Below are 72,089 nucleotides of genomic sequence, written 5' to 3' on the forward strand. Positions count from 1 at the left end.
GTAAATAGACCGAGCATTGTAAAAGGAACACTGATATCGAAAGAAAGCGTTTTAACCCCATTATATACTTTGACAATTTTTTAAGTAACAAACGAGCAGACCAACGGATAAACATTTCATCCATCTATAAAAATTTTCATTCAATAAAATACCATTTTTTTCTCGTTGTCAGTCAGCATTGTCCATTTGCTTCAATTTTTTCATAATCACAGTCTGTTTTTCATACGTGTGATCTTCCGTATTGTTGTGATTTACCAATTCATAGATATCGGCATTAATGTGTGAGTACATAGAATCACACTGGACTCGGACATTGGACATTGCAGTTGAATTTTCTTCTCTTGGTAACATCTTTTCTTCATTTGATTCTTCTTTACACTGCTGTTGATTAACAGTTCGTGCTGGAATCTCAGATTCTTTTGAACTGGGTTTTATTAGATTATTACATTGGGGAACTTCTGTAGTACTGAAATAACATATTACTTGAAATATGTTTATAATCTATAAATTACATTGTATGTCTATAACTGAACAACGGGATCAGGACAAAATGTTAATGATTTTAAAATTTGCGAAGGCCATTTTCATGCATTTATGGGCAGAATTCATTTTTACTTCCATGCCATTATCGTGTTTTGTTTAATTCTTTTCTAATTAATATTTTAACTCCTATAATATCTTTATTGTATACGCTATGTAACAAGAGGCCCATGGGCCACAACGCTTACCTGAGTTACTTTGGCCTTGCTGTTTTTCACCTTATTCCCCCACTTGTAGTACTTATTTTGGCCCCGCCCTCCCCATGGGACATGATTTGAACAATTAGAATCTACACTACCCCAGGATGCTTCCACATAAGTTTCAGCTTTTCTGGCCCAGTCGTTCTTGAGAAGAGTTTTAAAGATTTTTTCTGCATATTTCAATGTAAAACTTGGATTCCCTATTGTGGCCCCGCCCTACCCCTGGGGGTCATGATTTGTACACTACACCAGGATGCTTCCAGATAAGTTTCAGCTTTTCTGGCCCAGTCGTTCTTGAGAAGATTTTAAAAGATTTTTTTCTGCATATTTCAATGTAAAACTTGGATTCCCTATTGTGGCCCACCCTACCCCCGGGGGTCACTATTTGAACAATTTAGAATCTACACTACACCAGGATGCTTCCAGATACGTTTTAGCTTTTCTGGCCCAGTGATTCTTGAGAAGAAGATTTTTAAAGATTTTTTTCTGCATATTTCAATGTAAAACTGGGATTCCCTATTGTGGCCCCACCCTACCCCCGGGGGTCACTATTTGAACAATTTAGAATCTACACATCCCCAGGGTGCTTCCACATAAGTTTCAGCTTTTCTGGCCCAGTGGTTCTTGAGAAGAAGATATTTTAATGACCCCACCCTATTTTTGTCTTTTCTTGATTATATCCCCTTTGAAAAGGACTTGGCCCTTCATATTAATAATTTATACTTCCCTTCACCCTAAAATGCTTTGTACCAAGTTTGGTTAAAATTGGCCCAGTGGTTCTTGAGAATAAGTTGAAACTGTGAAAAGTTTACAGACGGACTGACAGACAGACGGACAGAAGACGGACAATGGGTGATCAGAAAAGCTCACTTGAGCTTTCAGCTCAGGTGAGCTAATAATATATAACATGTTACATCTCAAGATCAAAAAGATGAATTGCTACTTACGCCGAACAGTCTCCACTATACGTTTCTGAAAAAAAGTATATATGGTTTGCAAGTTTGCAATGCTAATATTATAATGTTAACAGAAGGTGAACCATTAATCCCAGCACAAATAATAGGACCAATAGTATTTTACTTACGTATTTTGGTTAAAACTGAACATGATAATTATTTACTTGTTGAAAAAAAACTATGTACTATGTAAATCATATTAGGTACCAATTTTGATGCATCAGATGCGCATTTCGACAAATTATGTCTCTTCAGTGATGCTTATGCCTAAACGTTGGAAATTCGATATATATATATATATATATATATATATATATATATATATATATATATATATATATATATATATATATATATATATATATAAACTTTGAAGTTCTGAAAAAAGGGGATGCCAAAGACAGGAGCCAAATACGTAGATAGATCAGAGCCATGCATTACGGAGATAATCCTTAATTTTAAAATAAATTTCTAAATTTTACCACAGCAATTAAATATATATCCGTATTTTCAAGCTAGTACCGAAGTACTTCGCTAAGGCTGTAAAGACCCTCCGGGACTACCAATCCTTCAGCAGAGGCCTCGACCCAGGGGTCATAATCACACTCATACAGGGTCATAATGAGGGGGTCATACTATATGATGAACAAAATTTTATTGAAATCATGCGCAACTTATCTTCTGTTTGATTTAACTTTACTATGTCAGCATCTAAGAAGCAATTACTAGCATTGTAGGTGCATTGTATTTTATGTATAAGTATTTTTCTGGAACTAAAGTAAATGAAAACATACCTTCGTTGCCACCCTTTTTCCAATTTTTCATAAAAATGAGGACTGCCAAAAAGATGAGTGTTGCCCCTATAACCATTCCACCGATTGCGAAATAAAATTGCTTTGAACCCGGATTTGGGCTACTTTTCCCTTTGATTTGGTGAAAGAAAGAAGCATTTGTTAGTCACCTGTTCTGTTTGTTAATACAAGACAAAAGCGTGTGGTCTCCAACATGCTAGAAGTAAGACCACAAAAAATTCTATGTAACTTACATTTGTAACTCTTTGGGTCATTGTTTAGGAAAACTCTTTCTCTAACGGTTCCAGATCCACATTCACTGGAATAGTTAGTTTCGCAGATAATTTCTACATTTCTAACGTTCTTTGACAATTGGTAAAGAGCATTGCTCTTCAATTTTATTCCAAGTGATGTCTTGAAAATTTCCTCATTCGGTTGTTCTTGCAAAGGAAGAAGTTTAAAGTTTTTGTTGTTTCCTGTTTTAATGCACCACCTGATATGCTGAAAAAATCAAAATGTTTAAAACTATTAATATTGAAATCATTTATCAGTATCTTTTACAACCACTTTAGTTCACATGCATATGCTTACTTTATCATTAGATCTATTTATTGATTGATTTTTTTCATTTTTAGATATTAAGTCGAGATGATTTTATGAAAGTATGCTTAAGAATGCAAGTTAAAGACATGTTATAACCTGAGTTGTTTCTGCATGGTATGTTTCAGTTGTCGTATAGCACGTCATTGAAAGGAGTGATTTTTCTCCTTTTTCATCTTTATTAACGACAAATGGTCCATAGATAGTGTTTAACTCTTGTAAAGTAAAAATAAACCATAATATAAAAATTATCGTATGCATGAATAATAGAAAAGAATCTTACAAAAACTTACACCATCCACCCCCCACCCCCCCCCCCCCCCAATTCCAATGTTTACAGTTCCTCCTACCTAACAGAACTCAATGTTATCAGTGGCTCTTACCTTCTTCTGCCTGAACTGTAATGGTCTTTCGATATCTTCCATTTCCACATTTTGCAAAAGTATCGAGATATCCCGTTTCACAAATGATTACTGTTTTACGCCTAATCTCGTCTAGGTGAATGAATGCCGACGCTGTTTGGTTGACGATGCATCCATCCTCCGAAATCTTCTGTGTTTTATATTTTGCTGGATCTTGGAGGCTTAATGGTATAGATCTATGATAGTCGTTGTGTTGACAAAGTGTTACGTTCTGCGTAAAACAAAATTAGTCTGAATAAAAATGACCTAAAACGCGAAGGAAGACGTCACTTTATCTTGTTGTTTGTGTGCTATGTAATTTAAATTGTACTGAAACAATTCGTGTAAAAGACATCTAAATTGATTTACCTTACTTAAACGAAAAGAATGAGTCTACTTTTCTAAATCTTGTCAAGTGATTTAAAAGAGCATTAGTCGCCCGCGTGGCGCAGTGGTTAGAGCGTCTGCTCTAGAGTCGCGAAGTAAGGAGTTGATCCTTACGTCGCGGGTTCGAATCCCATTTTAGGACGTGGAGACCGGTCCTTCGGATGAGACCATATAAACCGAGGCCCCGTGTCGCAGTAGTTCCTGGCACGAAAAAGATCCCTCACTGCTCAATGGCCGTAAGTGCCGAGTATAGGACAGAATTTACAGCTCTCCACCGGCAAACGTGGCGTCTCCATATGAGTGAAAAATTCTCGAGAGGGACGTTAAAACAACATACAAACAAACAAACAAACATAAAAGAGCATTACACGATTACAAAGGGTAAAATATTTTAATCGTGTAATACCTGGAAAACTTTTCCGTTTTTCATTGGAACTTCTCCTTTACAGATTAACTCAATGAGAGTTCCCGGAGGAAATGTCTGCATGACACTGTCATTCTCAACTCCCTGATAATGTGTGCGGAAAGATATAAGACTGGAAGGTTTTCCTGTTATGGATAAAATTTCATAATATGAGGGCTCTGTTGAGACATGTCTTAAAGTTATTTACACAATAACACGCATAAACATTATTAATTTAAAAAGTTAATTCAATTTAACATACAAGATACTAATTCTAATACGTAGTGATATAAAAGAAACCTGTTATGGTGATTTCCAGTGTTCTTTCTGTCTCTGTTTCATTAGTTTCAACAGAACATGATATCTTCACGTGATCTTTGCATCCAATAGCAGAAAAATTAGCTTTACATTCGGCAAAGATCTGATCGCTTTTAAATGGACACGTTGCAAGTTTAACTTTCGTATTATCTCTCAAAATTTGCCGGACGACAATGTTTATACTTGAAACATTTGTTGTTCTTGAAAACCATTGACGAGCATTACACTGCACAATATCATCTGGGTAATAAACACCCAACAATGGATCCTCAAAAGATATGAAATCTAAAAATAAATAAATAAATGATTTTATTTTTTGTTGAGTCTTCAGCACCTAAAAGTTCATACGATAAAGGAGTTATTAATTTTAGCTTTCAGTGCACGTCTTTTAAAGTATGATATCGCAAGACGTTTTTAATCCTTTAATTTTAAGGAGAAACAAAAAAAAAAAAAAAAAAAAAAACAGATCAATCATATCAAATCATTTTAAATAAATATAACATAATTAGATAATTGCTTTCTTACAATTTTGTTCATAAGCTTCAAATGAAAACATTCCAAAGGTGCAAAGCAAACCTGTTGATATCAAATACATGGTCGATAAATAAATTGCTAAATGGTACTTTATGAAAATTGAAATTAAAAATAATGAAGCAAGAAGTAATTTCAAATCAACTTGAAAGTTTTTGAGCTTTGCTCACTACAAAATGTCATTGACTTTAAATATCAATAGATCTAGGAAAACCTTGTGCCTGGTGTGTAGGAAATAGTCAGATATATAATCTGTAAGAATTACTTCCTAATTTTGAATATATTTAAGATTAAGTATTTAAATCCCCTCAGAAGAGATCTTTTAATGGACCTTTTTGGATTAATCTACAATATGTTTATTGCAGACCACATTGAAAAATAATTATTTGATAAAAATATCTAAGAATATACATGTATTTCAAGTATTTTGATGCCTAGAAAATAACACAATGGTTTTTCATGAAATCTTTTCTTGAAGAAAATGAGAAAAATATCAAGCTCAAAAATCCATTGAACTAATACAAATCGGGAGCAGAGCAAACACGGATCCGGACCTCTTAACACATCAGAGGTGGAATCAAGTGTCATGGAGGAGTAAACATCCAATGTCGACTAGTCAAACCAGCCGTGTGATCATTGTAATGATCGGGAAAATGGAAAAAAAAAATCCGTATTCAATTCAGTGTGTACATAATGGTCTTACAATTAGTTTGAAAACTTCAGTCGGCATTCAACTTAAAGATAGATTATATATGCTGACAAGTTCATTGTATATATGGACCACAGAACTTGCGAAATGATGACTTTAAAGAGACTGTTGATATTCCTGATTTATCAACTTGTTTGTCAATAGCTTGCCTTGTTTTAGAAATTGTTCTTACGTAGAGCATGCTCTTGCGTATCGAATCAGCTGGGAGACATAAACCCATATGCAGGTGATAACAGTATATTGCTACATAAGTAAGGGAAGTTGGCGATAGAAAAGATAGTCATCACCTTTATCATAATGTTTTGTTGTTTGGTTACCATTGACGTCTTTATGTAGTGAAATATCCAAATATGAAACAGATGTGTCAGGCACTGTGGTATCTTTTATTTCAAGGTCATTGTGATATATATACATATATATATATATATATATATGTATATATATATATATATATATATATATATATATATATATATATATATATATATATATATATATATATATATATATATATATATCGAGTAGACATATGAGTTGAAATAACTATTGTTAATTAATAATATCTCGTCGATATATCTACTGTCGAGTTGAAGACCTCAGCAAGTGGTTTTCTCTTCTCATGTATAACTTATTGAAATTTTTACTTAAAAAAAAATACAAAAATAGGTCCGCTAATAACATAGCACAATTGGTATCCATGGGAATCAGAATGTTTTTTAACAAAATAATTTTGCAAATGACCAATGACAAGATAGGTTTGTATTAGAAAAGCACCTGTATTTGATGTCAAAAAACCTGGACTCTAATTCTTCGTTTGGAATGGTTGTATAAAGTATTAAAAAGTCGTATATTTTGATCTTATCGATGTAAGTAAATTTTTGTGATTTCAAATTTTGCAAAAGTTCCTTGGAGTTTTTAAGTATCCATATCTGATTTATACCACTTCTCGAATATATTGTTGTACAGCACTCCTGTAGTTTCTCCTCCACTGCTATGTACCTTTGTTTATAATGATTTTTATGAAGTTTAGTAATCCAGAATAAGTATGGTAATTCAAATTTATTTTGATTGTTGGGAATATTAAAAATATTCTAAAAAAATTATTTCAGAAAGTAAATTTGAAAATTATGAAAAAAAAAAAAAAAAAAAAAAAAATCCGTGGAAGTTTCTTCGTTGGTTAGTTAGGTGGACGTCGATTAATTACTATTTGATAGCACTAGATGTTAGTTGAAAAATACACACATCTTTTCCTTTCCTTTTTTATATACTTCAAGTTGCAACGTTTGTGTAAAAAAAATGATCTGATCCAACTTGGTTTCCTTATGCAGGCAAATTATAGAAGTTCATAGCACTCCATCCAAAACCACCAGAAATTCAGAGAGTTTTTCATAGTATATTCTAGTGAAATATGGAGATAACGAACAGTGGTCAAGCTCAAAGTCAATAAGACAATACAAATCGGGTGCAGAGCAAACAAAAACCTCCAAAAATATCAGACGTGGGATAAGGTTCCATGGAGGAGTGAGCATCCCCTGCCGACCGGTTACCATCGCCGAGTGCTCCTTGTCATGATCGGTAAATAACGGAAAAATCCGTCGACAATCAGTGTGTAAATAATGGCCTTACAATTAATATGAAAAACGTCAGTCAGCATATGAATTAATGATAGATTGTATTTGCTGACATTGTATCGACCATAGAACTGAAGAAATATTACTTAAGCGGGACTGTTGATATACATAATCAAACTACAATGCTTCCTCCTACAAATTACACTATCATTGGGTCGTATTTTGGCTGACGTTTTTTATACCAATTGTTAGGTTTCTGTTCTTATACTAGATTTGACTACGGAATATTCCATCTACCTGAGTCAAAAGTTAGGGCTAACGGCGGGTGTGACCAGTGAAAGGAGATGCTCTTCCTCGTCACCTAATCTCACCTGCTGAATTTCCGTGGGTCCGTGTTTTAAGCCCTGTTCTTAGATTTGTTTGTGGATTTCTTTTAGATCGATCACTGTTCGGTTCATCTTCACCTCTCAATTCTGAACATTCCTCAGAAAACCAACAGTAGTTCATTATATTTCTCAGTTAACCAACAATACTTCAAAGATCTCCTTTGACAACAATGGTTCAGAGCGTTACTCAGACATGCCACAATGCTTTAGAGTATCTTTCTGCAACCGCAGAACAAGAGAATATTTTTCAGACAATCAAAGTCGTCTAGAACATCCCTCACAAAAAACAATGCAAACCAAATTAAAGTCACGACAAACCAGTGTGTTGTCGGCAACAACTATTTAGGTTTGAACAAATACCAGACAAGGTTCAACAGTTATGCATAGGCACCAGTCTTCGATCTTATTATCCAGTTTGAAATATAATCTTAATTCAAGTCTACTACCTGTAGATAGCTTTAGGTCATGGACAACAACTTATTCCTATGCTAATATACTATTTAATAATATAATATTTCAAGGGATAGTAATGGAGAGTGATTTTTGACAGAAACTACAGAGTGACAGAAACTATAGAGTTGAAAAGTCGTAAGTTTTTATGCTATTGATTTTGGTAATTTCTAAAATTTTGTGATTTCAAATTTTTTAAAAAAGTTCCTTGGAATTTTTAAATATCCACATCTGATTTGCACCACTTCTCGAATATATTGTTGCACAGTACTTCTGAAGTTTCTCCTTCACTGCTGTTAATATTTTAGTGAGGAGTAAAGAAAGAGGCTTGGTAGAACATTTACTGGAACCCGCTATGTATCTAACCTATATCAGAGGATAATGAAGTTGACAGATACCAGAGGATGATAAAACTAAAATATACCAGAGGAAGATAAAGCTAGCCTATACCAGAGGATAATTAAGCTAACCCATATCAGAGGTTAATAAAGGTAACCGATACCAAAATATGATAAAGCTAACCTATACCAGAGGATAATAAAGTAAATTGTTAATTGGATAGGGTCAGTTCAGCAGGTTATGGTTGTCTATTTGTCCTTTCGTTCTACTAGCCATGTAGTTTTTAAATGAATATAAAAATGTTGAATAGATCAATCTACATATATACACGCATTTATACATGTAGTTCATTTGTTTAAATAAATTACGTTTCTTGTTCTTTAAATGACGTAAACACATTTATGAAGTTAAAGAATGTGATTTATTTAAAAATTGATAAAAGTTGAACAATTTTACACACAAGAAAGGGTTCAGACACACAAGCTCTGACAGTAAATAACTTAAAATATGATAATGGCTGATCTGAAAAAATGATTAGCTGGTACTATACAAGAAAACCAAAATAAGAAAAAAGGCTTATAGGACACATCACTCACCTGTGATTCTGTTGTTCTGAATAAAAGATCTTTTACGATATCAGTCCTATTTTTTCCTCGCCCTTACCTTGGGGCCATGATTTTAACAAACTGCATTACCTGAGGATGCTTGTATATTTATATAAATAACTATTGTTCTGCTAGTTTTAAAAGGAGATTTCTTTAAAAAAAAAACCTATATATATATATATATATAAAATTGTGAAGATTTGATCCCGAATTTTGATCAAAACCTAATCCTGAGCGGTATGATCAAAACAATCTGTAAGGAGATTTTCACGTAAGGTTTCCCTTTTCTTGCCCAATGGCTCTTAAGAAAGATATTTTATTTCACACCTTATTTGTGTCTTTTCTTGATCATAAATCATTAACAGTGGGGTTGGACCTTTACTATAACATGTGAATTTTCTTCCCGCAAGGATACTCTGTAAATGCGAATGTGAAAAATGTACGCCGATAACTACGGTAACAAAGTCAAGAACAAAACGGATAGACAAATTGCGATTTGACAAGCCTACATGAGCAAGTCTTTGGGATAGGTGAGGTAACAAGAGGCCAAATGGCCACAACACTCACCTGAGTAACTATGGCCTTGCTGTAAGAATTCTCCCCTGTCTATTCCTATGTAAAGCTTTAATCACATATTTTTACCCCACCCCACTTGAATCTACACTACCTGAGAATGATTTAACATAAATATGACTTATCAAGCCTTTGCTGTTCTTGAGAAGAAGATTATAAAAAAATCCTATATATTCCAATGTAAGACTTTGCTCTGTGGCCCATGATTTTGACAAACTTGAATCTACACTACCTGAGGAGGATTTCAACAAATATGACTAATCATGGCTTTGATGTTCTTGAGATTTTAAAGAATTTTCCTTTATATTCTGTAGGACTTTCATGGTCCATTTTGGTCCCGGTCTATCCTCAGGGGTTTATATTTTGAAGAAACGTGAATCTACACTACCTGAGGATCTTTCCATTTTAATATGACTAATCATGGATTCGCTTTCTTGAGAAAGAATTTTTAAAGAATTTTCCTATATATTCCTATGTATAACTTTGATCGCCCATTGTGGCCCCATCTTACCCCCGGGGGTCATGATTTGAACAAACTTGAATCTACACTATGCAATGAAACGTTGATATGTTTCATATTTTTTTTGCCCTGTGGTTCTTTTTTTTTTTTTTATAGATTCCATTAAAAGATTTTAAATTAAATTTTCACTTATTCTTAATTATCTCCCCTGAAAGAGGGTGTGGACCTTTATTTGAACAAACGGACTGCAGACAAAATGTGATCAGAAAAGCTCACTAGGTCTTTAAAAGCGGGTGAGCTAAAAAAAGATGAAAAATCAAAATTAATTAACAGAATTTAACACAAAAATCACACCCCTAAAATCGAAATATATTAAACAATACGAAAATAACCTCACTAGATGTTCCTATTAGAAGATGAATTGATAGTTTTCCACTACAATATTACTGAGGTGATGAGTTCAAATTACATTTTGTAGGAAGTTTTCAAGAGATGCTTAATTCAATTTACGATGTCTCTCTTTCTCTCTGCTTCCCTCTCTTAATTTGACACTAAATTCATCATTAAACACCAAGTGAAATCCAATTTCGTAGAATTTCTAAAAAATCAGAATGTAGACAAAAGAGGAAACTTAAGGTAAAATATTCTTTCAATAAGTATTCTATATAGTCAATCGCGAGATGAAAGAATATGGTAAAATTATGACATGATAAAGAAACCTGAGTTTATGCATGCCAAAGTACTTCTAAAGGACATCGGAAAAAAAACTTGCTAAAACACGAAATGTATTTGCTTAAAATATAGGTAAACATGCATTAAAAAAAAAAAAAAATCAAAACAAAACAAACAAACCCAGACAATGCATTTTAAATGATGAAATAACTTTTCTTGGTACCAGATCTGATGATTGTTACATCGCTTTTAAATCAAGCAGAAAAAAACTTTACGACAAAAGAGACTATACAAGATTCTAAATATTTGTATTATATTACATAAATTATGAATGTTATCACTAAAATACATGACATCACACTTGTAACAAGGGTCAGTTAAGAAGTTTTGAACACTAATAACAGCAAAAATCAAATAAAAGTGTTTACATCTTGTATTTGCAGATATTTAGATATACATATTACAAATTAAAGCTGCGAAGAGCATCCACTAATTGGTCAATAAATATAACCGATTTTTGTATTTCTACTTTCAGCTTTCTGATATTTTCATCATGTTTACACATCTTCATATAGTTCAGCAGTTTGAAGCTTTCCTTCATAAACATGTTGCTCATCATGAGGTACTTCTACAGGTTCATACAAATCTTCACCATCAGCTTCAGTTGAATCGTACACACCAAAGGTTGCTCCTCCTGAGTGAACTGGAGTATTCGAATAAGTTTGGCCGCCAGACGATATTTGATTCTGGTAAACTTCTGAGATTGGATTGTTTCTGATCGAATTGTATGCGTTTGCTTTTGGCGTTTTAATTTTATCTGCAGCAGTAACATCCAAACTAAAAAGTATATGTTGAATATTTGAGCATTTAGTGTGAAAAGATGTATACATGTAACTATTTATGCTGATTATGCTGACAGGTTTATTCATGGTAGGAAACTAACTTGACAAATAGGACCTAGATTACCTTGGGCTGAAAAAAGAATTACTCATTCTTTTTCCCTAAGTTTGTAAATGTACGGAAGCCGGTAGGTGCCAGGTAGAAAAATATTTTATCTGGCGGCGCCAGATAAGTTTCTTGCGGCCGCCAATTAATTATCTGGCGGCCGCCAGATAAAAAAATCTGGCTGTCGCCAGAAAATTATTTGGCGGCCACCAAATAATTATCTGGCGGCCGCCAGTTCTATTTATCAGGCGGCCGCCAAATAATAATGTGGCGGCCGCCAGATAATTTTATGTCTTCTAATGCTTATCGGCAAGCTCACCGCAGCTAGTTTTTGCTAATTTTGTACAAGTCAAATAAAACACTTTCATAGAGATGAATAATGTCATTTATTAAAATGACGGTATAAGCATAAACAATTTAACACACAAGAGGGGGATCAGATTCACAAGTTTTGGTTATCAGTTACGTAAAATATGATAATGTCTGATCCCCCAAAAATTACTAGAAAAAAGTACCTGTAAAACAAGACAATCACAACATCATAAGAAAAAGTTAGCAAAAAGATGGCACATCAAAACAAAATAGGCCAAAACATCATAAGAAAAAGTTAGCAAAAAGATGGCACATCAAAAACAGAATAGGCCAAGTTAGCAAAAAGATGGCACATTAAAACAAAATAGGCCTAAATATAATTTTACATGACACCTTATTAACCATATTAAGGGGTAGGAATGCTGGGGTGAAGGTGGATCTTCAAAATAGACGTGCCTCGTGTAAGCGTTGGTCAGCGTGCGGGTATCAAAATACAACTGAATGACTCACTGAGCTGACCACGTGACCTAACACCATCATTGGCTAAAAGCTATTGATACATCAGCCAAGGTGTGGATCTAAGAATTTTCACAATTTACAAACATAAAATCATACTAAAAAGCTCTAAATAAATTACCGCATTAAATACATAAATACAATTATTATTCTAATAATTGTTGTTTTCTGGCGGCCGCCATTTAAGTTATCTGGGGGCCGCCAGATCTTTTTATTTTTTTTTATCTGGCGGCCACCAGAAACTTATCTGGTGGCTGCCAGATAAAATATTTTTTCTACCTGGCACCAACCGGCTTCCGTATAAATGTATATTATTAATGTTATTTACCATTTTTATTTCTTGCAGTTCTCTAATCATGTTTTTAATTTTACTTTTATGGGATATAATTATTAGGCAAAACCACTTAAGAATCTACAAATACATAAAGTTCTGATTCTTCATACATGTACCCTAGGGCTCAGAATTTTGTGCGTAATGGGAATTTTTCTGTACAGAATAAATAACAGACATGGATAAAACTGTTTTACCCATTATTGTTGGAGTTGAACAGAAACTCGAGAATAAATTAAAATGGAAATTAGATATAATAATAATATATTATAAAATAGAAACTGAAAGCGAAGTAAGACGTATTGAAATACATCAAGAAGGAAGGGTCCTGTGTTATCCAAATGCATTTCCTTTTTCTTTAAACTTAGTAACAGAATAAACATGTTGATATTTCATCATTCTTATTTCAAATTGTGAGTCAACGTAAAGAAATATACACTAGACAAAACTGCTAACGCAACACCTAAGAAAATTCATATTTTAATTTTCAAAAGTTACTAATGTGTATTTGACATATAAAGTTAACCAAAGTTAAAAGCAAGTCATTTAAATATTTTAACTGAAAAATAATTAACTAATAAATAAAACAACTAAGCATCATGGTAACGGTCTGGGGGAAAAAAAATTCCATTTTCATCTTGGTTTTTGTTTTCTTTATGTTTGTACTAATTCAAAAAAATCAGATGTTAATTAAAAACATTTGCGGCGTTTCACCCGAGAGGAGCGTTCTAAAGTAGTCAGTATGGTATTTGAAGGGTATTCCTTTGGGGGATTTGTACCAAAAAATCAAAATATTTCTAAGAATTTTCTTTTTCCTAATGAAAAAAGTCTTGCAAATAGATAAACAAACATTAGAATCTTATTTAAAGATAGCAACAGCATTCAGATGTCACGACATAACAATTGCAAGAGTGTTCCACAAAACTCGTGGGCAGGGTATGGACACCAAAGCACTGGGTGACTACTAGGAAATATGACAGACAAATCGCCCTGTATTATTTGATTTTTTGACTAGAAGGCTGCTTCTGTTGCAACGGTTCTGACCACCATTGATATCCACTAATTCATATCAGGGCAAAAGATGCTCCGTGGACTTTCGGAAATTGATTTTCCGTCGATCAAGGTCATTTGAGGGTCTTCTCATGACACAAATACATTTTCAATTCAACTGCACTTGACAAAACGCAAATAAGATATACTTAAGCCAATTAGATACATGCTAGATAAACAAGTGAGAATACTGAGTGGTGCATTAGTAATTTTGTCTAGGGTATGTAGGATACGAAACTACTTACGATGAAGTGCTGGTTTCATGTTTCACTGTAAAAATGATAATGAAATATTCATCAGTCTACAATGTGCAACCACAGATACAAATGTATTAATCGGAGTTTTAAAATTAGTCTATATTAATAGGAAATACTTTCTAACCAATAAAATAACTGAAAAAAAATCACATCAAAACTTTGCTTTTTTCCCCTTGCTATTTATTCGTTATATGCTCTCTAAGATCGGTGTAAAGACGAATAATGACCCCTATGGAATAGTGACCGGGGGGTCATTTTTCAACAAATAGAAAAAGATTATTTTTTTGTAGAAAAAGAGCCCCAGGGATCAATTTGTTATATGTACGTCCTATAAAAAAAATTGACCCCCGTTGAAAAATAACCCCTTTTCCAAGAGTGAAACAAAATTTTTAACACGTCATTGATGCCAAGGTTTGAATCTCAATGTTTAATTCTTCTTTATGCCCCTTTTGACCAACACTGGACGAACACGCAATTAAAATGCAATAAAACAACATTACATTTACATGCATATTTCTATCTTTTAAGCCTATTGTGTTCTCAGCACATATTGAAAATCGCAAAATGGCTACTATTGGTTATATAACTCTTAACGTAATCTCCCTTTATGACTGTCTTCCATTTGTTTCATATTTGGATATTTGACTGATTATAGACATTCATAGCTAAATAACAGACAAGGGGATGTTCTGGCTTTTCAATGGTAAACATGTCTCCCAAAGTACTCAACATACTTTGAGTACGATCAATTTTTTTTTTAAGTGTAGGGAAAAAAATGTTCATTGAATGTCTTGTAACCACCTCCTCTTTTTTATACAGTATAGTTAAAAAATCTCTCTTTCTTGAGTGGACAAGGTGAACATAACGTTCGGGCGCACAGAATTAATGGTGGGGTGGGGTGTTATGAACGTAAATTTTTATTTTTTCGCTTCAAAATGTTCATTACAGGTCTGGTTGCCCTACCCCAACGTTTTGATACAGTAGAGTAAAGAGAAATACCCCTTACATCTTTTACGGGATGCATTGTCCGTCAAATTCTGATTCTGGGCCAACCGTGAGTTTTCCTCTTATTGTTGAACCCAGATTCATAAAACCTCCATTAAACCAACACGCGTTATAGTTTTAATACTTTTATATAGAATCAGCATGGAATAAACTTTTACATGAGTTTGGGAACTATCAGCACCGAAGGTCTGATTCCAACTGACTATAAATTTTAACAACAAAACATACATACTGAACAAAGATAGGACAAAATAAAAGGATTAACAAAATGTATAAAGAAATTAATTATCAAACAGTTATTGAGCGACTGGTGACATTTTAGCGGCATGTATATAATAGAATTAAAGTAGATGAAAGATTAAGTGTCAATAAATATAAACAGAAGTCAATTAAGGGATTAAGTGTCCATCTTTGACTGTGCATCGGGTAGGATTAAGGATTTGTAGATTTATAGAATTTGTTACATTTGCCGAAATATACGAAAAGTTTTTATAACAATTTACACAAAGTCCTAAAGGTTAATTTTCACAGTAATTTATAATAAGTCCGAAAAGTCGTATTTTACACCGTAACACATGCTCCGCCTTCGCGTAAAACACGTCCTCATGTTTTGATTTTTTTTTCAATAAAACTTGCCTCTTCTTGGTATTCCCTGATGTCTACATGGTTGAAATTGTCGTTTGTTTTCCACAAACACGGCGAGCAGATGATCCCTTTCATCTTCCAATATTCGGATGGTCTGTAGCAGGGCGTTGTTTTCTTCCCTTAACTGTTTGGTTGTTTTCTCAGCTTCTGTCTGAATTTGCATTGCATACTGATTATGTTCCTTAATATACGAAAAGTTTTTATAACAATTTACACAAAGTCCTAAAGGTCAATTTTCACAGTAATTTATAATAAGTCCGAAAAGTCGTATTTTACACCGTAACACATCAATAAATTTTTTGAGAGGTTCAACAAAGATATTTCTGAGGTTACTTGTCATTTTTGTCTTTTATAATGCCCCATTTCACTTTTCAATACTATGCCTGACATTTATTTTTTTTACATTGCACCAAAATAGATTTCAAATGCAAAATTAATACTGGTTATGCTTATGTTAATTCCGATTCTCTCACTGTGTTTGGCTAGGACTTGAGCAAATGTAAACAAGAAACATGTCTACTTAACAAGTTTGTATTAATTTAATCGTTGAACTGTATAATAAAACAATTATTGCTGTTTTTTCCTGTCAGTACGATGATTTTCTACCATCGAAAAACAATGTTCACCTCACCCTTTGGGCTCGATCAATCCTTTACTCCTCTAGATTCTTAATCATCGAATTGACCTTAAAAACAGCAATACTTTTATAATGTAATGAGATCAACATATCATCGATTTATTCCCAATTTAGCTCAGGTGAGCATTTTGGCCAACAGGTCTCTTGATTTATTATTTTTTTGCCACCTAAAAATTTCAACTTTAATCTACAAGGGGTCATTATTCTAAGGGGGTCATTTTTCTTCACGTAGGGTATGCAGATTTAAGGGTTGATGACACTTTTTCTACGGGCAAAAGGGTCATTTTTCGACGTCGAATAATAACCGGGGGTCATTTTTCGCCGTTGAATAGTGACCGGGGGTCATTATTTGACCGCTAAAAATGACCCCCGGTCATTATTCTATGGGGGTCATTATTCGTTTTTACACCGGTTCTCTAAGACCGCCCTTACTATCTACAAATATAAAGGCCTAGTGAAATTTTAGTGAAATATTCAGCTGACAATCCTCTCTAAGTACGAGTATATTATTTTTAAAAGGTTTTTTTTTCTTCAAATAAATTGATTTCAGAAAAGAAAATAATATGAGCAGAAGAAATGACAGATTTTTTTTCTAATTGTTAAACTGTATACCTATCCTAGCATTTGACGAATTGGACACATTAAGCAATCTTTAAAATAATTTTTGTTTACCCCTCTCCCAACTCCGGATAGAAACCTTGGGTCGGAATTTTTGGTGAAAATTCTTTTTCAAAGTCTATTAAAATTAAAGGTTTTTAATAAGATAAAAATAGTTGTTGACAGGATGATTAAATACCGGAATAAATAATAAAAAATAAATACTCGATTCCTCTATGTTTAAAAATATTTGAGTCGAACCATTTTTAGCCAGTCGGTCGGAAGAGGGCAAAAAAACATTTTTTTTTTTTTAAAGATTACGTTATTATAATATATATTACTCAGATAACGAAATCCTTTTAATAAAATACAAAACAAATTTTGATGTTGGACATCTACCTCTTTTCTTCGCTTTGTAAAACGCAACGACTCCTGTTATGAGAATTATGATGCTAGCAGTCATCACACCAGCTGAGGCATAGATCAGTCTGTTTCGTTCATCAGAAGTAACACATGCACTATTTGACAGATCCGATTGCTCCGAAGTACTATCTGTATAATCTGTAAAACATGTATATACCAGCCACCAAAAAAATGAATTAGTTATTCCAAACATTCTTAGAATATATGTACTTCTCTAGATTGGAAAATGAGCAGATACTTGATATATTTTATTGTTTTCCAACATTGAAATATAGAAACTATAGAAACAAACGTAAATTTGATCCCTATATATATTAAATTACAATATTTGAAAAATAAAAACTGATTAATTTTAGTCATTTAAAACTGTTCAACAAAATACTTACTTTGATTTGGCGTTTTGATTGGTTTTGAATTAAAAAGAACTGTGCCCCTTAATTTTCCAGATCCGCATGTGTCGGAGTGGTTAGCTTCACAGATAATTTCCACATTTTCATCGCTTTTCATTAACTGATACAGAACGCTACTTTTGATCGTCTTTTCAAATGTTCTATTAAATATTTCAATATCTGGGACTTCCTGGAGAGGAAGAGGTCCATACTGTGTGTTATTTTCTTTTCTGGTGCACCATTGAATGTCCTGCAGCAAATGATAATGTCGATAGTTAGATTACTAAATATTTATTTTTGTCAATAAAGTCAAGTATTATGGTTAATTGACAAGAACATAGTATTACCTAATGAACAAGAGGCCATGGGCCAAAACGTTACTTAAGCCCTGTTGTTCTTCAGAAGTTTTAAAAAAGATTTTTATATTCCATTGAAAAATCGTGACCCCATATTATTGCCCCAGCCTAACTCTAGGGTTTTTTTGAAATCACACACCATAAGGGTTCTTCAGTATCAAAGACTAACATGGCCTTGCAGTTGTGGAGAAGAAGTATGTATACATGCATTATGTAAAATTTGATCCTGATTTTCGCCAACTCTAACCCAGGGTCCATAATTTAAAAACAAAAATGAAATTCAAAAAATGTTTTACACAACATGAAACATTCTGTTGCAAACAAAAAATAATTGCAAATTAATGGTTCTTAATTGTGTTACTTAAATTGTTTTAAAAAATTCTCATATAGTTAAATTCAAAACTTTGATTTCCTATTGGAGCACCACACTACTCTCGGGGGCCATAAGTTGAACAGTTTAGAAGAATCTATGCTACCTCAGGAATCATTCGCATAAGTTTCATCCTTTCTGGTCCACTGGTTCTTGAGAAGTTTTTAAAGATCGTTCTTATAATTTCAATGTAAAAATTTGATCCCGTATTGTGGCTCCATCCAAACCCCCAGGATCTATGATTTAAAACATTTAGTATCTACATTATTTTTAGAAGCTCACACATAAGTTTCATCTTTTCTAGATTTTTGAATAGTTTTGATATATATTTCAACGTGGCCCACTCTACCCCAGGGTCCATGATTTGAATAAATTACAATCTACACTATGTCTGTAAGCTTTCACATACCATAGTAAGTTTCATCTTTTCTAGTCAAAGGGGTCTTGAGAAGAAGACTTTTAAATTTTTTTCTTATAAATCTTGATGTAAAACTTTCATCCCTGAATGTGGTACCACCTACCACCGGGGGTCATGATTTTAACAATTTAGAATCCACATTTCCTTAGTTCTTGAGAAAATTGTTAGAGATTTTTCTTATAAATTTCAATGTATAATTTTCATCCTCTACAGTGGCCCCATTCTAATACAGGGGTGTTTCAGTCAGGTGTGCTAAAAATGAAATAAAACGGTAATAGAACATTATTGTTCCTTAGTCTTGTATTGCGAGATGTTATACCATCATAATATTAAACTAAAACGATGAATGAACACTGAATTACTACATTCATGAAATCTTTAGTCCCTTTTGTACAGACTAAAAGCCAATCTCGGCTCTACAGGTCTTTTCATTTGATATCTGAGTTGATCCTTTCAGTGATGTCAAATTTACCTCTGTTGAGTCATGGAGATCAGTTGTTGTCTTGCATGTCAAAGACAGGAGTGATCTATCCTCTAACTCATCTGTTAAGACGATCACAGGACCTAGGATTTGGTTTTTCTCTTGCGGAATGAAAGAAAAACACGAGGCCCATAAGCCACAACGCTCACCTGAGTCACTTTAGCCCTGCTGTTCATCATTAGCAGATTTTTAAAAATAAGAATATTCCTTTTTTAATATAAAGAAAAATTACTCCATATTGCATATTGTGGGCAAAACTCTGGTCCTAATGGGGCTATAATTTAGTCAAAGTAAAATCAACACAACACTGGGATGCTTCATATCAATTTGAATAGCATGACCTTGCTGTTCTGGAGAAGCTTTTGTTTCTTGTACATATGCATTATCCAAAGTTTAGATCTTTAATATTGGCCCAAACCTAACCTAAATGTTCATAATTAAAAACAATCTTAAACCAGACAATTTAGAATTAATGATTTTCATATTAATATGATTCAGTGTGGTCTAACTATGCGCTCTTGAAAAGATCTCTTTCTACATATTCGCTTGTAAAACTAATCTCCTTTTGTAGCATCAACCTAATACAAATCTTACAGGTCCTGGTATGAACATACTTAAATCCAAAGTATATCAGGATGCTTGCATATTAATATGACTAATAATGGCTTTTCCATGTAATAGAGGAAGATTTTTAAAGATTTTTTTTTCTATATATTTTTATGTAAAACTAAAATCTCCTATCGTGGTCCCACCCTACCCCCAGATCAAATTTGAATCTATATTATCTTAGACTACATTTTGTACTTGTATATTAATATGACTAATCATTACCCTGCTGTTCTGCAGAAGATTTTCAAAGATTTTTCCTATACAATATGATATAAAAAAAATCTTATTGTGGCCTCACCCTACCCCTAGTGACCATGTTTTAAAAACTTGAATCTACAATACCTAAGAAGTTTGCATATTTAATATGAATAATCAGGCCTGCTGTTCTTTAGGAGATTTTTAAAGATTATACTTTGATCTCCTAATAGGATATTGTGGCCCCACCCTTTCACCAGGGATCATGATTTGCGCAAATTGGAATCTACACTACTTAAGGATGCTTCCATATATTTATCATAGTTTTGCTATTCTTGAGAAGAATTTTAAAGATTATTTCCTATATATTTAAGTGTAAAACTTTGATTACCTATTGTGGCCCCAACCTACCCTTTTGTGTCATGATCAATTTAAACAAACTGTGTAATGAAGCTTTCACATAAGCTTTATTTTTTTCTGTCTACTTCCTTTTGAGAAGATTTTTGAATTTTCACTAATTCTTAACAATCTCTTTTTGAAAAATGGTAAATTTTGCTTTCAAGTGCCTAGTTGAAATGGGTGTAAAGAGGTCTTTGCTTATCTGCTTCTCAAAGGGAAAGTGAAATATGCAGGGCTTACTTGCGGTGTCAAAGCACGACTTGTAGACTACAGATTTTCGTGAGATTCAGAAATCTTTTTTGGCTTGAATTGCTGTAGTTCTGCGCCAAATTTCAGGTGATCTGAGGCGGTAGAATTTTTAAATTTATGTTTTACCATGGAATGTTATCCGTCTGTTTTCAGGAAATAAAGGTTTCCCTAGTTTTCTTTGCTTATTTTTGTTAGAAATTACAAAAAAATAATGCGACTCTGGTCTTGTCAATATTGTTTTCAAATCAACACTATTTTAATTAACTCTTGTCGATAATATTAATCTTCTTTTAAAAAAAAGAATTATATAAAAAAAAAAATAAATAAATTGTATTTTCATTAAAATAATAAAAAAAAATTATTTAAATTGCAATTAAACATCTGAAAGGTGGGGGTATTTCAAATCCTACTAAATGGGGTAAATAATTATATAGGAGACGTTTCGTCTGGCATCCATCACCACCTTAATTGTCAACTTAAAAACAAATTATCATTCAGTAAGTTATTCAATAGATTAAAAAAAATGAATCAAATCTGTTAAAGATGAAATTACTTACAACATAGTATTTAGAAAAATAGAACTTTTCTATGAACTTTGAAAATTTTGCAAACTTAAGAAAAATATTGTCTTAAAGCAAAGCATTATACTCGCCTTGAACGCCCTCAATCAAATTTAAATCACCTACACCAAAGGATGCTTTGTGGCAAGTTTGATTGAAGTTGGCTACATGGTTCTGGACAAGAGGTCGAAAGTGTGAAAAGTTTACAGTCGGACAGACAGACGGATGCCGGACAAATTGTGATCAGAAAAATTACTTGAGCTTTGAGCTCAGGTGAGCTAATAAACAGTAGAGTTTATTATTTTATAAAACACATACTTAACACACACACAAACGTAACCTTACTTAGTCTGTATGAAAAAAGAGTGGCGGAAATTCTCCTGAAACATGCTCATTGTAAATAGACAGTCTTCAAAAATCTGGCATTATAAATATTCCGTTACCTGGTATTGTTTTTAGATTTATAGATTTCCGGAATGTCCTTCTTTCCCAAGAAGATGTTCTCAAATCACTAGTTTCACAATTTATTTCTGTGTCCATCTGTTCCCCTTTCAAATACAGGAAGGCAGATACTGTTTGGTCGGTTTTACATTTATCATTCAAATTACTGATTGTTCTTACTGTAGGTGGATCTTGCATTTTCAGCAAACCATTCCCCCAGCTAAACGATAAATTCTACAGCCACAACAAAAAAGCTCTTAGAAACATACTTTAGCAATCCTTTCAACATCAGTGCTTATAATAATTTCGATCCAAAAACTGCCATGTATGTAGATACTTTCAAGTAAATGATGCATTCTCGTATACTATTTAAAATAAAGAATGGTTAAGATTTCTAGAGATATAAAATGTAAAATAAGGATCATATTATGTGTAGAGTATTATTTCATTATACAATAACTTTGGAAATTGGTAGGAGATACAATTTTATACTTAAGAAAAGCTTTAAGCTTTAAGATATATCGGACATTGACTTTCTGCATATCCTAAATATATAAATGATTTTTTCACCAATTATAAATCTGCAAAGATATTTCTTTATAAAAAAGGAATTTGGTACTTTTCATATTAAGTAAGGAAAATTGCCAGGCTTCGAAGTGTTAAACTTTCTGGTGGAAACGCTAAAATACAATTTAAAAAATATTTAATTTTTTTACGAGAGAAGCATTACATCCTTGCCGAGCAGAAAAGAGTAAATTATATTATGTTAACGTGATTCCTTTTACCCTTTCTTATTCTGAACATTACCCCTTCATGATAGATGTAGATGACATTAACATGTAGAAATATATTTTGTTATTGATAATGAAGATAGCATATCTATAATTAACATATTTGCATTGCTTACCTCAAAAACTTTCCTGTTTACAATTGAAACATCTCCAAGGCAGATTAACTCTATTAAACTTCCCGATGAGAAAATTTGTGTGTAATTGTCACTACTCACTTCTTTATCGTGAATATGGAAAGCTTTGATTGATGGTTTGTCTACATTAAAGCAAAATAAAGTTTCATTTGAGAGAGAGAGAGAGAGAGAGAGAGAGAGAGAGAGAGAGAATTACTTTTATATTGAACATTTTGTACAGATAATTTTTAAACATCATAGTTCGAAATGAATTCAAAATAAGATACTAGTATCTTCTTACCGGTAATGAAGATTTCTCTCGTTATATTTTTAATCTCCGTCTTATTTCTTACAGCCGAACATGTTATATTCACTTCTCCGCATCCTTCATAGACGAGTTGGCCGAAACAATGATTGGTATCAGAATCTTGTAAGCATGACGATAGTTCCACGCGTGTTCCGTTGGCAAGGAATTGTTGGATAACAATATGAACATTATCTTCTATATATACTTCGAATTTATAATACCGGTACCATGGTGGTAGTTGATAAATACCAGTGCATTCTATTGTATCCTTAGGATAATAAACTTTTCGATAATCACTAAATTGCACTTCATCTGAAATGGATAGAAATTGATTAATGGTATCTGAATCAATAATAATTACTGATGAATAGATACTTGCTTTTTGAAGAAATGCCCTATTTTATCATTGATTTTGGAGCTTACAGTTCCAAAATTGTCCATGGACATCCACCAGTAGTAGCATGTAGATTAGAGAAATGATCAACATTCGATTCATGGTTGACACAATATACACTCTTAATGAACAAGGAAGTATTATTTTAAGATTTTATATTACTATTTCTTTTTTTAAGTTTCTAAGTAGATTGAATGCATAACACTTCTTTTAAAAAAATCCCTCGAGATTAATAGTAGTAAATCATAAAACAAGCCATTGCAGAAACTCTGGGATAAATGATTATTTTAACAAGCAAAGAAATTACGGCATGTACATATATTTGTTTTTGATGCGGTGAGACTTTTAAAGAAATATCGTTGCTGCATGGGTGAATAAAAAACAAAAATTAAAATGAAGGATAATTTTCTTGTAATACTTAAATTCCATTTCTATTCTTGATTAACATGTTATTAATCTAGAGATGACTTGTTATATATTCACAATTTCTTCAAACAACAGACAAGGGCACAACTCTCTTTAATTCTACAAGGGTGATGTACCGTATAACTTCATTGAAGACCGAATCAGACAAGATACATATCATTTCAACACCAGAATTTTAAAATAAAATTTGTTTGGGGAACGAGCCGTCAATTCAGAAAATATTTCATCAAACTTTTTTTCATAATGATATTTATTAGAAAACCTTTACAGGAGTGTCTCTTGCTTACACTCAAGCCTTCTTAGTAGGGTAGATAGTAAGGAAAGCATATTAAGCATAGCAGAGTAATTGATTGAACAATTATATAGTTGATGACCCCCCCCCCCCCAGCCGCAAATATTTTAAACATATGAAAAATCTTTAAAGTAATATATTTGATCTACGTGTACAACTTTGAGGTATAAAAAAGTCATAGAAAACTGACAAATAGTTGTTTTAAAAAGACTTAATGATATCGATCAGAACCTTCATGATCCCTCTAATGGGTAAATTCTTTATTTCCACAAATCCACATCAATAAACATTTCAAATATTAAATTGTCTTAAATTATATTTCATGTTAATATGCAGATATTTATATTGTAAACCTTGTGCTGTAGAATAAAGAAATGATTTTAATATGCCATGTAGCTTTTTTTCAAAAACACGAATAACAACAGATCTGAATGGTGAAGGAAGTAACGTCGTCCACTTCAGACACTCTGTTTATAATATGTTCCAGGAAGGATACATCATGATATCATTCACTGGAAAGGAAATAACAAAATTATCATACATATAACCACATGTACTAATAAATAGATAATCTGACAGAAAAAGTACTAGTGGATCTAAAGTGATTTTAAGTAATATTTTTTTCTCAGTTTGATGACCTTATACTTAACAAGTAACTAATAACTGTAAATTTTATGAGCACTGCATGTTAAATAAATGATAATTTCTAAATGGGGCTTTTAAAATACGATATTTCTTAAACATGATTATTTCGTTTTACATTTACCCAGATTAAAACAAAATCAAACTGAAAAGAACTTTCTCTCGTCATTAATAATAAAGTTGGCCGAAACGACTTTATTTATGATTATAAGTTTAACAATGGAAGGTTGCTGAAGCGATGCAAACTACAAGTAACATTTCAGTGCCTTACATAGGAACCCTTAATGATATAAATTTATCAAAATAATTAGCATTGCTATAAGACTTTGCATTCAGTAGTGCTATATTTATCACAAGTTGAAGATGTCATTTTTTTAAACCAAAGAACGAGAATGCTTTTGAATTGGATCCGGCAGGAATTTGGGCGCACTTGGAAAGTGAAAGTTCCCGATATTATGTTTTGATTTGCTAACATATGCCTTGAAAAATGGCTAGATGAGTCCTTTGGTACAGAATGTACATTTTTACACGCGTTTTTCTATAAATTTGCTTTCTCCTGGTCATCGCTCAATGATTTTAAAACATTATTTGTGTGCATTTTAACTCAAGGAACGAGCAAACATTTGAGTACTCAGAAGTATACAGATATCTGTGTTCATTTACAAAGTAGTGAACTGATAGTTTTACATAGAACATACATATAAGTAGACCGAGGACAAGTGGATGTCATAACCTGATTGTCCCTGGTGATGAGTAAAGAAGATGGGCGAACAAGGCGAGCGAAATGCCTATAGTGCGACAAACGTCAACGTGAAAAAAAATCTCAATTATAACAAAATTTTCTTTGATATTTCATCTAATATTGAAGTATACTTTATGTAAAATCTCGTGAATTTGCAAAAATATCACAAAGATTGAAATCGTTTGCCTACGAAATAGCATACGAGGGGTGATCAAAAAGTTCGAGAACTATCTCTATATTTACAAAACTACTATTCAGATCAGAATGAAATTTGGCACATATATAGTCATGAACATGTTCTATAACTAGCAGATGTTAGGTAATGTTTTGCTCCATGTTTGTGACGTCACAATGTGAAAATGTCGTCAATTTGTAGATGACTTGTGACAAAAAATGGTTGACTCAGTTATACTCAAGCAACGAACGGCTGTAAAGTTTAATGTATGTCTTTGAAATTCCTTTGCAGTAGCATATAAAAATTTGTTCAAGGTTTATGAAAACAAAAGACTTGCCAGATGTTCAATCATTATAGATTGATTGATGTAGTGAAGGAAGGGAGATGGTTAAAAATGATGTTTGTTCTGGTGCCCATTGAAAGTAAGCTGGGGAAGAGATGTGTCTCTGTTGAGCAATTTGTTAAGAAAGATTGCCAAGTTACAGTTAGTAATACAGTTAAATATCTCAAGAATATCATAACTATTAAATCCCTAAAATACCGTTTACTTCAGACTCTACACATCTCAGATATGATAAAAAGAAGGCGCCCATACTTTATCCACTATGGAAAAACGACGCACCAAAGACGGAGAAGTCGGGTTGTGATGGTCACCATGCTCATTTTAGAAAAAAAGATATCCTTATTCACCCATCCTGTTGCCGATATTTGACCATTTGTGACAAATGGACTATTCTTGTTTTAAAAAATAACTCGCAGCATAAGAAATACAAGAATCGGAAAAATCGTTGTTTAGTTTCTGTGAACAGAACGCTACGGAGCATGTCACGTGACAGCCAGGATCACGTGATTCGCGCATGGGCAGAACGGTGGTCGATGTGTATTAAGATCGGAGAAGGCTACTTTAAAAAATAATAAACACTGAAATCTAATTTTATTTCTTTTCTGGAAGTTATTCAATTAGTTCACGAACTTTTTGATCATCCCTCTTACACACACTAAAGAGGACAAAAAGGATCATTTTCTCATACTAAAACACAATTTTTCGATATGAGTGGGTCTTCGCTCCATTTTTCTTTTTGAAAGTTTATCCTCAAAGTTTGTGTAAAAATATACATGTTTTGTTTAACAAAAACTTTGAGCAAAGACCCACTATACCTTAAAAATACACTTTTATGACAGTACAACATTCGCATCTTTCTGGGAAATACTTTAGTCCATTTAGTCAAGGGTATTATAGCAAACATGATTTAAATGCCACTATTCACCAGGAGCTGTGTAGCGTAGTGGTTAGTGTGTTAGTCTCGAAGGATAATGATACTCAGGATTTTAATTGCTAGCTTTCGAACCCCACAAATACCACATAATTTTTCTAATAACAGAATAATTTTTGCCGACAAAATTTTCCTCAGAAAAGATTTGTTTATCATAATTTCATAAATTTCAACAATCAATTTTTATATGTTTGAAATTATGGGCATTCTGCACGCCTTGTTCACCCATCTCCTTTTTGGAGTGATAAGTTTCTTCTGGCTATATCCGGTGATAATTTCAAGATAATGAAACAAAGTGCTTCCAAATTAGACCAGATACTTAGACTCTGAATTTAAACAAATTAATATCAATATTTTTTTATGACTTAGCGAAGAGCAAGCTTATTATCTTATGATCTATTAATTGAGAAACAGAGATGAGAAAGAGCAAGGAAAAAAAGACAGTTAAAGAATTAATGACAATAACACATATTTATTATAAAAATTTGATTGCAGCGGAAATATTTGCAACAATAAATCCAGTAATTGATACTGTCAGACTTACCGATACGGAGGGTTTGTTCATTATCTTCACGTTCCATGTAATGCAATGCAACCAAGTTGGTTTTTGAGTCTTGAATGATAGATCAAGATATTGACACTAAAAGCTCTACAGGCCTCTTGCACGCTCTGAAACTCAACATATTCTTTACATGTCGTATATCATTGTTTTATTGTTGAATTAGAATTGCTCAAATCTCTATTTTGTTTGTTTGTTTGTTTATTTTTTTTTTTGTTCAATTTTATATTGTCTTTCCTCTATGTTTGACATCAAAAAGTATTAAAATTTCTAATATAGTACAATTTGTTTCAGAATGTAATAAATTCTAAATTTTAAAAAGCGGTATGTTTATATAAAGCAACATAATCATTACATTTGAAGTCATCAAATTTTTATGCATGCATGCCACATGGGGAAAGCAGTTTTTCAGTCACCTAAGCATGGCTCCCATCAAGCAGACCTCATTGTCAGGATATCGCATTACCTTGGCAGCATTCGTGAGTTTATTTTCAGTTGACATTTTTGAACTGCCACTATTCAATATTGTCGCTTCATTTATAATCACCTTAGAATATTTCCATTTTTGTTTGTGCGGGGATGGGTGGGGGCTAGGGGTGGTATTATAACACGCATCGCTGCAATAATTCTTTTATATCAGTATCCTTATGCACAAGTATATGTTATTTCGATCCCAAGTCATATGATTCATATCATATAAGTGGTATATGGCGTGTAAAACGTTGCATTATTATACGATTTTGTTATTCCTATTCAAAGATTTTGTTTCCTTATTCTAAAACATATAATTCCTATTCGATAAAATGGATCTGATCATACAACGTAAATATTATTCATTGATACATTTACAAATGTATAAATTTAATTTTATGGCGATCATCTAAATACAGGTTTCTTCTCATATTATCTGTAGTCGACGGGAATCGCACATCATTGCTGTTCTGTCGCTGTACCCGTTCAACTCTGCACTTTTACCATGCAACTTCCCCCATTTCAGTAATTCCCACCTCAACAGTATGCCAGTCAAGATTGTGCTTTCCATAGCTAGTTGGTACGCAAAAATCCAGAAACTATCTTATTCAGGACTTATGTTCCAAACTGTTTCCTGGCCAACTAACCCTATTGCCAAGTCTTACTCTTGAAAATATCCAATAGTAAACCGTGCATGTCCTAACGTCATACAACCAGAAAGGTCTCCCATTCATCGCACCGCATTTTTAATCTCCGACAGCTCTTCCGACGTATATAAGGTGAAAACGTTCACCATTGCAATATAACGCATATGACTGTTGTGCAAGGAAGTTAATTCATATACTAGTACTCAAGACTAATTTAAGATTCTTTAATTACTAACTTACTTGAAATAATAGATGAGTTACTGTTCTCGTCAAAGTTCATTTTACCATTAAAATTCAAGGAAATTCAAATGCAGACATTACTGAATTTAAATCCATTGTGAAATGTACATCCGATTGATGATTGACGTGGAAAATACGTTCATATCTACATGCAATTATAGATACTGATCTCCACAAAACAAATGTAAGACTGACTAGTATTTCTGTCTTTCTGCCATATTGTCTATTTATCAATAAAAATATGCATTATGAAAGTAGTTATAATGAAGATTTTTATTGATAAATACAAAATGTCAGAAAGACACTTCCAGTAAAATAGCCAGATAGTGTTGACTTCAAAAGAGATAATATTAGCACTCTTTTCTTTCTCTAAACTTTTTTTTCCCTTTTCAATGTGATTTAATAAATATAATGAAATTCAAGAAATATTCAGCTTCCCTTAATTTATTTATTTTTATTATATAACACATAACTTTTACACATGTTAAAACATCCACATTAAGCCATACTAGTGTCTGTGTTTTCAGCACATTTAATCACTCCTTACTATCAGCTGGTTCAAACGTGTAATGGACTGTTCTCTGAATCTCTGACGGATCTCTGTATGAAACAAACTGAGTGTAGGTATAGGGATATTGTTTGGGCAGCTACAAAAGACAACAATATCTCAAATTCAAACATGTGAGCAAAATGTCTGTACAAGTGTGCACAAGTGCATGATGCTTATGGCTAAATATAATTTATAAAAGTATGGTGCATTCTTTACATCAAGAAATATTTGCACTTATACAAATCTTTCATCTATAGTTGAAATAAAACCTCTGTTTTCTGCTCTTGAGCCATCCATTATAATAATTGCTTTCTATGTATCCACAACAGAAATACATTACTTTACCATTCTAATCATTCTCAGTTTTGCTTGACTGTTGCATCTGACGTGGAATAATTTACCAAATGGTGGTTATTGGCATAGTGCTAAGAGGGTGGATATACATGTATATGTACTTAAGAAATTATTAAATCTAGCATCATGCCAGAAATGTACAAAATTTACACACAGCTTGTTAACCAATCAAATCTCGTATTACAAGCTGTGTAGGAAATAAATGTAAATATCGCACATTCCTAGAAAGAAGTTCTGTTTATCTAATAAGAATTCTTAGAAAGGAAGTTTTGTTTACCTGATATTAAAGTATATTATATAAACAAGATTTTCTTTCAAAATAAAGTTTTTATATTAATATTCAAGGAAGGATCTTATGCACTACTTCCTTACAGGAAATGAGAATATAACTAACATATACTTATATAATCACCAGAAAAAAAAATAAAAAGGAGTTAAACAGAAAGAAATCAAAGTAATTTATAATTAACAATAAGTTGTAAAAAGATTATGAGCCTAACCTCAGTGAATGTAGATTATACTTAAAACAATTACATGTAGGTCTTTTGTCGAATGACTCATTAGTAACTAGTAAGAAGTGAAAGCTAACTTCATCATTGCAGCATTTCATATATGGAAAATATAGCATATAGCATTTGAAGAAACACTGCAGTAGTGATAAGATAAGGCTTATAGTTATTTTGGGTGGACCTGTTTCAAATTTGAACACTCATTTAGAGTAAAAAACAATCAAATGCAGCATCAGTATGAATGATGAAAAGAAGTAATAACATTCCTTGATACATCAATTACTTGGAAAAGAACTTTCTCCAGAAATTAGATCCTGACCAGTCGCTCAGGAAATTAAATCCTGACCAGTCATTCAGGAAATGTCCAATACAGCACCTGGGACTTGAATTTTGAACCAGGTAGGACTTATATATTAGCTACTTCAGGAAAGATCTCTAACTCGGATACTTACACCAATGTGAATGGCAGAGGTAAATTATAAGGTAATCTCAACTTGTTCAAGCTAAGCTAAAAAGTTTGTACCACAACTTTTTTACATTGTAGAATAATACATAAAGAATACCTAATCTTAAATATCATACATACTGCTTCTACTTGTCATGGTATATATTTGTTACATAGATACTCTCTAAGAAAAAAGAGGCCCAGGGGCCACATCACTCACCTGAGCACTGTGGCTAGGAAAAACAAGAGGCCCAAGGGCCACATCGCTCACCTGAGCACTCTGGCTAGGAAAAAAGCAGAAATCAGTTCAGTCTTGAAAAGTTTGAATATAAAACTGGTTTGGGGGGGGGGGGGGGGGTATTTAACGTACTTGAATCTAAACTTTATAGGGATGCTATTGAATTAATATGACAAATAATGGCTTTGCTGTTCTTAAGAAGAAAATTTTGATTGATATATCCTTTGTATTCCTTTGTATGATCCCCTGTTATGGCCCCTCTATTCTCCAGGGGATCATGATTTGTACAAATTTGAATTTACATTACCTGATGATGCTTTCATTTAAATATGACTAATCATGGCTTTGCTGTTCTTGAGAAGAAGATTTTTAAAGATGTTCCCTATATATTCCTATGTAAAACTTTGATCACCCATTGTGGCCCCACCCTACCCCTGGGGGTCATGATTTGAACAAACTTGAATCTATACTACCTGAGGATGCTTCCATATAATTTGATATAAATGTGACTAATCATGGCTTTGCTGTTCTTCAGAAGAAGATTTTAAAGATTTTTCCTATATATTCCTATGTAAAACTTTGATTGCTCATTGTGGCCCCACCCTTCACCCGGGGGTCATGATTTGAACAAACTTTAATCTACACTACCTGAGGATGCTTCCATATAAATATGACCAATCATGGCTTTGCTGTTCTTGAGAAGAAGATTTTTCCTATGTAAAACTTTGATCCCCCATTGTGGCCCCACCGTACCCCCGGGGGTCATGATTTGAACAAACTTGAATCTACACTACCAGAGGATGCTTCCATATAAGTTTCATATTTTCAAGCACAGTGGTTTTTGAGAAGAAGATTTTTTTTATGATGCCATCAATTTTTCATGAATTCATAATTATCTCCCCTTGGAAGAAGGCATGGCCCTTCATTTGAACAAACTTGATTCCCCTTTACCCAAGGATACTTTGTGGCAAGTTTGGTTGAAATTGGCCCAGTGGTTCTTGAGAAGAAGATGAAAATGTGAAAAGTTTACGACAACGACGACTACAACAACGACGACAGACAAGGGACAAATTTCAATCAGAAAAGCTCACTTGAGCCTTTAGCTCAAGTGAGCTAAAAAGCAAAAATCAGTTTAGAATTGAAAATCTTAAATGCATAAGTGGTTGCGACCTTCCCCTAAAAGGGAGTGGGTGGGTGGGGGGGGGGGTATGAATTGAACAAAATTGAATCTACACTAAAAATGCTTATATTTTTCTTTTCACCAACTGTGACTTTCTTCCCTCCAAGTTTGAACTTTCATTGTGGCCCCATCCTACCCCTGGGGATTATTGATTTGAACAAACTTGAATCTACACTATCTGAGGATGCTTCCATATAAATATGACCAACCATGGCTTTGGTGTTCTTGAGAAGAAGATTAATTTTTTAAAGATTTATCCTATATATTCTTAAGTAAAACTTTCATCATCCGTTGTGGCCCCACCCTACCCCCGAAGGGGGGGGGGGGGGCATGATTCGAACAAACTTGAATCTACACCACCTGAGTATATTTTCACATAAACATGACCAATCATAGCTTTGCTGTTCTCAAGAAGAAGATTTTTAAAGATTTTTCCTATATATTCCTATGTAAAAATTGATCGTCCATTGTGACCCCACTCTACCCCTAGGGGACATGATTTGAACAACTTAAATCTACACCACCTGAGGATGCTTCCATATAAATATGACCAACCATAAGTTTGCTGTTTTTGAGAAGAAGATTTTTCCTATATATTCCTTTGTAAAACTTTGATCGTCCATTGTGGCCCCACCCTCCCCCTGGGGGTCATGATTTGAACAAATTTGAATCTACACTACCTGACAATGATTCCATATGAGTTTCATTTTTCCTGGCCCATTGGTTCTTGAGAAGATTTTTCAATGATGCCATTAATTTTTCTCTATTTCATAATTATCTCCCCTTGAAGGAGGACGTGGCCCTTCATTTGAACAAACTTGAATCCCCTTCACCCAAGGATACTCTGTGCCAAGTTTGGTTGAAATTGGCCTAGTAGTTCTGGAGAAGAAGATGAAAATGTGAAAAGTTTATGACAACGACAACAACAACGCCAAGGACGACGACAGACAATGGACAAATTTCAATCAGAAAAGCTCACTTGAGCCTTCAGCTCAGGTGAGCTAATAAAAAGTCCAGCCAAAATATCATACATACCGCTTCTACATGTCGTGGTATATATTTGTTACATAGATACTCTCCAAGAATAAAAAATCCAACCAAAGAGAACAGGAACATAACAATTTCACGCCTGGAAGAAAAAAATATCAAAAATATCACTATAGTTTCTATAAATGATCTTCAACCTAAAGCTAAAAAATTCATCAAATCACACAGATGAAAATTATAATTTTAGACATGCAGCAAGAATTTTTCACTCATATTGAAATGTCAATAACAACAGTGAAGGAATTTAAACCTAACCTGAGAATCTCCAGCAGGGGGACGCTGCAAAGCTCTTTATTGTGCCAATTGCAAAAGGGTTTTTGTTTTTTTAGGTTTCATCTAGAAGACCAGTGATTTTTAAATCTTAAGTCATTTAGCAATCGAAAAGTTACTTCAAACTTTAAAATCTTGGGTCTGACCTAGTTAAGAGTCTGACACATGACCTTTTGCCCAAAGGGAATGATCAACAAATAAGCCACGGTGAGTGCAGCAGTTTCTCAATTTGAACAAAACACTTTATAGATAGCACAGGTCAACAAAGACTTCAGAGCTCTCCTGACAGTCTAATCTCATCTAAAAGCCACAAAGCACATGGGCTTTCAACATGATGCAAATATACTTCATAATTATTAGGCTTTACATCCTCAAACAGAAAATACAGGTCTTGTGCAAAACTTTAACAAAGACATATGTGCACGTTTTCTCAATTAACAAAATATCTATTCAATTTACAAGTAGATAACCCTAAAAGCTTCATTTATTTTTGCAGTCTAATTCAGAAATTAAACCAAGACAATGGACAAAATGGGCAAGATTATATTTAATACACATTTTTGTAAAAGCATTGATTGGAGTTATTCCCTCAACTCTGCATTGCTGTCTTTTCACCGAGACAAAATCAAATACAAATTTTTGCTGAATATTCTCAGGGGGTTTCCAAGGTATGAATGAAGCATGCTAAATTTGATGGCCACATACTCATACATAATTTTTTTTTGTTTACGTGTAATCACAATCTTTTAAATAATTTATTTTTCAAAAGCATTTCTCAGAAGTAATCATGTGCAATTAATTCAGAACTGGGTAATTTTCATTTTAAGATATAAATTAATGCAATGGTAAATGATAAATGATAAATCACCTTATTTTTCAGAAATGAAATTCACTTGACATTTAAATGTTTAAAAAAAAAAATAGAATGTCAAGCAGGGAGTAACAATAGACTATGCACATAAACATAACAATTTAAAAACTGAATAAAGCAGTATTTCATATTTCTAGAATAAGGTGTCCCCTATACAGAGGTAAGCAATAAATGTTCAGTCAGGAAACATCTTAAAAAATATTTATCCTGGCTTAATTAAAATGTGTATCATAACTGTACAAAGTTTATACACTGTTTTTTTTTCTTTTTTTGAAATTGATCACTTCTTTCTGATGAGAATGATGCCTAATCCATTATAAGGACATTTTTTATTTTTTCATTTAATCCCAGTTATGTTAATATAATTTACGTGATGGGCAATGCAGAATTGATCTTTCTAACTTGAACTAATTCTACACATATACAGACTGATTTCCTTCAGAAAAACTATTTCCTCTTACTCTGTGTGTGGATGATAACTACAGCCATAATCTACTTTATCCACCCAGTCAAAATCATATGGGAGCTGAAAAACAGGAGAATATATACATTGATAAAATTATATCAAAATCCAATAGAAAAGGCAAAGCATACAAGATTACAATCATTAAAACTTAAAATAAAATGGCCAGTATATATGTTTAATATTATTACTTATTAAATTGCTGCATGGGAATTTTAGATGCATTGAAATTATTATAGGTTAAGTTGTTTACAGTTTAACAATATCTGTTTTAATTAAGAATTTTATGAGAAAAGTTGTTTTAGAAATTGAACAGTTTGAATTTTTTTTAAATAAGCAGTCTAACTGGTTATAGAAATCATAGCAAGCACAGCAAGATATCGTAATGGTTTTGGCTATGGATATTGGCCTGGGTAGCTCAATCGGTAGAGCACCTGACTAGTGATAGAGGGGTCCCGGGTTCGATTTCGGTCCAGCCATACATTTTTTCCTTTCCTGTTACAGATTTGGTGCCATTGACCACCCCTGGACTTGCAGGTGAAAGTCCTGCCAGGGGCTAATAATAACTTGGAACAATGGGTTGTGTCTTCGATGGAGAAGACAATTGTCAGGAGGGAGGAATGCAATGGTTTGGACCATAGATATCGGCCTTGGTAGCTCAGTCAGTAGAGCACCTGACAAGTGATGCAGGGGTCCCGGGTTCGATTCCCAGTCCAGCCATACATTTTCTCCTTTCCTGTTACAATATTATGACAACTTCTGGGTTTTATGAAGGAAAAAAAAAATTGAGCTTTTTATTATTGAAAGGGGAATTTCTTACTCATCAAAAGGGGAAAATGGGATATTCAGGGGAAATTTTCTCTTGGGGAAAAATAATGAATATCGGTAATAAATATGCCCTAGATTAATCCCTGAATGCACTGCAAATACACTGTTTTACCATAACGGAAGTACTTCTCTCTTGCTCAGATTCTCGTGATCCCAAATAAAGTTCAATGATATATAATATACTCACCTTGCTTTAATGGAAATTGCACACAAATAATAAATTTTAAAGCACTCTCCATCAAAAAATTGAATTTTAAAGATACTTTTTACATTTTAAAGATACTTTATAGAAATGTCATGTGACATTACATCAAAACCTTCCAAACGTCTTGTGCAATTTGAAGAATTAGGCTGACCTAAGTTAAAGGTGAATAGGTTTCCAGCAATAAATTATAAGCAATTAAATGGCAATTGCACTCTCCCCAACAGTCACACCATCAACATGTTTAAACATTATATAGCAATGAATGGCATTGATCTATATCATTACCGGTTCATTGAAGTTCTTCTTCAGTCTGTAATTATCATATTGATCAAAGTCAGATCTGAGATCTTTTCCTATTGGTTCAACATTGGGGTAATCCCCAGTCCCCCATCCTAGTTCTGGGTCATATGGTTCATAATCCTCGGGCTGCATCCCATACTTCTTAGCTGCTGCTCTTCTTTCCTCCTCTGTTTTAGGGTAGGGACCAGGCAAGAAGTCTTTTTCCCAGTAAACAGCTGAAAATAATTTTTTGCAGGATGAAGATAACATATTTTTAAATGAATGGTTTACTTTATCACATGTATATAAATTATCAAAATAATATTAATGTCTAGTGTCTTACAGGAAATTTTATCTCCAACATGTAATTGTAACACAATCAAAACGGAAAACGAAAAAAAAAAAAAAAACAAACAAAAAACAAAAAAAAAAAAAAAAAAAAAAACAAAACAAAAAAACAAAAAAACAAGAAAACTCATTTTATTTTTCGTTGTTTATCTCCTTTAAATAAGAAAATAAAAGAGTATGTTCACTGTGTTATGAATTTTTAGGGACGTACATGATAGAGAAAACTCGAACTGTAAATAAAAATAGCACAGACATTTTATTAAACCGTTGAGAAATAAAACAGAAAAATAACAATATTTACCTCCAACTTTAGGAGTAGTGGATATACATCTTCGAATGACAGAAATAGGCTGAAATCGACGAATAACTCGTCCAAGGCCTACAGCGGCCATTGTGACCTCTTAGACAACGAAGAGTTCCGATGTGAGGGAGATAACTTCGTCCTCCAAAAGATTTTTTGTGCAGTGATCGAACATTTTGTTAAAAATAAAGTGTTATTTTTGTTGTAAAAATAAATAAATAAATAAATAAATTAATTAATAAATTAATAAATAAATAATTTTCCATTGAGGGTAAAATTTATTTGGAATTCAGAGTGTATACACATGTTAAAATTTTTCTGGAATGGAATCTGAGACTGAGGATCACGAAACATCGTAAAAATCTAAGGAAATACATGTACAAGGTCAATATTCCTCAATATTTCTCAAGGTGAAGCGACCAGGAAATAGGACTTGTCCGCGCCTCCGTGTATCTTACATCACCAGATCACGATGCCATTAATTTACTCAGAATTTTATGTTGGCCTTTATCATGTTTAGGCCAGGAAGCTTTCACATAAGTTGGACTTTTCTGACCCAGTAGTTCTTGAGAAGAAGATCTGTAAATAATCCAGCTACCTACTGCATGGTATTACAACTCGTAATCTTTCGTATTTAAGTTCTTCTAGATCTATTTAAACCCTGCCAACTGTATTCCGCGCAGTAAGATAATGAATATATGAAAGTTTTTTCGGGTGTCCTGGATACACGGTCATTACGTAACTATCAGGTAATTCTAGAGGGCACAGAATTTCAAATGTGCATGTTCAAACCGCAAGCGTCCCTTTTCCACACACACAAAACCCTCACACACACACACACACACACATACACTCACACACACACACACACCGGGTAATCGATCATAAAATTTGTCATATGCCAATAATATGTGGTGGACAAAAATGTTATAAACTTTTGTAAACTGAACAAGGCGATAATTCTTTAGCAGCTGTTTGTTTTGGTATCAACAATTTTACATATAATTTACACAATCTAGAATTCCTTATATTACTGCATAAAAGAACTGAGATAAACCCCGGTAAAAGTCACGTGGTGTCCCCTTGTTTACAGTACCATCTGAATGGTGTACAACTTTGGAGTAATACGGGAATTTTGTGTAAAAATGTTTGTTTTCGGATGTATCCTCTGCTTTCTAAAAGGTAAATACATTTATAGTCATTTTCTATGCATACATTACATATCACCAACCTAATACAAATGTCCAAACGAAGGTATAAAAAAGAAAGAGGCATGCGTTTCTGGAAGTGTATATTAAAATAAATGTTGCGAATTTTTTTTTTTTTTTTTTTTTTTTTTTTTTTTTTTTTGCCATTTTTGCAATAATTAATATTTCTATAAATCATAGAATTGGGCAATTGTGCTTGAAAATTATGGGCTTCAAATTTAAAAGTTATTTGTGAATGGTGGACAAACATAAGAATTTTAATATTGAGTGATATATAATGGATATCTACCCACTGATGCGATGCTTTATATAAAATTAATGGATATACATTTTGTTTATTGATATTTTTTCCTCACGTTCTTTTATCATTTTGCTGAATTTGTAGTATTAAAGTACATGTATGTATAAATAAGGCTAGCGTTATTTTTGATGATTATATGTCAAAAAATTAATTTTCACACAAGATTTTGTTCCCTTTCAAGAGAATACTTATGAAAGTCTTACATGCAAATGCCGTATATGATTTAGCAGAATCTAATAACATCAAATTAAACTTTCAACTGTTATGAATAATCTGGATTTTCTACACAAATTGATTTTTTTGCACTACTTTTGTTTGGGGAGGGGGGTGGGGTGATATATTTTTTTTTCAGTATTTGGTTACATCAAACTGATTTTTAGTCCTCTTACTGATAATCCACAATACTTCATTAAGTTCTAAGAGGTCTATTGATTTTTTTAAAGCGTTTAGATTAAATCATTGACAAAGCAAAAGCAATATACAAAAATATTGATTGAAAGATTTGTTGCGAAGTGAATATAAAGATAAGAGGACAGGAAGAAATGTCTAGCTGTAAATATTCTAAATAACAGACAACCCTCAAGACTATTACCCCTATAAATGACCTTCATGTCAAGTAGCGAAAAATGCGCCGCGTTCTTGCTTTTTAGGTGTAAGTCTGAAAAAATGAACTTGAACAATCTTTTAAGAAGTTTTAAAGATATAGTGCTTGTGAAATGAATCAATTGTTCCAAAAAAAAAAAAAAAAAAAAAAAAAAAAAAAAAAAAAAAAAAGAAAAGAAAGAAAGAAAGAAAGAAAGAAAATAGACTGATTGATTAATTGCATTGCTATCTAGAAAATAAAAAAAGCCCTTTCATTAAAACGTCCTTGGGATTAAACTGGATTAAAAACTGGATGTGCTTTGTACATGTACGTCTTTGATTCGAAAAACTACAAGCTTATATAATATAAAATGATAGAAAATCTTTTTAAAAATAGGATAATGCTGACTGATGTAACTCTTAACAATTCTTTTTCTTGAACAAATTATCATTATGAATTATGTTATGCAAAATGTAATTTAGAACATTGTCTCGTAGTAAAATACTCTATTTTTGATACCAAACGCGGGCTTTGTTAATAATAGGAACTGCAATCAATTAAGTTTTCTGTATGCAAATTTGACTACTTTATCCAAAATATTGCTAAATTTCCTGTTAACGTTTTACATCAATCTATTAAAAATAAAGGTCATAGTCCTTATTAGTTGCCTTAACAAAATAATAGTCATATTTTCAAACTTTTAGAAATTTCTTGTTTTGAATTATTGTTAAATAAATACGTTCTTATAGCTCTAACGTTTTTATATAAATTGAACAGGATTTAATGTTATCTACGGCTTTTATGCTTCAGCCTTTCTGATATATTCAATTGTAAATTCTTAAACTTGCTGCACCTCAGGTAATGGTTTCTTCCTCAATCTGGAGGGATAAGATTTTACCTCTAGTACCACACTAACAAATTCAGTTGGTGTAAATAAAGTTTGTGGAAATTTCGACACAGAATGATAGAAACACAAAATGTAATATTTAAAAAATATAAATACATACGCATATTTTCATATACTCATTTATTTATATTTTTAATACCATAAAGTATCGACATATTTTAGAAACTTTGTGAAATGTTATTTATAACAGGCTTCAATGATACCTAAATTTTAATATTAAATCCATAGAGTGTGTTATTACCTTTTGCGTTAACCTTAACGCAAAATGTAATACCACAAAATTCTTAAAAGGATATTTTTTACATTTTGCGTTATTACATTCTGCGTTGACCTCGACGCAAAATGTAATAACACATTATATAACAATCTCATTTTATTGCATTTTGCGTCGTTATTTCATTTTGTGTTTTAACCGTGCTCATCCATTCTAGGTTTACCGCCAGAATTTGAGGTAATTTTGTATGTAAGTGAGTAAGTAAATCACTTATTATAGTGATTTACATGATAGAATGTATACAAAAAATGTACTAATACAATAACAACATAAACATCCGACCCATTGGACCTATATGTCACTGTTTAGCTATTATAGTGGTAATGACATTCAGAATATATTTTGTCGTAATTTTTAAGATTTAAATATAAAGTTTGCAGTTTATCTTGGGAACATAGAGATGAGATTTTGAAATAGATTATTGTCCATTGATAAATTAAATCATCAAAATTTCTATAATAGCGCCCTGTTTCTATCCTCAGTAGTAAAACCCCACAAGGAAACTGTGCAATAGCTGATTTATGTTTTCATATCTTCATAGACATAAAGCTTTTGAGATCATTTTTTCCCCCTATATAACATTCGAAAAACTACAAGCTTTATAAAATATAAAATTAAATAAAATATATAATAATATATAAAATATAATTATAAAATATGACATTAAAAAAACATTCAGGATAATTCTGACTTAACAGAAAAAGTGAAATTTTAGCATTTTTTCCCTTGAATAAGCGCCTTACTCACTGCCGTGCAACACAGTGCTCACCAATGCTAGGTTTACAACCAAAATAAGAAGTAATTAACCACCAAAATATGAAATATTATTTTTATGATAAATATAGATACAGACAGCATTTATCATGATCTTGCTAATTATTTAATGATTGTGTAAGACCTAAAAGTGTTTGCGTAATAAATAATAGTACTTTAAGAATGTTCCAATATTTTGATCTGACTCTTCAGTCATGAAATACTGATCATGTGCAGAATCTGAAACATATCTATGAAATAATTGTTATTGTTAGACATGCAAACATATGGAATGTGGTCTTGAATTGAAGAAAAAATAAAGCAATGCAGTATCTAATATGCAAATAAGATCAACGTTGAAATTGAATAAAATTTTGAATCTTATGACACCTGCAGAAAATACAGCATCTGCAGCAATGTATTCATTCTTGTAATATCATCTATACAAGGTTGGCCATTGCAAAACATATATCCACTTCGAAATTGCCCCGTTCTCTCAGTTACAACTTATCATTCAATAAGTAAATAGAGAATATTGAAAGATGTTTAATAGACTATTAGTATATGTGATCTATGATGGAATATTAATTACTTACAAACTTTGTGGAACAAAAGATTAGGCTCCGGGGCCAGTAGGCTCTTGAGAGTGGCAGCATCCCTAAAAGATAATTCTATTCATTCACCTTAAATATAGACATAAAATTAAAATGAAAGGAATCATCTGAAAAATGATAGTTAGTATACTTTTGAAAATGCAGAATGTATCTAAGGTTGGTCAAAGTTCGATGTCTAGTCTCTCGGAAATTGACCAGCTTCTAACACCTTCTAGATCAGTCCAGCATAGAACAAAAGAGTTTTAAAATTTATCACCCGAATCTTGATTGATATTATGCATCCCAAGGTTATTGTAAGATGAGTCAAAGTAAGAACTCCAGGTACTTGCAATGTGGCTGCTTCAAAATATCTTAAAGTTAATTTTTGATTATCTGGAAAATAAAAGTCGCATGCAGAATCAAAATCATGAGAGAGAGAGAGAGAGAGAGAGAGAGAGAGAGAGAGAGAGAGAGAGAGAGAGAGAGAGAGAGAGAGAATCTCTCTTATCTCAAATGATGCAATGTCATTTGTAATTTAAGATGTAATCCCTCTTTTTATCTAAATGGAATCCAGAGGAAGAATTTATTTTTATTCCTGATGTTGTCGACACACCGACAAGACCTCATTCTTATAAAGAATATATTAAAAAACCTTTACATATCTTATATGCAAATATAGCAATTACATGTAGTGTTATTTGTGTTTTAGCAATAACTGACGTAGCCTCAGCTAGCACACCAAATCCTACAACTAAATCAAATTTGACAACAGCTCTAATGAATACTACATCATTCACAACAGTGACAACAGTAAAAGGAACTCCTAGACCAGCTTCATCGACGCTTTCTGAAACATCAATGAATTCATTAACAACAAAGTCTACACAAGAACCAACAACACAGTCGTCAACAGCAGGTTCTCTTTCTTCGACAATACATGTATATTCAACGGAAGCAGAAACAAGTACTGCCTCTTCAAATGGAGTAAAAACAATGACATCTATAATTCATTCGTCACATTCTACAACATTTTCAACGACATTATTTCCTATCAAGAACGAAACAATTTCTGAGTCACTTTCATCAGCGATAACAACGACAAAAACAACAGAACCCACTTCACGTGATAAATCTGCTGGATCAACATCGACAACGACACCTGTTGCCATTTTACCGTTTAATTTAACTTCATCATCTACAGACTTAACAACACAACGGACTACAACAATACCAAGTAAATCAACAAAAACAGAAACGCTTATATCTACGTTTGAATCTTCATTAAACTCAACACAAAGTATGTCACAAACAGCGAACACACCACACTCAACCATGCCAACAACAGCTTCGACGGCTACACCAGAATCGATTACAATAACCACAATTACATCAGATGCCACAATGCCAACACAAGAAAATAAATCAACAGATGTAAGAACATCGGAATCAAAAATAACATCAACGACATCAACCGAAAAACAAGCAAAATCAGAAGCAACATTTACTCAGACATCCATAGAACAAGCAACATCAGAAGCAAATTTTACTCAGAAATCTACAGAAGAAACACAAACAACGGACAAACCAACAACAGATGCATCAACTCCTATAGTTACACATACAGACTCAATAACAAATGTTGTATTCACAACCTCCATAGAGACACCTACAACAATACAAGGAATTTCAACATCAACTCCAACAACACCACCACAACAAACGACAACAATGACAATATATTCAGCACAAGTGTCAACAACACCAACAGGAACTTCAACACAAATGTCATCAACACAAACAACGCAAAAAACGACAACACCAACAACTCAAACATCAACACAAGAAGAATCAACATCAATGAAATCAACGACACAAACAATAACGTTAAATTCAACAACAGCGTCTACGGCTACAACAGAACCGATTACAGTGACCACAATCACATCAGATGCCACATTGCCAACACAAGAGAATAAATCAACAGAAGCAATAACAACGGGATCAACAACAACAACAACGGCAGCAATAGTAAGAAATGTTACTGAAACACCAACAACCATAACAACTGATACAGCAGCGACATTGACAAGCAGTGCAACCATGTCTGGAATGGAATCAAGTACAATACCAAGGGAGCAAACGACGGAATATCAAACTACATCAGACACAACAACTTTAAATGATAAAACTTCCCTCGTATCTACTACTACCACTACTACAGAAGAAATAACGACTGCTGTTGTAACAGTAGAAACCGAAGAACAAACGGCATCAGAAACAACAGTTACTCAGACATCTATAGAAGAAACACAAACAACTGACAAACCAACAACAGAGGCATCAACTCCCATAATTATACATACAGAATCAATAACAAGTGCTGAATTAATAACCTCGTCAGAGACACCAACAACAACACAAGAAAGTTTATCATCTATTCCATCGACATCTACATTACGAACGACAACATATTCAACAAATGTGTCAGCATCACCAACAATGAGTTCTACATTCGTGTCAAAAACATCAACAACGCAAGGGACAACAATAACAGCAAGTGACACAACAACACAAGAAGAATCAACATCAATCACACCTACGGCAGAAACAACGATAACAATAAATCTATCAAACATGTCAACAGCAGAAGAAAACACCTCCACAGAGGAAACATCAAGAACCACAACTATGAATCCTTCAACAACGACGGAAACTACACTAACACCAACAATAAGTTCTGAATCAACAATACAAATTATAACAAATTCGACGGAAACAACAGAAACTATTATCCCTTTACCCACGGAAATGACATCAACTCTAAACCCTACAGCAGATTCCACAACCTCACAAATTATAACAACACAATTACCCTCAACGATACAAGGTTCAATATGTTTTATTGTTGATTAGTTCAGAAAGGATTTATTAAGTTATTTACATAAAAATGAGCCCTTAAAACTTCTTAAAAATATGATTTGGTTAGGAAAAAAATACGGTTGCTGATTACTAGTAAATCCCCTAAACAATGGAAATACATTGTTGTCATAAACCGCTGTTATTCATTAATACTTTATATTTACATTTGCAAATCTTTATGAACTTATTGAAAAGCAAATATGTTCAATTCTGTATGAAGTTATTAGGGGGTCAGAGGCCATAGTGTGAACGAATTCCACTTCGCTTACATATTTCTGTCACAGTGAAACTGATTTCGGCACTTTTGACTAAAAAGCAGATATAAAAAATTAAACATATGGAAATATTTTTTAATCAAAAGATGTCCATAAGATATTCCTTCGGTGTGAAGAAAGGTTTGGATAATAAATCTAGCATTAAAATAGCGCTTACCTTTTTTACCCGAAATTTCTTTGGAGGTACATGTATGTAAGCTGAATTAAACGTTTCTTGCTGAAATACCACCGCTTTCGACTTCAAATATATAAAAGACTCACAAAAAAGTGAATGATCAATATAAGCAGAAATATATATATAAATAGTGTTACACGGGTTCGTTCAAGTAATATTTTTATTCGAAAATTCTTCTCTAATGTAAATTAATGTAAAAATAAGGTAAAAAAAAGTTTACTGTGGAATAAACTTGGTTGGTATGTGATCAAATCCATGGAGAAGCCGTTCATTTTTCAGTGAACTTTTCAACCTTGTTAGTTTTATCTGATTTAGACCTTTATTAACCAATCAATTATGAATTTTTTTTCAATACTATATACATTGTAGTTATGTACAGTCATGTACATCATTTGAACTGTTAATAATTCTGATATAAATTGTGTTTGAGAAATCATTACATTTATCGATAAGCTTACTAGTATTTGCTATTTTGCTTAAAGTACTATGTACTTTTAATTCGTATATAGAGAATTTTGCGAATCATGATTAATAAAAGCTTTTTTCCCACAGTAATTGCAAATCTGACGGTAAATATAACGTCAACTACTATTATTGAGGGAGGAAATGGTGCCACTGAGTGCAATTTCTTGAAGCAGAGTGCAAGAGATATTGTAAAGGTCATTTGGTTGAAAAATGGATTGATACTTCAAAACTCAAAGTTTATAACGATTAATACAAAGTGTACTAACATTTCCTGTAATTCAACATTAAGGTTTCTTCAAATAAGCATTCTAGTAAAAGGTATGTAAATGAGTCAAATACATGTAGATATTTTAATGTTAATTATAAAGTTTTAATTTATAACGAATTTACAAAAAAATCTCAAAAATAATTTAAAAAAACAAAATATTTTTTTTAATTTAAAAATTTCACTTTCATAACTTATTGTCATTTTTTGCAAGAAATTTTATTCACTTTAATGTGAAGAGTTTAAAAGTTATAATACTTTTAAGATTGTTGTGTCGTCGTTAAATATTTTTAATTTTACTTTTAGGACAGTATACGTGTAACGTGGAAGTAAATGGACCAGGAATATATTACAGCGGAACAGCAGATATAAGTATACAAGTGAAGCAGACACCTGTTTTGGTGATAAAGCCAATTACCTCTTCCGTTGTTGAAAACCGTAAAACTAATATCAGTTGTTACATCCGAAACAAAAAAGACGCATACATCAAATCAAATACGACCTTGATTTTGTGTTTTAACAATTTGACTGAAATCACCGGTACTACTGGGAATGAATACAACTTAACGTACACGTTAACTGCTCTACAAAGTTCCACAAACTACAATATAACCTGTGGACTTGGAAACTGCACAAATTTTGGAAAATACTCTGCAATAACAGTTGTGAAGCCAGGTGAGGATGCACTAAAAGATAAAACTGATTTATTTGCAAAGTTAATTAATTTTCAAGGCCCTTTTCTGTCAATGAGTTTCTTCTCGTATAATCAAAAAATTGAAGTTGTTCATTCAAAACTACGGATGACAATGAATTTCAAAGTTAGAAAACTATCAAACTCAAATCGATGCCCACATAGTAAGACTTCAGGGATATCAAAATTCAGATTTCTGATATTTATCTATTTATCTTTATTCCGTTAATACAAAAGGAAACTATGGTGACTTTATAGCTCAGTGATTGAGATGTTAGCATCTGTATAAAAAGATACGTGAAATATTGTATTTGAACCCAGATTTAGTAATATATAGCTTTAAAAAAAAAAAAAAAAAAAAAAAAAAAAAAAAAAAAAACCTAAAACGATTATGCTTAAAAATTAATTTGAATTTGGATCCTTAAATCTCACATTACTTTTTTCTTTCACTTTTGACAAAACTAGATTGTTCAAGTCAGAAAAAGAAGAATTATCAGTTTACAAATGTCCACATTTCCTATTTATGTCTGAACTCGTGCAAATGTTCTTCTCAATATGCACTGGGCTATAAATACTAAGATGCACTGTGTTTTGCGTCAAAAATAAGAATATTTCGTACACATTTTGATAGTCTATAATTTACAACTAAGGGCTTCAATTACATTTGCATTGGTATTTAGTTTAACAAGACATGTCAATTTTGCAAGTAAAATCCTATTTAAAATACAGGAGAAAAATTTTATTCCATTCAACTGATTTAAGATTCGAAATACCTTTCCATAATTCCACCTGGTCGGTAATTGGAAATTCTATTCTATTGGCAATTGATATCGCTATCCAGAAATTATTACAAAATATCAAGTAAACTTTTTAAAATTCAATACGTAAATGAAGAAATTTTAATATAATACTCATAAATTTATTTGTCTTTGAAATAACAGAAGTTAAACTTTGTGTGGAAGAAAACATATGGCCAAGTACAAAATCCGGAGACGAAGCTACGGCTCCTTGTCCAGATAAATATATTGGTATTTTTTCTGAATGTATGAAATTTCCATTTAAAAAATCTAAATGAATTTCTGTTTATAGTACGATTAAAAAATAAATAATTGAGTTTTTCATAAAAAGGTATTCAAAAGAGGAAATGTAACAATGCTGGTCTGTGGGAAAGTCCAAATAGAGATGACTGTAAGCAGGAAGAACTAGAAAAGATTGAAAATGTACGTAATTTTTGTTATTATGCACCTTGTTTATTTCTATGAAAAAATCACACATGACCTATTAAAATCATGGAATAAAGTTTAATGTATTGTAATAAAAAATTATGATCTGTTTGAAAGAAGAAAATTTATTTGGCAAAATTTAAGTTGAGCATTGTATTGACATTACAAACTGTTATAAAAACAAGATGTTGAAAGAACTGCGAACGATAGTATTGTTCTCCCGCCTACCTCCAAGTCAATTTTCAAAACTTAACACATCTGCATGATTTTTGTTATCTATATAGATATTTATATGAATTTTCATAAAACATTACTTCTTTGGGAAAACAAAGAGAGATAACTCTATAATTTTGGTAAAACTTGTGTTTTTCACTATAGAAATCAATGGAAAACGGAAAATATTTTAAAAACATCTCTCTCCCCCCCCCCCCCCCAGTAAAACAAAATTTCCTTTGTACAGGTAATATGGATTGTCATTTCACAAATTCATACCAAAGCTTTTTGTGCTTCAATTAGGGTGGGGGGAGGGGCATATGTTTACAAACAAAAATCTTCAAAAATGCTTATTTTTACACCAATTTCAAAGGGTTTTACAACTAAAACATTGTACATTATTAATAATATATCTTTAATTTTATATGCGTATAACATAAGAAAAGATTTAAGGAACATTTATTCATATCCAAGAATATTTTAAAATGTGTTGATGCTTTAAAGTCCTATTTCAATGGAAAATATCGTCTACCCCCCTTATTTAAAGAGCTGCAATTAGGGGTAATTAACTATTTAACACTGGCATTAAAATTATCAGTCAATTACCATTGAACTGTTCTTTGCATTAAACAAAGATTGAATTAGATGGGTATAAAATGTAAGCGGGAATCGAGAGTTAGCGTGCGTAGTTCTTAAAGATTATTACTCAAATATTAGATATATATATAGCCAGCTTATAAAAATTCCCCTCCCTGATTTATTTTAGGCACTCAACACTGAATCGAATGACGCAGATGAGTTTTCAGGAGATGTCATTGAGTCATCATTATCTGCTATATCTTCTGTCGTGAACAATACGTCAACCGCTCAGGAGGACACAAGTATGGCTCACGTGAACATCATACAAAGTGTCGACCTTATATCGAAGATATCGAACAAAAACATCAATTTTACCGATCACCAAGCTGCCGAGAAAACAACAGAAGTAAGACTTTGTATATGATATACAGTTATACTCTGTGGAAACCAGCATCAATTTGAAAACAATATCTCATGTCTATCCTTTCCACGCAAGACTAATAATTTCAGATAGTTGTTAAGCTTTCTTGTAGCTGGCAAAGAGTACGATGTTTTTACTGTGCAGTGTCCGAGTAAGAATAATCCATCAATGCAGTAACTAAATTTGTCATACTTGTAGACATTCATTGGAGTTGTTAGTAATATCTTGGACACAGGAAGGGAACACGTAAAAGACCCTACTAAGGAAAAAGAGGTATTTCGTTTTCTTGTTTGTAAATATAGTTTGAAGAATAAATCAAATAAACATTAAAAAAGACCAATCATGAAATATTTTATTGTTACAATAGGTTACAGGTAAAATACTGTTGTCTGTTGACGGATTTGCAAAGTCTGTAACGAAGTCTCTCGCAGTGAACCAGACAGTAAAGGTTGAGAAACAGCATCTTTGTAAGACTATTTAATTTATCTGAGACGTGGATAAGAACATTATGTTAACTTGCCCCAATGATCTTTTCAAAGCGTTGGATTTGTATTTCCCATTGTAGTGTTGAGCATTGAAAGAATTCCAAAACAGAAGATCGTTTTTCCAAAGGAGACTGAAAATTTAACTGATTCTGTTACAAGGTTCACATTGCCTGAATCTGCATTACAAAACATTGGAGGTATATATATATATATATATATATATATATATATATATATATATATATATATATATATATATATATATATATATATATATATAATTTAATTTTGTTTGTATTCTAGCCTCTGATTGGTTAATATCCAAAAAGGAACACAAATTATTTCTGTATAACCTGGTTTGGTATGGGGACACACCCCCCTGACAACCAGCTGAATCATCTGTATCCATACAATCCTCTCATTTCCAGTCCTCGGGATTCATGGAAAATTCCAGATTTAATAAATGTACCTTTAAATTCAAACAATAATTCGATCTTACCACATGTAACCAAACAACATGGCTGCTATGCCTATGTATCAGTTTTTACCTCCCCTCGATTCCCATCACTTCCGTTACTTCCGTTACTATGGTTGTATTATTGAGCGGCAAATTTGAACTAATAAAAAGTAACGAAATTTTACACCCATAGTTATTTAATGATTTTAAAATTAAATTATAAGGAATGACTCTAATTCTTGGCCAAATTATTCGAGTATAACCTGGTTTGGGTCAGTTTACGCTGTTTTATAATCCGCTTCGCGGATTATAAAGCGTAAACTGACCCAAACCAGGTTATACTCGAATAATTTGGCCAAGAATTAGAGTCATTCCTAATATATTGAAATTAAATCCAAGATGAACAAACAAGTTCACATTTTAAAATTATTATACTTAGCGCTTTCGCCGTGAGGCTCTTCAGAGTGTAACAAAGTTTATAAAAACAATACAACTTGGTTGTTATGACGTCGTTATTATGACGTCACAAAGGCAGCAGGTAAATGTCATTAGGGCGCTAAAAGTATAGAATTGAACACATATCATTGTGATGAAATAGACTGCTACTTTTAAGCTATAATGTTCAATTTACATTTAGTTTAGGTTTAAGTAATTTTACAAAGTAATCTTCCTTGGCTCTCCGTAATTGTTCATTATTTTCTAGAACTTTATAAAATGGAAATATTAAAAAGTTTCCATTCGCACATGAATCAAAATGTTCACTGCATGGCGTATTCTTGACAGAGGGGTCCCGTATTTGTTGTTTATGGACTCTTTGTCTTTATTATATATATATATATATATATATATATATATATATATATATATATATATATATATATATATATATATATATATATATATATATATATATATATATATGGATTTTTAAGTCAAGTTTTGAAAAAAATAAGCGCTTTTGTTTATCATGTTTCTTTCAATTTCAGATAATACTGTTGCATTTACAGCAGTAAAATACGATAACATTGGGTCAAAGTTTGATACCGAAAATTCTGGCAAGTATGTCATCGACTTATATTTTTTTACTTTATTGTTTTAAAAGAATTTCTGTTAAAATACTTTATGCTGTGGATATTTTACCTTGAAAATTGTTGAAAAGCACACACAATAGTTTTAAATTCACATGCCACTCTAACCCCTGCCTAGTGAGAGCAATATGAAGTATTTGAATACGAATGAAAATTAATACCGAAATGAATATCTCCAAAAAATTATTTACTACATATTATTCTTCCGGTAAATCAGTTGTGTTGAACAAAAAATGGACGAAAGGACGAACCTTTGAGGTAGTTTGAATACAGTTATGATTGACTGATTGATATTATTTTTTTTACGTCCCATTCGAAAATTGTTCACACATATAGAGACGTAACCATATACTGGTGAGGGGCTTCAAATATGAACCTTTACTCGGCACTCACGGTCATTGAGCAGTGCTGGATCTTTATCGTGCCAACGCCTGCCGTGACACGGGGCCTCAGTTTTTAAGGTTTCACCCGAAGGACCCGCAACTTTCACTTCAAAGTGCCGAGCGTTTGGTGAAGGAACAGTTGCTACCTATTTTTTATCGACTTAGGTCAGTAGCGGCCGAGACTCAAACCCACGACCTTCTGATCACGGAGCAAGCGCTCTACCGAATGAGGTAGAATACAGTTTTGAGGGACCAGATGAAGAAAATTGACCAAAAAATATGTCACTTATTATGAACAAATGTCATCATGAAAATAAATTCTGAAGTATGATAATTATTGTGGCGCATGTATGTTGTTCGAAGAGTAATACTTGTATGCATGGTTCAAGAAATCTTTCTATTTTTCAAAGAAGGAACTCAACAATCGACTCGAGTGTTTTATCGCTTACTGTGGACAATTTGGACGCTGGACTTTCTGGTAACATCACGCTCACCTTTCAAAGAATTTCAAAAAACGTAACTCTGTCTTCAAAACTAGTTATCCCACTTTAAAGATTTGCTTACTCTTTACTTCAAGAAAAGAAATTGAAATATTTATGAATCTTTCTTTTACGTATGAAATCATTATCTTTTCACTAGGTGTCAGCCAACAACAGCATCTCGGAGTGCGTCTTTCTTTATGAACCAAAACAGTAAGTTGCATCACTTTTCATTGTAGCATACTTTAAGGGTAGAATAGATTTTGAGCTGAGAAAAATCAAATGATCCAGTTTTAAATATATATATATATATATATATATATATATATATATATATATATATATATATATATATATATATATATATATATATATATATAAAATTAATGACTTTCATATATTAAAGTGCATGTAATTCTAGTGTCCGTTCTCAAACCATGTTCAAGGGATGTCACAAATAAAAAAAAATAACAGCTCCCATTCTTCATGTTTAACGGCCCATTCTTTATTGGAAATGTTAGTATAAATAACGAAAAGGCATATGGGCACATAGTTTCTAAAATATTTCAGAATTTAACTCAAGTTCAAAATATACAAGTTTCTTCTTAAAGACTGCATAATGGAATAATTTGCTTTTTTCTGAGACAACCAAGGAAAAGTTAAGAAAACGAGAAAAGAATATGATCAAAAAAGTTAAAAAAAATTACCATGGAATAAAAACCTCAATTTTATTGATTAACTGTATAATCGAAAGATAAAAATATTCTCAAATATTGCAAAGGTCATAATAAATTGAATTTCGAATACGGGAGGATGACATCAGAAATAGGATATACATACATGGGCATCTCATATATCACGCAAAGATATTTGTGCAAAAGATTCATGATTTTGCTGTTTTACAACATACCTCTCAGTTCCGACTATACCCTGGTTTAATATACATTGCAACTTCCCACGTAAGCGTTCGGTTTCTTGATCTAGTATCAAGTAGCTCAAGTAGGACGTTACTGACGTGTATGGAAATTTGTTATTATTGTTGACATATACTTAAAGAACCTTTAAATAACATTGTTTTTAAATGTTGAGGTGCAGCAATTAGGTTCCAATAGACTTCTTATTTCGAGTATCAAAGTTCTTTTCCCTATATAAAGGTTTTAATTGCAATAATGATCAATCCATACATGATTGAAACAAAACATCCCGTATTTCTGTGCAATGTTACAATTGATTCGAAAAGGTCCTTCAAATCAAAGAGCTAATACATTATTCCATATTTTGGGTAATGAATTCTGATATTTCAACGATTAACATTCCGATAAAAGATGTCAAAAAGATCGAAGCCTGCACGATTGGTGCCGCACTGACACCTACACAATGTACAGATGAGTCTGTACTGTTATTTTGTCAACAATAATTTTGTGAAACACTGTAACTTTTCACTAAACACAGTGATTTAATGAACAAAGCAATGTATGATTTAATATTATTAACTGTTTTTTTTTTTAAAACTTACCTCATTCTCTGAGAATTATACACTGAATTGTCGACGGATTTTCCCGTTATTTCCCGATCATGAGAAGGAGCACACGGCGGGTGTGACCGAACGGCAGGGGATGTTCACTCCTCCATGGCACCTTAACTCACCTCTGATGCTTTTAGAGGTCCGTGTTCGCTCTGTTCCCAATTTGTATTGTTTTAATGGACTTTGAGCTTAAATACTATTTGTTATCTCCATATTTCATGCGTTTAATTTATTACTTAACTAAAATTCTTTATTTGAAGCTTATGGAACAAGACGGGCTGTACTGTTTCCACTTCCCTTTCCGATAGTTCACAGACAGTGTGTGAGTGTAATCATCTGACAAACTTTGCTATATTAATGAGTCTGCATGATACTGAGGGTAAAAAGGTACAACAATTTATTGATTATCACGATTCCTTTGATAATTCTATTAATTTAAAAGTGAGTAATAGGTTTTCCCTGAAACAATTTAATAGATTTGTGCTTCATACAATCATACAGCAAAGTGTTTGTTAATCGAATATTTATTTATTATATGAAATCCAAAAATACTTTTTTTTAAATAAATAACATTAGACCCATATTAAAACAGTGTTTTCTATTTGATATGATTTCTTTTTATATTATTAGATATCAGCAGAGGATAAGAAATGGCTGACAATGATTTCTATCGTTGGATGCAGTTTTTCAATAGTTGGATCAGTTGCAACAATTGTCATATACCTGTATTTTTGGAGGTTAATTTCTAACTTCATTGTTCATTTGATAAACTTATGAAACATAGTGTCTTCTTCAGTAAGCTTGAAAACTCATACATTTTCCTTACGTCATTACAGGTATATAAAATCTCGTCGATCTGTACTAATTATCAACCTTTGTGCGGCCTTGTTCTTTGCCTATATGTTGTTTCTAACCGCTGGAAATCAAACTAAGAATGAGGTAAATACTGAAATTTATTATAAATTCCCCTGTTTGCTATCATGAATATATTTTAATGTGAAATTTAAATCAAGATACCCTTGCTTCGATAACCAGTGCTATTTAATTCAAAGACATATCATCACATACTTAAAGTTTTCTGATCTCACTTACACCATAAACATTCTCTCATAATTTCACTGATACTCCCATAACTTCGCAGATTATTTTTGACTGGTCTTTTATTTTCACGAATAAATTTAATTGGGTTCTCTTGAAGCATATATATATTCAATCTGTTCCAGGCACTATTGAAATTCCATACAAATATACCTTTCTTATTAACAAACTCATACACTAATTAGATATCGTCAGAAACTCTACGCTCATACGTTTACATGTACATACAATTTGTTCTAGACCGGATGTACTATCATTGCGGCTCTACTTCAATACTTTTTCCTTGCAATGTTTTGCATCATGCTGGCCCTGGGCATTGATCTTGCAGTTGCCATACTCGATGTTTTCAGTACAAGATCTAGTTCAGCTGTTTTACTATTATTGGGCTGGGGTAAAGTATTTACAGAAAAATTATAGTGGTACAAGTAACTTATTCTTTGCTTCTAGAAATACTTTGACATAGTAGTTTTTAGCAATAACTCTAATTTCATACATCCGAATTTTATAAGGTTGTAAGAAGCGGAATTTCTTGTTCCAAATGATCAAATTTGACTAATACACAGTAAAAAGTTAAGTGAATTTATTTTTTGTTTCATTACAAAAGGACTCCCAGCTGCTATCGTTGGAATTACTTTAGGAGCAACAGAACTGCATGACATAGGAAATGAAACGTTGTAAGTAGAAACATACGTCTGATAATTATCCCAATATGAATGGTTCTATCAAGCTGAATTGTTCAAAATTTAGTTTTACAAGTGATTCTCATTTCAAAGGACATTATATTGAAGCTAATTCACCATTGGCAAATTGATAAAGAACCAAATCTAATATAGTGGTATGAAAAGCAACGATAGATTTTCACTTTCAATGCTTACTTAAGACGATTTTGAAAATCTTAGTTATACATGTACCTGATGTATACTTTTCCGAACATTATAATTCAAATTAATTTTCCCACAATTACCATTATTTCTAAGTTATCTTGTTATCATATTATAACAAAACATTAACATGCATTTTTTCAGTTGCTGGCTGAGAAATAGTGCTCTTTATGGATTTATTGTTCCCGCCCTGATGATTATTTCGGTAATGAAATAACAAAACGTATTATCTTATTTATTTTATAATTGAAGGAATAATTGCATTAAATGATGAAAATCATGCCCTCTAGGATGTATGGCATGAACAATAAGCAGTAATTAATGTATACACATATACATGCATACAAATTGTAGCTTGATCTTAAACTGTCTGCGATAAACCATAAAATATTCTTTTGTAGTATCATCTTGCATGGTTTAAATAACTCATTAATTACATATTCATTTGTTATAGACATTAAATTTAAATTCGAATATCCTGTATTTTTATGGAGCAATATTTTCTAAAACACTTCTTATCAAATCCTCCAGGTAAATTTTGTCATCGTTGCTTTGGTAATGAAAACCATGTTCTCTTCCTCTTTTATGGTGAAAAAGTCTCTGAAAGAAAAGACAATGTAAGTTGTACTTGATGAGTATTCGCCTTATGTACATGTCTTTATCTAAACCTGTGATACTGATACAAGTTTGCAGGATCAATGTTGATTTACTCATGCAGTAAGATGTTTCTACGCAAGCGTACTACGCTGAGAATTTTTTAACAATCGGTAGAAACATGTTATTGGTACAGTCAAAACACTTGACTGAGTAGAGAACAAAATTGACCCGATATTTCAATTTTAAATAATGGTTAATATGCTGCGTATATAGAATAAAGTATTGACTTGTATTCTTGTAGTATGATACTATGAACATAATAAACTACACTTTATGTTTTTGTTTACATAATGAAGTAATCAGCAATATGAAAGGCATATACACCTTTAATGTCATGTTTCAAATATGATGTTAATGAAAACATCAACTCACAACCCCCAAAAGTATAGACTGATTTTAACTCTGTGTGTGTGAGTGCGCAATAGTGTTTATTGTTCATGTTGCAGAAGCGGAGTTCGAGGAATGAGTGCATTATTACCAATCCTTGGGTTAACCTGGATTTTTGGGATTTTATCAATAGATAGCAGCACAGTTGTCTTCGAATATTTATTCGCCATATTTAACTCTCTACAGGTAAGTCTTTCTTTTACTATATGTCAACGAAATCTTAAGGAGGATATGCTATTAGCACACCTTGTCCATATGTCTGTGTGTTAGTCAATGTCTCATACCATGATGCAAATGATGTGTGTGTGTAGGGGAGGGGTATTGTATGTAACAATTTTCTAGGTTGGTAATTCATACAAAAAGGTATGTTTGTAGTAAGATGCCTTTGTGGTATGGTAGAGTCAACTCTATAATATTTACTATGATAATATATGATCATTCTATATAAAAGGAAACAGTGTGTTTTTTTTCCAAGAGAAGTCCTCCGAATCAATCGCAGATTTGTACACCATTGGCCTTAAATATGTATAAAATAAGTGCAAAATGTAAAACATATACAGACTAACTCATCTTTGTACATTTTCCTATTGTATTATGTATGTATAAGATATTCTAAACTTCACAAGATAAATAAATATTACTGAATGAACCGATTTTCATGAAGTTTTCAGACGAGGTAAGGAGGTATTATCAATCAAGAAATTATGGAATAGATGTCAAATGATGATTCTGAAATTTTATATTCTTTATGTGTATCAGAAAATTTATACAGAATCACAGAAGACCATTTTTCTTTTTGAAGAATTCCTGTAAAATTGCTTAGAAGGTATACCTCTTAGCAAAATAAACAAAACCAATTTGAGATTGTTTCGGATCTTGTTTGAAAGAGAAGACTAAAGACCTTAATTTTTCATCCAAGTTCCTAAAAAATCATTAAATTGTGGAAGTGTAGAAGATGTTCTTTCTGAGAGTGCTTTAGTATAAAATATATACTCATCTCTCATTATATTGCGGGTTCCATTGTATCGCGGTATTTTTTTTTTTTAAAATAGGATACATTACACACATACGTTTTGTTAATGGACTGTCTGTTTATGCTTTTGTCTTCTTTTCTTCCTAATAGTATCTATTGAATATCAAATGAATCCTTTTTGCAAGAACGATGCGATTATGATAATACAATTTAATAAGAAAGCGTCCAAATCTAGAATATATGGTATAGATTTTTTCACAAATCATGACCCAAGGATCAGGCAGCTGGGGACATACTAGTGTTTGGGGATCAAAGATTTACAAAGAAATATGTAAAAGTCCGCAAATCAACAGCAAGGCTTCAATTGTATATAATATGACCTCAAGCCTTAATGTACTGAATATTAATAAGAATTGTTTAAATCATGGTTTTTTAGTCGATGGCTTCGATTTAGGCTTTGCTTATTTATACATTAGTATTTATTAATTGGATGATAAAGATGACTAAGTTAAATGGTGTGGACCATTAATTTCTGGTTTAAAAAATTTAAAAGAATTTACAAGACGTGTGCATTATAAACATAACATTCATAAAAAAAGATATCAATTTTTGTCAAGTATAAAATGCGCTATATTTCTTGTATTTCAGGGCCTTTTTATTTTCCTGTTCCATGTCCTTTTGAACAATCAGGTATAGTGTGCTTTTACGTATCATAACTGAACAATAAAACAAAATACACAAGGTAGAATATATGTGACATCTTTACCTCAGTTTTACAGTATGTTAAATCACTACTCTGCTTAGATATAAAGAAGAGGACAAGTTCACAATTTATTTCTGTGTAACGTCAGATATATTACTGATTGTTTACATTTCAAGATTTCCTATACTTTTTTTTCATAAATTAACAATCAAAAGCACTCGAGTTGTAGTGAACAAGTGTTGTATTTTTCATAGGTTAGGCAAGCAATGTCAAGAAAAATAAGAAAATACGAATCAAGAACATTAACAACTCGAACGTCCAAAAACAAATTAGTAAGTATATTAACTTGCATTGTTTATTCATTTTAAGTAGTTAACCACACAGCAATTATTCAAAGGAAAAAAACGAACTGAAAATCATTATTAATGTATTTTCACTGGTGACCCCCCCCCCCGCCCCCTTTTAACCTTACTACTTAGATTAGAGACCTTGAATTTGTGAATTATTTGAAATAAAACATTAGATACCTAGTTCAATACACCTAGTATTTGTTTGACTTAGGTTTCAAAATCAAGTTCTAAAGATTTATACAGTGAAGAGGAAATCAAAGGTAATTGACGAATTAACCTCAATTTCTATTTCACTTTGATAATTTTCTACACTTATTTCGTTTGTTGCTAATAAAAAAAATCATTTAATTGAATGACAGAAGTCCGAAAACATTCAGAAGGATCCATTATTCCCAGGATAACATTGTCGGTATGTACTATCTTGAACAAGAAAATAAGTCCTTTTTCAACTTTAATAGAAAGGAAAAAAAAAAACAATGCAAATTTACATAGAAAAGTAAAAAGCAATTTGAATTTTATACGATCAAAGAAATGGACACTGAACTGCAGTAAATTTAAATGAAAATATGCTTAACTGCATAAAATTAATTAGTAATTTATCTTTTTTCCACAGAACCCTGTTTGCCGAGGAACATCAACACCGTTTTAAATAACATGTTTTTGAAACTCTTCATGTATCATCATCAATATTCAGGCTTGGACGTTTTGAAATAAGAGGAGATGAACATTTACGTGAAATCTAGATTCTGTTATTTATAATTTTGAGAACAAAATTTTGCTCCTTTTATATTTACACAACAACTATGAATAGTTATATTTCAAAAATCAGTATTATATTTCCTAATTTATTAAACTTCACGTATATATATTGACTACTAGTTTAATATTATAAAATTCTTTATTTCTAAATAATGATAGATGTATTTAATGGTATTTTAAAATCTCCATTATTCATGTCAATGTCATTTACAACCCGACGTCAAATATAAGTCCATCTTTTTAAAATCTCAATTCTCCCTCTCTCTCTCTCTCTCTCTACATAAAGCTAAAAACCAACAACACTGTATATCCTAAGTGTCGGATCTACTAAGTAGATACAAGGTCACGGATGGAAATTTATATAAAGCACTTAAAATGACCAACGACACGAACAATAATAATTGTCAAATTTTCGGGACGACCTGTCCCTTCCTCAGGACAAAGAAAAAAGTTAAGAAGTCATAAAAACACAGGAAATAGAGAAACAAAAACAACTAGCACTACTACTAAACTACCAAACACTAAATATTTACAATGTTACATGTTTAATTTGGAGTTTATAAACAGTTGTGAACAAAGAAATCCGGAGTGCTATGAATTGCGTCCGGTCTATCGGGTGTACTCTGGTGAAGTGTGATTTACATAATTGGACGAATTAATTATCGCTAATTAATTACGACCAACAGTTAATCGTACATTGTCTTATTCTCTCAAAATAGCGTAACTCTACATGATAAAAAGAAATTAAAGAAAGATAATATGGAAGGACAATTTTGAAATATGAATTTGGATATATTATAAATTTGGAAATCGGAAAAAAGAAATAAACAAAAATGTAAGCTGTAAATATTTGGGTAGGTTGTTCCATTACCTAACGGGGGCTTTAAAACTTGCTCTGACAGAAGATGTCTTCTCTGTAAGTACAGCTCTGACACAGACAGTTTTGACAGCCCCGTTACAGGCCGCAGCTACAAAATACTAGGGAATTCGTCCTGTCAAACAGACAACTGCATTTAACTCATCAGTTGCAAAGTTTGCTCCAAACAGTATGTTGGTGAAACAGGAGATCTCCGCAGGAGAGTCAATAATCACCGTTCTACCATTAGGACCAAAAAACTCAATGAACCCGTTGGGGAACATTTCAACCTTGAAGGTCACAAATGGGAGGACATGACAGTAGTGGTTATTGACCATAATCCAAGATGGACAGACGCGCAGAGAAAAGGCAAGGAAAAGTTCTGGATGCACAGGCTGAAGTCATTCCGCCCTAATGGTATTAACAAACTTAATGACTTCACCAGGATGAACGTGAACTAGACCCAATCCCGGATTGTAACAAACTAGTTCATTCTCTCTATATAGTGTAAACTTTACCGTTAATTCGTATTAGCAATCCTGGAACAACCTACCCAAATATTTACAGCTTACATTTTTGCTTATTTCTTTTTTCCGATTTCCAAATTTATAATATATCCAAATTCATATTTCAAAATTGTCCTTCCATATTATCTTTCTTTAATTTCTTTTTATCATGTAGAGTTACGCTATTTTGAGAGAATAAGACAATGTACGATTTACTGTTGGTCGTTATTAATTAGCGATAATTAATTCGTTCAATTATGTAAATCACACTTCACCAGAGTACACCCGATAGACCGGACGCAATTCATAGCACTCCGGATTTCTTTGTTCACAACTGTTTATAAACTCCAAATTAAACATGTAACATTGTAAATATTTAGTGTTTGGTAGTTAAGTAGTAGTGCTAGTTGTTTTTGCTTCTCTATTTCCTGTGTTTTTATGACTTCTTAACTTTTTTCTTTATCCTTAGGAAGGGACAGGTTGTCCCGAAAATTTGACAATTATTATTGTTCGTGTCGTTGGTCATTTTTAGTGCTTATATATATATATATATATATATATATATATATATATATATATATATATATATATATATATATATATATATATATATATATGAAAGCCTTTGAAATGAGAAATAAAATCAATAACTGTGGTATTTGATAAGCTGTCTTCAGAAAGTTTCAGTCAAACTTAATTTCATAGTCTTTTAAAACTTTATATGCAAGTAATATTTATCGATAATTTTTAGATTGAACAATAAAAATATACAAGTCATAGCATAAATTTGTCTTATTATATTATGGATAAAAGGTAATTCAAACTCGTAAAACGGATGGAAGGGATCAGAGCATGCAAATGTAAAGAAGATGACTGTTTTTATTATCTTTTTAGTAGATTCCGTCAAAATCCTCAGTCTACTGAAACTCCACTTTTGTGATCACTTGTTAATGTTATTGCTCAGGCGTACAATCAGTTTGGGAGAGCTAAGCTATTATATTGCCGGATCATTTTTTTTTTCATTATTAAAGTAGATTATTTATATTCTAGAACCTGTAGTTTCATGAAACCTCCTGCTTTTTTATAATAGAACAAAATTTACATTAGCTATACAAATTTTCTATTCTTTTTTTTAATTTCCCGTTTTGCAAAACTTCGTTTCTTTTAATGCTGGTATACTAGTGAGCGAATTCTATTTTTCATTATCCTAACACACAGCTGTGTTAGCAATCTTTCACTTTACAGTAAAAACGAAGATTTGTCTCGATATATGCACATTACGGACAACTTTTTTTTAAAAAGAATTTATTACAATGAGTAATAAACCAAGAATGTTTAATAATAGAGATTTCAAAGTGTTATTAGTAATGTGCACTGTTTACCATCCTTGCCGTAAATAAATTTGAAGACTTTAGAAATCATCTCTCTACAACATAAGGGTCATATCTGTATTGAATACGAATGTTTAAACCTTTTTTGTTTAATGCTTGTGTATTTTTTTATTTTCTGTTCATAACCACCGTTTCCTTCAATGATATTTTATGTACAATGTAATTCAAAGTGGTAGAATTTTAAAAGTCTTCTTACTTCTAGAAACACTGTTCATTCTGATGACAATTTAATTAAAATATTCTTAAAGTACATAAAATAACTACACATGCTCTTTTAAAGAAGAGGTAAACGGGGAAATGACCAAACATTTTGTATACACTAATTGGCTTTGTATGCAATGCATGATTGCTCTCCATGCAGAATATGGAAAGCACTCCTTAATTCTGTAAATTTCCCTGTAAAACATTCAATATCATGTCCTGAAGTACAAGTTACCAATACATGTAGTTATACATTTATAATAACCAGTTTATTACTATCTCGTTGGTTGCATGAACATCATAGAAATCAATGTAGTTATATATAGCATAATTATTGTGGCATCATTGGACCATCCAAATAAATTTTGTCAGCATAAGATGTCACTTCATGTCAAGGCAACTATCTCGTCAAGTGAAAATAACTTCATGGTTTTGTCAAGATACACCAACTTCTATCTCGTCTTGTCAAGATAAGCCATCACATTTTGTTGTGATAGCTTTCCCACTTATTGAGATAATTTATCATGTATTATGACTAAAATTGTTGCTTTGACAAGTACTGACTCCTCATAATTACAGTCAGCTTAACTGTTTACTTGTAAATGTATGTAAGTATTTATAGATGATGTGTTACGGACGTCTAAGTCATTTCCCGATGAAACCATGCGGATCTCTTATATTGAAATTATTCTTCAAATTCATCACTGCTATTGTTTTAATTTAATTTTTGTATTTATTACGTCGCCCGCGTGGCGCAGTGGTTAGAGCGTCTGCTCTAGAGTCGCGGAGTGAGGAGTTGATCCTTACGTCGCGGGTTCGAATCCCACTGCGGGACGTGGAGACCGGTCCTTCGGATGAGTCCGTATAAACTGAGGTCCCGTGTCGCATTAGTGCTGGCACGAAAAAGGTCCCTCACTGCTCAATGGCCCTGAGTGCCGAGTATAGGTCAAAATTTGTAGCCCTCCACCGGCAAGTGGTGGCGTCTCCATATGAGTGAAAAATTCTCGAGAGGGACGTTAAACAACAATCAATCATTCAATCAATCAATCAATTGTATTTATTACATATATAAATGAAGATTTTCATATAAACCATTCTATACACTTTCTCCGTAAAATATGAAACAAAATAACCCATTTACCTAATTCGAAATTTCATTTTTGATCTTTTCAGATTTATTGATATGGCATAAGCGAAAAAATCACAATCAAAGCATAGAGTCATTCATTTGTTAAACTACCTATATAATAATAACAAAGCCAAGTATTGATTTCTGATAAACAAGACAAATCATTCATTTAATGGAATAGCAAATCCACTAAAATTAATGACTGCAAATATTACTTATAAATAAGTAAAAAATTGGTTTGGTTTACTTTAATTTTATAGAAAACATGGCCACGGTTTGAAAACACATTGGTTCTAACTGAATTCTTTTGAAATTATGCTTATTAGAGTAACAATTTGATAGAAGAGATCCGCGTATTGCATTCTAAAATGACCGAGGTACCCATAGAAAGTCATCTATTTAGATATAAGTACATGTATATACAGTTATCATGACTGTAATAAAGAAGAGGCAGTACTAATCAACGCAACAATTTTAGTCACGATAAATTATTTCGTTATGTCGATAAAGCTATCATAACAAAATGTGATATCTTATCTTGACTGACTACACAAGATAGAAGTTGGAGTATGTCGATAATACCGCAAGTTATCTTGACTTCACGAATAGTTATCTTGACTTAACGCGATATCTTATGTTGAGAAAAAATTATCTGAAAGGTGTAAGTATGCCACCATTCATATTTAAACAAGATGGCAAACGTGTCAATTTACATTCATGTTTTAGCATAATGTTTTATATAGGAGTATTTTGTGCAAGATGACACACACACACACACCCTCACACACACACACACACCCTCACACACACACACACACACACACACACACACACACACACATATATATATATATATATATATATATATATATATATATATATATATATATATATATATATATATATATATATATATATATATATATATATATATATATATATATATATATATATATATATATATATATGTATATATATGTATATATATATATATATATATGATATTCATTAATTATTTTTGTTTATATTAGAAGAAGAATATGATCTAAGTATTTTGAAAGTGATATATATTATAATAATTCATTTATGTTAAATAATAATTAGGATATGATGTTAGCATTTTCATATTAATGTAAAATATACGTGGATTTTGATGCTATTATACAACAAATAAAGTAAAGGTTCTATTTTTATGATTACATAACATGGTATTAAACATTTGAACCCTAATAACCACTAAATTGCAGTCAAATCCTTCTGACACTTAATGAAAACGTTTTCCTCAGGCATGGAGAAAAGAATTGTTCTTTACTTGTAGATATCCAACATCTATGTATTTACATGCAATCAAACCAAAATCTAACAGAAGTTTAATTTGCATGACGTTATTTTACGAAACACATTCATCATGCTGATACAAAAAATGTTGATCGTCAAGTTGTGAAAGCCTCCATATTTTTTTTTTTCGTTTGACTTCTTTTACCTTGCTTTTTTTATTTGTGTGTGAATATCAAAAACCTGATATTGCTTACAGTGTTAACACTAGGTGAACATCTGTAAATTAATACACTCTGTACCCAGTATCAACGACAAAAACTAATTATAGGGCCTCGTCCTTTCTCCTGATTCACACATTTTCTATTTTTACATCAGAAATAATACTTTTGATTATTTCTTTTTACTAAGTAACACTGCATTTTTGTTCAATGAAATCACTTTATTTCAAGTATTTATTCGTCTTTGCATGGTATAGTTGGTTGAAAAATTTATGCTTCGACTTCAGATTTGAGTCAGCATAGACCTTATCTCATACAGTCAATTCAAAATTGTGCATTTCTAAGTAATGGAATGATTTAGCGATTTGACTATCAAGTGTTGAGAAGAAAAAAAAATACTTGAGATAGGAAAAGAATTACGATTTCAAAGATTCCTTTCTTGACAAATGTGAAAGCTCTTACTGTAATCCCATACTTTGGGACCGTAGTTTCAAGTATATTAATCAAATGCATTTGTTTGATATTAAGTTTGCAAATCATATCTCTACTTCAAATAGATTTATTTCTATGTACCTTGTAATCTCTGTTTACTCTCTACTTCATGATCACCATTGTGTTTTTCTAAATAATACTGCTGAGTACCAATTAAAAGCTGAAGAATGACCCCCGTAGAATAATGACCGGGGGTTATTTTCGACGTCAAAAATGAAACTCCAGTTTATTATTTGACATCGAAAAATGACCCACGGCGAAAAATGACCCTTTTGCCTGTAGGAAAAGTGGCAACACACTTCATACATGTAAATTCTGCATACCCTACGTGAAGGAAAATGGTCCCCGTAAAATGATGACCCCTTCTAGATTTTATTGGAGTATGTATTTTGGGGGTGGGAGGGGGTGGGGGTAAAAAGATTAAAAAATATAAATCAAAAAGCAAAGGCCGAAATGATCACCTGAGATAAATTGAGAAGACAGCGATGATATTTTGGACTGCATTTTATGATGAATTGACAACACCAATCGACTTCAATCTACCCTATGATGAAATGTACTCATATTGATTTGACAAATACTCATTGTTATAAAGAGATTTTTTTTATTTAATCTTTACATATTCCAGAGAGAGAGAGAGAGAGAGAGAGAGAGAGAGAGAGAGAGAGAGAGAGGTCTATCTATCGGATAATCAAGTTACGTACGAGTTCATGTTTTGTTTGTCGTTTTTTTTTTTTTTTAAATTCAATGATGTTAACAATGTACATATATGGAATTTTCGGACATTTAGCAAATGTATCAATCTGAGTAAGAAGTATTAATGATATTTTAGAGACTATGGTTCATTTTCATAAAAAACGAAAGAACAAGTTTAAGCAATAATTAAATATGCAGTGCGTATGGCAAACAAAAGTTGATATGCAAGCAATTTTAAAATAAACTGCAAGTAAAACTTCCAAGAAACCTCAAAAACTACAAAGGAATGGGGTAAATAAAAAAGAACTTTATCAGATATCTATATCTTGTCCCCAGAACAGAAATTTAAAATAAAATTAAGAGTATGAGAACGAAATTATTAGGTGTATTATCGCAAGTACTGCTTTTTAAGGTTAAATCTACAAGGAGTGTGATATAAATCCGTATCAGCCCTGTAGGGTCCGTATCAGTCCTAGACACTTATATGGCTACTGTTATGTCAGACATATTCGCATATGCAGATGACCTGTATTTATTACTAAGTACACATGTACATGTATGTAATAAATGTATACAGCACATACATCCAGTGCATCTTGTTATCTATTAAGCTACATGTCAATAGTCAGTGCATGGTTATTTATGTGTATTTTTTCAATTAAATTGATGTGTGCTGTATTTGATTACTAAGTAACTATGTAACTACTAAGTAACTTTGTAATAAACATGATAAAACACACCCTTTTTGACATCACATTCTGTATCAGCCCTCGACCAATATCAGCCCTCGGCCTTCGACATTTTTGCTGATATATGTATTGGTGTCTCGGGCTGATACAGAATGTGATATGAAAAAGGATATGTATTATTCAATATATATATATAACACTACTTAGATTAACCCTTACTTTTGATAATGCATTTTTTCGTTAACATTCTCTTAATTCAAAATCACTGTTCTTTGCTATGATAATTCAAACTAGTAAGTGATTATTTATTTTGCATTTGCTCAATTAGATGTGTGCTGCATTTCGTTGGTAAGTTTGTATAAGCATAATAAAACATACCCTTTTCAATATCATATCCTGTGTCAGCCCTCGACCAATATCAGCTTTCGGGCCTTCGGCTTTCTGGCTGATATTGTGTCTCGGGCTGATATAAGATGTTAAATGAAAAAGGATATGTATTATTCTCTTTGTTTCATCTTTGATTTTCTGGATGTTACAGTCTTTTATCAGAGAAATGATTATCCTTTTCCAATGAAGAAACTAAATATGTTCGAAAAAATATGTTATTCAGTAAGTTGACCAAGTAAATATCCAGTTCGTCCAAACAATCCTGAACAGGTACAATTAATCTACTTTTAATTTCTTCTAACACACGAGTGTATTTAATTTGTCTGAAGGTAGAACTTATTTGTCCACACAAATATCTTGTTCGCCCGAACAATAATATATTTTTTCTTGGCTTCAACGGCACCGATATTGTCTTTAGTATTGTATTTATAAATTTAAAGTAATGATCATTATGGAGTTTTGTAAATTTGTTAACGATAAAAATTAAGATTCTGAAATTACTTATGTACTTGCTAACAATATCATTAAATAATGACGAAGGAATTTTTGAAATGCTGATTTTGATTTTGAAAGCCCTATAACATCAACTAATTTGTAAGTATCCTTCCTCATTTCAAAAGTTGATAGTATACAGAGCATGATTTCGCATGTCATTACTGCGTAAATACATACCCCCTGGGCCAATGATTTGCACAAATTTGAATCGTCACTTCATAAAGATTTTTTGTAATTGCAGCCAAAGTTGGCGATGGAAAAGTCGATTCGGAAGTCATTCCGTTTGTCATGTTTTTGAGTTGTTATTTGGACTTAAGCGTCTACAATTGGTTAAATGTCCAAATATGAAAAAAAAAAATACTTAACTCATATGTTGTGTAAAAAAAGATTCCCAAACCGTATCTATGACGATGGTCGTCCTTTAAAAAAATTAAATGTAGATACACAATCAGTGCACATACAGATTTTCCAAGCCATTTGAGAGCACATTTATGGAAGAAATGTCATTTTAATTTGTTTCCATGACAACGGCGGTCAATTTGAAAAATAAAAAACAAATCAAATGCACATCTAGAGTTGCTGATCCTCATTTCTGAAAAGTTTCACTAAGGCTGTCCAAATAATCTCCGAGAAAATACTCTGACAAAATAATAGGTCGGTCGTTAGCAATATGTCGTCCCGACTTAACTTCCGTTATAGACGACATAATAAAAGTTTTAACAAATAATCACTGTAACGTATCTATTGCTCATTTGTATTTTGTGCTGAGAACATAAAAGGTCTAATAGATATAAAAAACATAAAATGCTATTAATTACATTTCCATTGCATGTTTGTCAGAAAAAAGCAAGAGAATAAAAAGTTAGACCCAACATTGCTATCAATTACCTCTTAAAAGTTTGTGTTTCTCTGCTTGAATGATGGACATTTTTTCAATGGGATCAATTTCTTATAGGTAGCATATGTAGAAAAATGACCCCTAGTGTTTCTTCTCTACACCTAGTGTTTCTTCTCTACAAAAAATAACATTTTTCTACGGCTTGGGGGTCATTTTTCGATGGCGAAAAATAACCCCAGGTCATCTTTTTATTAAGGTCATTATTCGTCTTTAAACCGGTACATCTCTCGCTGCAAAATCTAGTCTCTATTAGACTAACTACAATTTCAATTGTAACTCAATTTCAATTACAATTTCAAGACAAGGGGCTTAAGGCGGATGTGACAGGTCGCCAGGAGGCTTTTTCAATGTCACCTGCCAGATCCCATCTCTGATGTTTTCAAAGGTCCGTAGTTGCTCTACTCACAATTCATACTGTTTGATTAGATTTTTTGAGCATAATTACTGTTAGGTTTCTTCACATTTCATCGATACTTTAATACACACTTCTAGATTATCAGAGCATTTTTGTTCCTTTGGAGACGATGCCTAAACACCTCCTTCAGAGTTCTATCTAGATATGTTTATCACCTGACTGCAATCACGTGACTTTCACAACCTTCAGCTACATATGGTTGAGGTGCGTTATTACAAGTTCATAAATTCTTGGACTTGTGCTTTGCAGAAGAAGGTTTCTTGCAGAATTTCCTCAATATTCTTCATTAAAAGTTGAAAACCTCTTTCTTGATTTCTCTGTATCAGCGACTGAACATATATACTCTAGCGTTGCTTTATCTCATCTTTAACAAATACATTTTAACTTGAAGATGTCGCTATCATTATAATTGATCGTTATCTTCACATCTCTCTCTCTCTTTTACTAACTTAGAAAAACAATCATTAATCTGAAACATAAAAGATTTTGCACAAACCCTGTTATTTATGTTGTCCGGACACATACGATTGGAGAAAGAGGGTAACACTACATTACTTAAATCGGACGAGCTTAGAATAATTGACAACAAAAAAATGTTTGTTCATGTAATGATAATAATGATAATCAATACTTTTGTAGTCCTAAGTTCTAGTTCTAAGGTAAATATTCCTGTGCATCAAAACTAATCTGGGAGAAGATATCTGATAACAACAATGTGCCTTCTCTAAAAAAGAGAGAGAGCAGATAGGATGATAGGAAATATTTTATCTCTTTTTTATTTCAACTTATTAAATAGCCACCAAAGAATCCTTGAAATTCGATTTGGATTAGTTTGGTTATTTTTAAGTTCTCAAACATGTACAATTTTTTTGTAATTTAAATTGCTATGGGAATGTATACTTATCAGTTGATTAATGAGAAAAAATGTTAATGAAATCTAATAAGTGTACTTGAAGAAGTGAATGGTTTATTGTGCTTTAAATAATTGTAAAAATTAAATGCAAAGAAGTGCATTTTTAAGGGAATTATTAACAGCAAGTAAAATGTCCAAATATAAAACAGATATCTGCCAGACTGTGTGGTATCTTTTATTTCAAGCTCAACAGGAAATATCGTAATCGACATAAGAATGGAAATAACCATTGTTAATTGACAATGCGTCGTCGATATATCTAAATGTCGAGTTGAAGCCCACAGGGAGTGTTTTCTTCTTTTCACATATAAGATTTTGAATAAATTCTGCTTTGTATGAATAAAAAGCCATATTTTAAACTCAATACGTTAATTTAGTATGTTGGAAAACATAATGAACAATTAATCCTTATATTTTTTTGTTGTTGCAAAAGTGGGTTTATTTCAGGAAGATTTGCAATGAGGTTTTGGATTGAAGACATTGTCAGCAACTATTGAAATGGTTATTTCAATCACTATGGAAACTTTTTCTGAATAATGAACATTATTTCAATGGTATTTGCAACCTGGTTTTGGTTTTGAAATGCATTTAAAACCTCTTTAGAAAACATTGTTTCAAACTTAAACGTTATTTCAATAGTTGTTGCAACCTGTGTTCGGCTTTAAAGGCATTTTCCACCACTATTGAAATGATTATTTCAATAGTGAACGTGATTTCAATAGTGGTTTCAACCTGGTTTAGGTTTTGAAATGCATTAAAACCTTCATTGAAATCATTATTTCAATAGTGAACGTTATTTCGATAGTGGTTAGAACCTGTGTTTCGTTTTGAAATGCACTCGCAACCACTATTCAAAACAAAATATTACAATAGTGGTAGTTATTTCAATAGTGGTTGCAACACAGGTATATTCTGTCATTAAGATAGTCTGTATTGTAAAACCTCTACTGATTTTTCCGAATATCAAAATTAGATAGTCAAATGTTAAAAATATATAGCTTTGCACTCCCGTTGCGAAATTTTTCATGTTTCGGCAGATTTATTGGATCATTCGTTGTGCTTTTCTGATGCTCATTATGTTTAAATTTCAGACCAAAGACTTTTTTTTAATCTATGAAAATAATATCAGTATGAAAACGAAATGTTTTTATATGATATAACTGCATGTCAAATTTTTCTCATTGGTTTATATTGGACCTCCTGTAAGAAATCAGATGAACACGTCGTTTTATTCAACTTTTAAATTTTAGCCAAGCAGGTGTCTCCAAAAATATGTTTAACACTTTAAATGCATTGCATTGCACTGATCAAAATTGATAAAGTAGTCCGTGTAATCTCTATTCGTACATGGTTCTACTAATAAACACAAGCCATACCTTACCTTAAGAAAATACCTTGTCCATTAAAATCCTGTAATATTTGAAAAACTTGGACAATTCTAAAGAAAGATGACATTAATTTTAAGAGCACTCATATTTTGGATTGTATGGATTATTGCATTTGCTGGTAAGGAAGATACTATTTCTGCTGTTATTTCCTGCATTTTTACCATGTTTTAAAGGTGGCTTCACTAGATAAATATGAGAGCAGGAGTTGAGGGATGGTAAAATTGAGAATGGGTTAAAAAAAACTGAGAACAGTTAAATTAAGTAGATAAAAAAAAATTATCTTATGACGAATAACTTGTTTCACATTACATATATACTAACAGAAACATAATAGAACGAAGGAACATTAAAGCCAAACACCATTTCATGACAGTGAAATAATAATACGAGACAAATAACAAATATCATTACTCGACAATAAATCACAAAGCAAGCTAGGTGTGCCAAAAAACATGAACTGTATCATCGGGTACGTTGCAGCCTGGTTAAAAGAAAGGGAGGGGGCAACCAGAAGAATAATTGACAACTTATCAGAAAATCCTTTGACAAGCAACAAAAAAGGGGATAAGGGGGTAGAGAGAATTGTTTAAACTCGAAAATCCTTTGAGGTGGGGTGGGGTGGGGTAGGTTCAAAGTACTTTCACAAGTAACATTTTGAATTCAGGAACATAGGGTAATTTGACCTAACTACAAAAAAGAATGGGGGTGGGGGGTGGGGGTGGGGTCCACCTTTAATGAACATTTATGTACAAATTGACTAGTAAAAGTTTATCTTTCGGCAAAATGCCCCCCCCCCCCCAAAAAAAAAAAACTAGTTCAGTTTATTGATTTTCAATCTGAAGTTGAAAATGAGAGCATGACAATGAATACATGACATATTGTCATGTTATCATTCTCAGCTTCAGATTTAAAATTAATAAACTAAACTACGTGCATGTATCATAACTGACTATTCCTTAACACTGATAGTCATTTATGACGAAGTTTTTTTAAAAAACAATACGTCTTTTGCCTCAACATTCTGCTGAG

General features: G+C 32.2%; 3 protein-coding genes across 3 annotated transcripts; 1 reads left to right on the forward strand and 2 right to left on the reverse strand.

The window, feature by feature from the left end:
- Positions 1 to 8,980: 8,980 nt before the first annotated feature.
- LOC133185919 (uncharacterized) lies at positions 8,981 to 23,486 on the reverse strand. Its single transcript, XM_061321209.1, has 8 exons — positions 23,283 to 23,486; positions 22,985 to 23,124; positions 22,080 to 22,311; positions 19,616 to 19,725; positions 17,997 to 18,249; positions 17,587 to 17,748; positions 14,292 to 14,316; positions 8,981 to 11,729 (listed from the first exon to the last, which is right to left on the reverse strand). The coding sequence occupies exons 3-8, from the start codon at positions 22,273 to 22,275 to the stop codon at positions 11,450 to 11,452; spliced, it is 1,026 nt and encodes a 341-aa protein (XP_061177193.1). The 5' UTR covers positions 22,276 to 22,311; positions 22,985 to 23,124; positions 23,283 to 23,486; the 3' UTR covers positions 8,981 to 11,449.
- A 6,092-nt stretch (positions 23,487 to 29,578) lies between these two features.
- LOC133185920 (NADH dehydrogenase [ubiquinone] 1 beta subcomplex subunit 8, mitochondrial-like) lies at positions 29,579 to 37,160 on the reverse strand. The gene is made up of 5 exons (XM_061321210.1): positions 37,039 to 37,160; positions 36,396 to 36,625; positions 35,076 to 35,140; positions 33,462 to 33,555; positions 29,579 to 29,797 (listed from the first exon to the last, which is right to left on the reverse strand). Exons 1-5 carry the CDS (start codon positions 37,127 to 37,129, stop codon positions 29,687 to 29,689), a joined length of 591 nt encoding a protein of 196 aa, XP_061177194.1. The 5' UTR covers positions 37,130 to 37,160; the 3' UTR covers positions 29,579 to 29,686.
- A 4,816-nt stretch (positions 37,161 to 41,976) lies between these two features.
- Positions 41,977 to 59,252, forward strand: LOC133184975 (uncharacterized). Its single transcript, XM_061320040.1, has 26 exons — positions 41,977 to 41,986; positions 42,367 to 44,544; positions 45,579 to 45,809; positions 46,063 to 46,431; positions 47,389 to 47,475; positions 47,576 to 47,667; positions 48,650 to 48,868; positions 49,082 to 49,156; positions 49,251 to 49,350; positions 49,449 to 49,565; positions 50,812 to 50,884; positions 51,707 to 51,812; positions 51,936 to 51,988; positions 53,561 to 53,687; positions 53,931 to 54,037; positions 54,137 to 54,239; positions 54,639 to 54,789; positions 55,003 to 55,072; positions 55,424 to 55,484; positions 55,811 to 55,896; positions 56,383 to 56,509; positions 57,945 to 57,986; positions 58,254 to 58,331; positions 58,561 to 58,609; positions 58,709 to 58,758; positions 58,963 to 59,252. The coding sequence occupies exons 1-26, from the start codon at positions 41,977 to 41,979 to the stop codon at positions 58,996 to 58,998; spliced, it is 4,797 nt and encodes a 1,598-aa protein (XP_061176024.1). The 3' UTR covers positions 58,999 to 59,252.
- Positions 59,253 to 72,089: the final 12,837 nt, after the last annotated feature.

This window comes from Saccostrea echinata, unplaced genomic scaffold, assembly GCF_033153115.1.
Source record: "Saccostrea echinata isolate AGI-Se365-2 ecotype Australia unplaced genomic scaffold, CSIRO_AGI_Sech_v1 ptg000012l, whole genome shotgun sequence".
NCBI classification, from domain to species: domain Eukaryota; kingdom Metazoa; phylum Mollusca; class Bivalvia; order Ostreida; family Ostreidae; genus Saccostrea; species Saccostrea echinata.

Coding starts and splice junctions, on each gene's coding strand:
- LOC133185919 (XM_061321209.1), bottom strand. CDS start 22,275: ATGCAAGATCCACCTACAGTAAGAACAATCAGTAATTTGAATGATAAA. Junction 19,726..22,079: donor AAATCTAAAAACAATACCAG/GTAACGGAATAT, acceptor TCATTCCGCAAG/AGAAAAACCAAATCCTAGGT. Junction 14,317..17,586: donor TTACAAAGCGAAGAAAAGAG/GTAGATGTCCAA, acceptor TCATTTTTACAG/TGAAACATGAAACCAGCACT.
- LOC133185920 (XM_061321210.1), bottom strand. CDS start 37,129: ATGGCCGCTGTAGGCCTTGGACGAGTTATTCGTCGATTTCAGCCTATT. Junction 35,141..36,395: donor AGAAGAACTTCAATGAACCG/GTAATGATATAG, acceptor CCTGTTTTTCAG/CTCCCATATGATTTTGACTG. Junction 33,556..35,075: donor AGTTATCATCCACACACAGA/GTAAGAGGAAAT, acceptor TTTTTCTTCCAG/GCGTGAAATTGTTATGTTCC.
- LOC133184975 (XM_061320040.1), top strand. Junction 49,566..50,811: donor TGCATTACAAAACATTGGAG/GTATATATATAT, acceptor TTTCAATTTCAG/ATAATACTGTTGCATTTACA. Junction 54,038..54,136: donor ATATACCTGTATTTTTGGAG/GTTAATTTCTAA, acceptor ACGTCATTACAG/GTATATAAAATCTCGTCGAT.